Source organism: Hyperolius riggenbachi, chromosome 4 (assembly GCF_040937935.1).
Source record: "Hyperolius riggenbachi isolate aHypRig1 chromosome 4, aHypRig1.pri, whole genome shotgun sequence".
Classification (NCBI taxonomy): domain Eukaryota; kingdom Metazoa; phylum Chordata; class Amphibia; order Anura; family Hyperoliidae; genus Hyperolius; species Hyperolius riggenbachi.
Window position 1 is genome coordinate 119,656,508 of NC_090649.1, and position 72,089 is coordinate 119,728,596.

A 72,089-nucleotide genomic window follows, 5' to 3' on the forward strand; every position below is an offset into this window, starting at 1 on the left:
AGATGTCCTCCCTCTGCTTCATCTGGATCACCCTGGGGTCCCTGCGCAGGCACGTCAGCATGTGCGCTGCCATTGGGAAGAGGCGGGCCACGTCTGCTGGCACATCGACGTCAGTGCTGTCCTCATCCTCCTCCTCTGCCGCCTCATCCTCTCTCCACCCCCGCACCAACTCAGCTGCGCTGTGCTGATCCCCCTCATCAGCAGCCAGGTCAGGGACCTCCACCAAGTCCTCCTCCTCCTCCCCCTCAGAGGTGGACTGCGCAGCTGGTTGCCGCTCCTGCTGGTCCAAGGCTGCCGCTCCCTGTTCCAGCAAAGCATCGAGGGCCCTGTTCAGCAGAGAAACCAGGGGCACCCACTCGCAGACCATAGCATGGTCCCTGCTCACCATGTTTGTGGCCTGCAGGAAGGGAGCCAGCACAAAGCACACCTGCTGCATGTGCCTCCAGTCATCATCGGGGACGATGGACGGGATGTTGCTGGTCTTGTCCCTTCTCTGAGCTGCGGAAACAGTGGCCAGGGCAAGGTACTGTTTGACAGCGTGCCTCTGTTCAACCAGACGCTCCAACATCGCCAGGGTGGAGTTCCAGCGAGTCGGAACGTCAAGGATCAGCCGATGGCGTGGCAGATCCAGCTCCTTTTGCACGTCTTCCAGGCTCGCACAGGCTGCAGCCGAGCGCCGGAAGTGACGCACAACATTCCTTGCCGTTTCCAGCAGTTCGCCCATCCCCTGGTAGGTGCGCAGGAACTTCTGCACCACCAGGTTCAGCACGTGGGCAAGACAGGGGATGTGGGTCAGGTTTCCCCTGTCTATTGCGGCAACCAGATTGGCCCCATTGTCGGCCACCACCTCTCCGACTCTGAGGCCTCTGGGGGTCAGCCAAATCCTCTCCTGCTCCTGGAGTTTGGCCAACACATGGGTTGCCGTCAGCTTGGTCTTCCCAAGGCTGACCAAGTGCAGCAGCGCTTGGCAGTGGCGGGCCTTCACGCTGCTGCTGAGGCGGGGGGTTTGGCCAGGTGTGCCGGAGGATGGCAGAGGATCGGAGGAACCTGCTGCAGTTCCCCTGACCCTGCGGGGTGGCACCACCCACTGTGTTGCTGCTGCTGCTGTGCCCGCTGCTGCTCTCCCATCCTCACCCCCTTCCACCAAGCTGACCCAGTGGACAGTGAAGGACAGGTAGCGGCCTGTCCCGAAGCGGCTGCTCCAGGAGTCCATGGTGACGTGGACCCTTTCACCAACCGCGTGCTCCAGCCCTCGCTCCACATTGGCCATCACAAAGCGGTGCAGTGCAGGAATGGCCTTGCGGGAGAAAAAGTGTCTGCTGGGGAGCTGCCAGTCTGGGGCTGCGCAAGCAAGCAGCGCACGAATGTCGCTCCCCTCCTGCACGAGCGTGTACGGCAGGAGTTGGGAGCACATGGCCCGTGCCAGCAAGCCGTTCAGCTGCCGCACGCGACGGCTGCTGGGAGGCAGAGCCCTAACCACCCCCTGGAAGGACTCGCTCAAAAGGCTCTGGCGTGGCCTTTTGCTGGCACGGGAATCAGCAGACACAGCGGAGGAGGCCACTGAGGACTGGCTGCCAGAACAGGCCTCAGTGTCGGCGGCAGGAGTTGCAGAGGGGGGAGGAGCAGTGCGTTTCCGCACTCCTGCTGGTGCTGCTGGAGGAGCAGGAGGGCGGGTGGCTGCTGTTGCTGCTGCTGCTGAAGGCTGTGCAGTGATGGGTGTGGTGCCACTGCCAGCACCAGATGCCTTCAGCCTCTGGAACTCCTGATGCTGGTGGAAATGTTTCGCAGCAAGGTGGTTGATGAGCGAGCTGGTGCAGAACTTTAAGGGGTCTGCACCTCTGCTCAACTTCCGCTGACAGTGGTTGCAAGTGGCGTACTTGCTGTACACTGTGGGCATGGTGAAAAAGCGCCAGATTGGAGACAGAAACATCCCCCTACGGCATGGAAGCGCTGCTGCCTGTCTCCCTGTGGTGGTTGGGGGTGGGGCTTGGGGGGCTTGGGTGCGGCTGGTGGTGGTACTGGCAGATGCTGCTGCTGCTGCTGCTGAGCCTGAGACACCAGCAGGCTGTGGGACCTGCCTACTGCTGCTGCCAATGCTTGCAATGATGCGCCTCCTTGCAAGGCCCACAAGAGCATCCTCCTCCTCCTCCTCAGAGCTGCTGAGGACGACATCCCCTGGAGGTGGTGGCACCCAGTCTCTGTCTGTCACCGGGTCATCAACATCCTCCCCCTCCTGAAACATGTCCTGCTGGGATGAGGACCCCCCAAACTCCTCTCCTGATGCATGGATGGGCTGCTTGACTGTCGCCACAGTCTTGCTGTCCAATCCCTCATCCCCCAAAGTGCCCATCAGCATCTCCTCCTCAAGATCGCCAACAACAGCAGACAATTTACTCATGATGCCTGGGGTCAAAAGACTGCTGAATGACAGGTCGGCGAGTGACGGTGAACTGGCCTCCTCCCCAGACCCTGCTGGGCGGCTGCTGCGAACAGGGGTGGTGGTGGTGGTGGTGGTGAGGGTGGAGGCCTCAGATGCAGAGCTGATGGCGGGCTGCTCATCCTCCGTCATGAGTTGCACCACAGTGTCTGCATGCTTTTCCTCAATGGGACGTTTCCGACCCGGCTGGAGGAAAATGGGAGCAGGTGCTACACGCTGCTGCTGCTGTGTCTCTGCAGCGTGAGTTGCAGATGCTCCTGCTGGGCGGCGCCCAAGGCGTCCACGGCCAGTGGCTATGGGAGGAATGTTAGCCACTGACGCTGCTGCTGCGGAACTGTGCATGGTGGCGCGCCCGCGGCCGCGGCTTGCCACAATGCTGCTCCCTCTCCTCCTGATTCCCTTGCTGCCCTTCCCCTTGCCCAAACCGCGCTGGCTGCCACTTCCAGACATCTTCAATGTTTTGGGCGTATAGACAAAAGTTTTTTAAAAGGGCGGGTGAAAAGTGGGGTACTTTAATGGAGTGGGTTGGTTGGTGAGGTGACTGAGTGAGTGTCCCCTAGTACAGTAAGTAAGTAGTAACAGTCAGGAAGTACAACTAGCAGTTACAATAATCAGTAGTAATCACAAGTAAATTTAGTGTGTGTACACTCAGACAGTGAGTGCACGCACGCAGGAGCTAGTAGCCTATGAACACAGTGACTGAGTGTCCTAGACTCCTAGTACAGTAAGAGTAAGTAGTAACAGTAAGTAGAACTAACTAATTACAATAATCAATCAGCGATCAGAAGGAAATGGAGTGTGGGTGTGTGTACACTCAGACAGTGAGTGCACGCACGCAGGAGCTAGTAGCCTATGAACACAGTGACTGAGTGTCCTAGACTCCTAGTACAGTAAGAGTAAGTAGTAACAGTAAGTAGAACTAACTAATTACAATAATCAATCAGCAATCAGAAGGAAATGGAGTGTGGGTGTGTGTACACTCAGACAGTGAGTGCACGCACGCAGGAGCTAGAAGCCTATGAACACAGTGACTGAGTGTCCTAGACTCCTAGTACAGTAAGAGTAAGTAGTGACAGTAAGTAGAACTAACTAATTACAATAATCAATCAGCGATCAGAAGGAAATAGAGTGTGGGTGGTGTGTGTACACTCAGACAGTGAGTGACCGCACGCAGGAGCTAGTAGCCTATGGACAGTGACTGAGTGTCCTAGACTCCTAGTACAGTAAGAGTAAGTAGTAACAGTAAGTAGAACTAACTAATTACAATAATCAATCAGCGATCAGAAGGAAATGGAGTGTGGGTGTGTGTACACTCAGACAGTGAGTGCACGCACGCAGGAGCTAGTAGCCTATGAACACAGTGACTGAGTGTCCTAGACTCCTAGTACAGTAAGAGTAAGTAGTAACAGTAAGTAGAACTAACTAATTACAATAATCAATCAGCGATCAGAAGGAAATAGAGTGTGGGTGGTGTGTGTACACTCAGACAGTGAGTGACCGCACGCAGGAGCTAGTAGCCTATGGACAGTGACTGAGTGTCCTAGACTCCTAGTACAGTAAGAGTAAGTAGTAACAGTAAGTACAACTAACTAATTACGATAATCAATCAGCGACCAGAAGGAAATGGAGTGTGGGTGTGTGTACACTCAGACAGTGAGTGCACGCACGCAGGAGCTAGTAGCCTATGAACACAGTGACTGAGTGTCCTAGACTCCTAGTACAGTAAGAGTAAGTAGTAACAGTAAGTAGAACTAACTAATTACGATAATCAATCAGCGATCAGAAGGAAATGGAGTGTGGGTGTGTGTACACTCAGACAGTGAGTGCACGCACGCAGGAGCTAGTAGCCTATGAACACAGTGACTGAGTGTCCTAGACTCCTAGTACAGTAAGAGTAAGTAGTAACAGTAAGTAGAACTAACTAATTACGATAATCAATCAGCGATCAGAAGGAAATGGAGTGTGGGTGTGTGTACACTCAGACAGTGAGTGCACGCACGCAGGAGCTAGTAGCCTATGGACAGTGACTGAGTGTCCTAGACTCCTAGTACAGTAAGAGTAAGTAGTAACAGTAAGTACAACTAACTAATTACGATAATCAATCAGCGATCAGAAGGAAATAGAGTGTGTGTTGTGTGTGTACACTCAGACAGTGAGTGCAGTGCGCACACGCAGGAGCTAGTAGCCTATATGAACAGTGACAGTAGGTGTCCCTACGGGTACAGTAAGAGTAAGTAGTAAGTAAGTACAACTAACTAACAATAATCTATCAGTAATCAGAAGGAAATAGAGTGTGTGTACACACAGACAGTGAGTGAGTGCACACACGCAGGAGCTAGCTAGTAGCCTATAAACAGTGACAGTCAGTGAGTGTCCTACTCCTAGTACAGTATAACTACAATACTATTAGTAAAGGACAGCAGAAATACTGGTATAGATGAGAGAAATAAACAGAGGACAGCTGCCCACAGAGGCAAGGCCCCCCTGAGGCCTAAACCTGTAAGCTTGCAGCAGCTGCCTGTCTCTAATGTAACACACAAGCTACTAACTAAAATACAATGTCTATCTAACTAACAACAATATAGGTGTATATGGCAGGTGTAGGTGAGCAAAAACGCTAGGTAAATGATCACAATAGAGCACTTGCTAAGCCAAAGCACAAAGGAGCAACTCTCTCTCTGTACAAGTCTCAGGCAAGCATGGAGAAACGGAACATGGCGGCCGCTATTTATAGGGTAGGGGCTGGCCAGGGTCCCCCTCTGTGATTGGCTGCCGTCAGAGGGCCTGGGAGCCCTCTGATTGGCTCTAAGGACATCAATCTGGGCTATGACGCTATTCGAGCTCGGTACCGAGCTCGAATAGCGCCGGGTTGCTCGAATAGCTCGAATAGTGAATGGGCTATTCGAGTGTACTCGGATAGCCCATTCGAATAGCTCCAGCTATTCGGAGCTCGAATACCGAGCTCGAATAGCTGAAAAAGAGCTCGAATATTCGAGCTACTCGAATATTCGAGCTCTGCTGAGCACCACTGGGGACAGGGACAGCCAGCCAGCCGCGGACCACACAGGGCAGACGATTCCCCCCTCCACACAGCCACACTGTCTCCTGCCTGACTCCTCCCTAGCTGCTGATTCACAGGCGAGGAGACAGGCGACGTTGAGGGGGCGGGACCCAGAGGCTGCCGACGTCACACAGAGAGGCGCACGCTGGTTGGCCACTCTGTGTGTGAGAGAGAGGGGCGGGCAGCGGCGCACTTTGGAGTCACCCGGTCGGTGACCATGACAACAACAAGCCAAAGTAGCGGAGAGCAGAATATGTGTACACTCCGCTCCCGCTTCATACAGAGACCCAGCATTGTTGTGCGATTAGCGGCGGGCGCTGGGCGGCACAGCAGGACAGGCAGCACGCAGCACGAATGCAGCGGGGGGGCGGCCAGCAGAGGTAACAATCATCACAGACTGCAAACTCCGCCCCTCCAGAGTGCTAATGACATGCGCCCTGAGGCTCCAGCCTCGCTGGCCTCTGTGTCGGCACGGCCCTGGAGAGAGCTACGCCCTTGCGAGCTTACAATCTAAAAGAATGGGTGAGGGGGTCAAGAGGTTCAGAGTACAACTTGGCCAGAGGTGGAAGGGGAAATGGCCTAAGGTAGAACATATTCTTGATAGAAAAATTGAGTTTTGATGTCACGTTTAAAGGAAAGACCTACACTTTAAAGTGCTATGATAGTCTATATCGCTTCCATTTCAAATTGCCTTTTTCTCCGAGGTCTGCCTTGATACAGTGGCTTGCAAAAGTATTCGACCCCCTTGAAGTTTTCCACATTTTGTCACATTACTGCCACAAACATGAATCAATCTTGTTGGAATTCCACGTGAAAGACCAATACAGAGTGGTGTACACGTGAGAAGTGGAACGAAAATCATACATGATTCCAAACATTTTTTACAAATCAATTACTGTAAAGATGGGTGTGCGTAATTATTCAGCCCCCTTTGGTCTGAGTGCAGTCAGTTACCCATAGACCTTGCCTGATGAGTGCTAATGACTAAATAGAGTGTACCTGTGTGTAATCTAATGTCAGTACAAATACAACTGCTCTGTGACGGCCTCAGAGGTTGTCTAAGAGAATCTTGGGAGCAACACCACCATGAAGTCCAAAGAACACACCAGACAGGTCAGAGATAAAGTTATTGAGAAATTTAAAGCAGGCTTAGGCTACAAAAATATTTCCAAAGCCTTGAACATCTCGCAGAGCACTGTTCAAACGATCATTCAGAAATGGAAGGAGTATGGCACAACTGTAAACCTACCAAGACAAGGCGTCCACCTAAACTCACAGGCCGAACAAGGAGAGCGCTGATCAGAAATGCAGTCAAGAGGCCCAAGGTGACTCTGGATGAGCTGCAGAGATCTACAGCTCAGGTGGGGGAATCTGTCCATAGGACAACTATTAGTCATGCACTGCACAAAGTTGTCTCTTATGGAAGACTGGCAAGAAGAAAGCCATTGTTAACAGAAAAGCATAAGAAGTCCCGTTTGCAGTTTGCCACAAGCCATGTGGGGGACTCAGCAAACATGTGGAAGAAGGTGCTTTGGCCCGATGAGACCAAAATGGAACTTTGTGCCCAAAATGCAAAACGCTATGTGTAGCAGAAAACTAACACTGCACATCACTCTGAACACACCATCCCCACTGTCAAATATGGTGGTGGCAGCATCATGCTCTGGTGGTGCTTCTCTTCAGCAGGGACAGGGAAGCTGGTCAAAGTTGATGGGAAGATGGATGGAGCCAAATACAGGGCAATCTTGGAAGAAAACCTCTTGGAGTCTGCAAAAGACTTGAGACTGGGGCGGAGGTTCACCTTCCAGCAGGACAACGACCCTAAACACAAAGCCAGGGCAACAATGGAATGGTTTAAAACAAAACATATCCATGTGTTAGAATGGCCCAGTCAAAGTTCAGATCTAAATCCAATCGAGAATCTGTGGCAAGATCTGAAAACTGCTGTTCACAAACACTGTCCATCTAATCTGACTGAGCTGGAGCTGTTTTGCAAAGAAGAATGGGCAAGGATTTCAGTCTCTAGATGTGCAAAGCTGGTAGAGACATACCCTAATAGACTGGCAGCTGTAATTGCAGCAAAAGGTGGTTCTACAAAGTATTGACTAAGGGGGCCGAATAACTACGCACACCCCACTTTGCAGTTATTGATTTGTAAAAAATGTTTGGCATCATATATGATTTTTGTTCCACTTCTCACGTGTAAACCACTTTGTATTGGTCTTTCATGTGGAATTCCAATAAAATTGATTCATGTTTGTGGCAGTAATGTGACAAAATGTGGAAAACTTTAAGGGGGCCGAATACTTTTGCAAGCCACCGTAGATATCATCACGCGACGGTAAACGACGTCTGTGTGATGTACCTATGTCACGGGTTCGCGGAAGCGATCACCCGTTGCTCAAAGTATTGCCAGTCATCAGGAAAATCGTCAGGAAAATAGCTTTGTGGGTACTCAGCTTTACTTACTTTGACAATTTTTAAGTTGTGCTTGAAGCTGTGGTCCTGTGAGTGACCTATCTTGCAAGTTGTTGACTGTGGCTTTGGGTCTGCCAGACCTCTTCCTGTCAGAGGTTCCCCCAGTGTCTGAATGCCTTTTAATGGAGAAGGAGCCTGTACTCACTGACACCTTTCTTCTTTCTTTGAAGGAAAGACCTACTCTTTAAAGTGCTATGATGGTCTATATCTCTTCCATTTCTAATTGCCTTTGTCTCTTCTTGCAGACAGGTGGTTGTAAGTAATGAGGAAAAGTTTCTGCAAAAGGCCATTTTGTCTAATTCTGAAATGTAATTCTTTCCAAGGTTTGGTTGACCCTACCTTTTTCCTTCAACTTTTGGCAGTGTAACACATAACTACAGTATGTATATTTTCAAGCTATTCATCGGACTTGAATTTCAGTAAAAATTGGAAAATACGGAATGCACAAAAATGTTTGACCACGCGAGGGGTTTTTATACAATAAAAATGACTCATAACTAGCTCACAGTTTTGCTTCTTACTCCTGCCGCAGTGTGTGCTAATGTGATGATTGCACCATGCACAGGAATAAGCACAGAGGGGTAGATTCCAAGAAGAAAGGTAAAAAGGAAACTGTAAAAACAAAAACAAATTTCCAATAGGTATCTTCATTTATTGCAGCTAGATTAACATTATTATAGGCAAAACATACCAATTTTACTGTACATGATGAAATGTGATGAGATATTATATTTCATTTTCAAATATTCTGATTATCTAAGAATCTGCGCACCTTGAAAACATTTTTAGTTCTGGGAAGCGCTTGTCTCTGCTTCCTCAATAGGTATTCACTGTATTGAAGTTCAGGAGTAACAAGTCTTTGGCACAATGACATCTCAGCCTTTCCTAGTCCGGACTTCAAGTTGTAGCCCAGAATTTTTGCCAGCCCTGTCTGGTATGGTTTTAAAGACTTGTCTTTTATATAATTTGCATTCACGTGATTTTGAATACAGATGTCTGACTGCTTGGCCCTCCTCCTCCGAAGTTCCTCTACCTCTTGCTGCATCCTCTCTTGTCCAAACTTTTCCACCTTTTCCCAGAATGTTTTATTGAAGTAAACATACAGTTGCCAGTCCAGCTGGTTCCAAATTTTAATCCTCTCTTGAGTTTCCACGGAAAGGATTTCTCGGTTGTTTTCCTCCCTACTATTTAAGGGGAAAGACAGGACATCGTCATAACTCCAGCAAAGAGCCTCTTTCAGAAGCACTAATGATTCGTCAAAGTGTTCTGTGATGAGGACCAAGTCAAACATTGTATTTAGAGCATTCTGGGTCAGTTTGAAATACTTAGTTGACTCTGGACCATTGTGGTCAAAACCCAAATCAAAGGTCATTAAATTTTTTCCAAAATGGCTGTATTTGCTTGTTTTATTATAAAATTTGTAGGGGTTCCATATAAATGTTTCAAGACTCTCAGCTTTCAAGAAGATGTCGGCACCCTTGAAATAGATGAATGATGATTCCATAAGAGACACGGGATTCCGCAGTATGGTGAAATAAAAAGTGTCCTTAGGCATCACCTTTTCCACCTGTGAATTAAATTCATAAATGTTAGTATTTTCTGTTAAATAAATGTACTGTATATCCAAGTCCCCAAGTATCCCAAATCCTGCGGGACTGTCCCAATTTCGGCGGGCGCTCCCGCTACCCCTGCGCCAATCACCTTGTGTCCCAGCTGGCTGGGCAGAGAGGGGGAAAAATGATTGAGGCACCAGCCGAGCCAATGTGGTATGCGGGATGCGGGACCAGCATCACATTCCTCCCTCCCTTCCACCGAATGTGCCAGCCTGTGTCCCCCCTGCTTGCAGAGTAAGTGTGCACAGCGGAGCGGGCTGTCATCTTACCATTCATCCACTCGTACCGGCAGCCGGCTTCACTCTGCTTCCTGTGACGTCACAGGAAGCAGAGTAGAGCCAGCTGCCGGTATGCGTGGAAGAATGGTAAGATGACAGTCTGTTCCGCTGCGCACACTTACTCTGCAAGCAGGGGGGGGGATGGGGGCACATTCGGAGGGAGGAATGTGATGCCGGCCCCGCATACCGCATTGGCGCGGGTGGCGCCTCAATCCTTTTTTTGCCTCCTCTCCAGTGGCACTTTCCTCCCCACCCACGTGACTAGAAGTATGTGGGGGTGTGGTTAGGGTGTGGCCTAAGGGTCCCGCTTTCTGGGAGGTATGTATATCTACAGTACAGTTATCTGTTAACTGCTGTAATAGTGAGTTTGAGTTCAGTATTCATATTTTTAGAAAAAGGTCTTGTTGCAGCTGTATTCACATTACTATATTCTTACAACCACCAAGTCCACCAATCTTTAAGAAGTCCTCGCTGCAGTCTGATATGATGTAGATGAGGGTTGCAAACCCTTGCCACCTAATACCTTGACAAGGATAAATGCACTGTGAGGAACATACACTGTTGTGGCTTTTGTACTTACTACGGGAGAATTGCAGGAATAAAGGTCTGAATTCATTTGGTGATGAGTATGAGATTTTCTTGACTTTGAATACATTTCGTGCCACCTAATAGCAGACAAAAATGAAGTAAAACAGCAACTTCTATATTCTTCTTACTGCAAGCCAGCTGTCTTGTAGTCTTCTTTTTGCCCAAGGAGACCTGGAAACTTCTGTCTGTTTAGTGCTTCTCAGTGTGCTTGCTGAGGGATCGCACTCAAAGTTTTGGGATGTCAAATCTAGACTGTAATGTTCACTGCTCACAGTTATTTTCCATAGGTATTGGGGTCTTGGTCACTTTCCCTGCTAGGTGCCTGTTTATTTTTGGAACTAGGATGAAACCAGGACTACTGTACTTCTACCTCCCTTTTTACTAATCCCGAAATGGTCTGTTAAAATGGAGGCTACTGTGCTGTATGGACTTGAATGCTGAGGCTTAGCGCTTCTCCTGATCACTCCTGTACCCTTCCATTCTGCTGCAAAGGGCCCCATTAGCGGCCGCAACTTAGCCAAGTCACCAACCTTTAACCCGGACATACTAGGTTGCGCATGCGCAGTATGTCCGATCTGCCCCCTCTTGACCTCTCCACCTAGCACCTGCATTCTGGTTGTGTGCGCTCATGTCCAGCCCACAATACAAGGGAGGTGGATCAGACATGTTGTGCATACGCAACCTAGTATGACCAGGTTAAAAGTTGGTGATATGGCCAAGTCATGGCCACTAACGAGGCCTTTTGCAGCGAAACGGAGTGGCATGGGAGTGATCAGGAGGTGCGTATGCCTCACATCACAGTAGCTGCAAGACCACTTTCGCTTTAAGGAGAATTCTGGAGGTCACAAGGATAACTGTACTTACATTTGTAGGTAAAGTCATCTGTTTAAGAGGAAGATTTGTAAATAAATAAGATTGTAAATATATAAGGGTGAAAGAATCCTGCAGCTCTGTGTTAAAGCTGCACAGATTGGTGGGTGTCAGTGGCAATAACTCACTCGCTTGAGAGTAAATCATAAGAGGTTAAACTCCGCCCCCTTCATCAGCAAAAGCAATGTAGCGTTTTTCTCTCTAAAGTCTTCCAAAGCTGTGGCCACCCCCACCTTTGTCGTTTCGGCCTGCCCCCAGCTTGGCAGCTGTGACCTAATTGGTGGGTGTGGCCACAGCTTCAAAAAACTTCTTATAAAAATGGCCAATGTGGTCTTGCTGATGGCGGGGGGCAGCGTTTTAGACCTTTAATGATTTACAAATGAGCAGGTGAGTTATTGCCGCTGACACCCACCGATCCTTGCAAGTTTAATACAGAGCTTTACAATAAGGGTTCTTTTGCCCTTATATACTTACAGTCGTGTTCCTCTTACATGACCAACAGGCTCCCTGTTTTTGATCTTGTTCCTCTTTAATGCAGATCTATTGCAGTCATGAGTCAAGCCATCGCTTGTGATACATTACACATGACTGTTAGGAATTGTGTAATATTCTGCTGCTGAGCAACCTCTAAGCTCTAATGCTTGTGTGTGCACTGATGTGTGAACAATGTCAGGATGAATAATAAAGTATATGAAACCCTGTGAAGTGCCATCTATAGTACCACATCTCACAGAGGCCTGTAAAGGTCATCCTCATCACCACTGTCTGCCAGGCCCCCGAATGCAGACTAGTGGCAGCGATCGTATAAGTATTTTAATATCTTACCTATCCTGTTGCCAAGCCCCATGCCTGTCAGACTCATGATCTCCGCAGCAGAGTCAGTGCTCTCGACCTGGTGTAATCATGTGATCCTGCAGCGGTACTAGTGAGTGACATGAAGCAGCAAGGATCATGAGGAGGCCAAGCAGTAATCAGAAGGGAGGGAGCATGCCTGGAGGATAGGTAAGATAAGTAAACATAAGTTAAAGCGACCCTAAGCATCTAATAAGACGCATGGCAGAGGGGAGGGGAATGGAGGAAGTAGAATCCAGGAAGCCTACGCATGTGTAGAGAGGACCCACAGGCTTCCTGATGCGGAGGGTCACAGCGCGACTTTTGACAGAGTCGCTGTTGTAATGCATTTTGAATCTCAAGAACCAGCAGGCACTGAGGTTAACGTGAGGCAGGGTGAGTGAGGGGGCATAACTAATTAGATGTGGGTATGCTTACATGCATACCCAGGGGTACTGCCCTTTAATGATTTCATACTCCAGTGCGGTTACTGTGCATTAGGGCATTTGGCCAAGGCCCCAGAGTCAGCTGACTGGTCACCCAGGTTTCCTCCAATTAATATTGCTCCCCTGAAACCCATGCATAGCACAAAAGGTAGATACTTCCAGGTAGTCAGTAATAGGAAGTCTCTCGTTAGTCCAGAGGCATCCTGACACCTCCTCCGAACAGCCACCCCAGTGCTGGGTCCCGCTTTGTCTTATGGCCACAAGCATCGCCATAGCCATGTGCATCCGCATTGGGCATGTGCAAGTACAGTAAGTGTAAGCCCAGTAGAAGGAAGCTCTTGTGCACATGGTTTTCCTCTGTGTATGAGCGCCTCCTTCTACTGGGCATGCATGGATTTTTCTGGCACATGGCCTGTCTGGATGTGCTTGTCCACAACCGTGCTCGTGGCCAGAAGATAATTAGGGATCCAACACTGGGTGCACTTAGTCCTTAATCATAAAACAATATGGCCCCTATTCAATTCACTTTTTTGGCTAAGTTTTCTCATAGGTGATATTTTCGCACCTCATTGATCAGAGCCGGAACAAGGTCTTCCAGCACCCAAGGCTGAGACACCAAAGTGCACCCCTCCATTCCTCCCACTCCAGCCGTCACACACTGATTGCTATTAGACTACGAGGAGCACCAGGGCCCTCAACACCTTAATCTCTAGTTCTCTGGCTTGCAGCCACTGCCATGTATCCCCTTTTCTTATTTCTCTCTGCTTCAAACACAATAGGGGAATGATAGCTGAGTGGGTTGTTCGCCCCCTCCTACACTGCGCCCTGAGGCTGGAGTCTCTCTCGCCTCTGCCTCGGCCCGGCCCTGTTATCAATAAAATTTCTTTTAAGCCACCAGAAAGCCAGACAACCCTCAGAATAATTTTGACAGTACGTTTTCACCTACCTTTTGGTACTTTTTCATTTGCAGACTGCTGAAAGGTTATTTTAAAGAAAAAATGAGATTATCTCCTTGGAGAAAACTTAAGAAAAAAATGAATTGAATAAGGGCCTGTATGTTTAACCACTTTCCTACTGTTGCCACGTGTCTCTACGTCCCTGTATACTTAACATCAGGCACAGGGGAGTAGATAAACATCTCTTTTTACTTACCGGCGCCGCTCACGATCATCGCATCTCTCCAATTCGCATTCGCCGCAATCCTGTCCCTCCGTGATTAGGGAATGAGAAACAGCTGTTCTCAACCCCAATCACTGTGCCTGTGATTAATCAGAGCCTCCAGCGGCTCTGATTTAAAGGGAACCAGAGAGGAATTGTCTGCATCACAGCAGCTCCCTCCATACCCATACGCATGCGGCTGCGCAGTAAGCAGCCTCACGCGTAGATATATGGAGGGAGCCCCGTGTGATGCGGACAATTGGCCGCGTCTGCTGGCCGACTGGCGGCCATGACGGGACCCGGTACCGGCGGATCCAGGCAGCAAAGGACGGCGGCGTGGGAGCGATCCGTGCGTATGGGGCTGGAGGAAGCCCCATGTATGTATAGAATCTTTTTCCTGGGGCCTCTGGTTCCCTTTAAAAATAACCTATGTAAACACTTGGTTCCGTCTTCCATTTATAGAACACGGTGGCCAAAAAGTGGAACTACACCCAAATAAAAGATAATACAATTTCCCATAGAAAGATTAAATACATTTTTATTATTTCTTAACTCCTTCCACCCCTACCCCTTAGTTACCAAAATAAAACACTTTTTAATAATACATTTAAAAAAAATTACATCATTGAAGAAAAAAAACGACATAAAAATTTACCTTAGGGACTTAATATGTATGTCATGAGGGTATATTACTGTCTCTTTTGTAAATAAAGGCTTGTTATTGTTATAGTATAAAAAACATTGAATGAAAAAAAATACACCTTTATTTCCAAATAAAATATTATCGCCAGAAATTCTACTAGGGACACAATTTAAATGTTGTAATAACCGGGACAAATGGGCAAATAAAATGTGTCTGATTTATCAACAATAACACATTTTATTTTTAAACTACAATGGCTGAAAGCTGAGAAATGGTGAAGTTTTTCAGTTTTTTTCCTTTTCTTCCCTACAAAATGCATATAAAATAAAATAATTCTTAGCAATTACTGCCCAAAAAAGCCAGTTTTTCCCACAAAAAAACAATATATAGATCATTTCAGTGTGATAAGTAGCAATAAGGTTATTGGCGAATGAATGGGAGGCACGTGATGTGAAAATTTCTCTGGTTTTGAAGGGGAAAAAACATGTAGGTAGGGAAGTGGTTAAAGATGTACCCATTATACATTGCATTATGTAAAAGGAGATATTTTTTCATGGATTACCTCTCCCATGTGGAATCTCATGTGGTGGCACATTATGTCAAAATTCCGTGTGGGATTCTGAATATAACCTTCCACAAAAGCTGCACTGAAGTATTGAGGGTAGAAGAACTGGGCTGAGTTATACACTGGAAAGGCAATGGTCAGATTGTGCGATTCCCCGAAGCGGAACAAGATGTTCATGATGGTGCTGCCGGCCGTCTTGTGAGTTTTCAGGAAGAAGATATGTGTGTGAGGCTGACATGGCTTCTTCTCTTTAATCTCATTATCAGAAAGCATCTTCTGGTAGAATGTGACACTGCCGGGCAAAAGAATAAATACAATGTCTTCAGGCTTGTTCTTTATGTAATTATAAAGACAGACAGGTCAAGAAAACCCTTCAAGCAGAAAGGTCAGGGTTAATGATGACACAGTTCCAAGTCATCCCACTCTGTGGGTAATCCCACTCTGTCAATTAACCTGTGGTCTCCACCACATATGTGATTGAGCGTAGGAAAAATCTCCAAACTGTGGAAATATTGCTGGCAGACATTATGTCAGATTGTTGTTGCAAGGATTGATCCTGCACCTTATCAAATATATCACACCTTATCAAAGTGAACACTCCTTATCAGAGTAGCATAGCGAGTGCCACGAGCCCGCAGGGGCTCAGGGCAGGACAAGTGCCATTGCCAATTAGCAGGCATAAGTTCTTAGCGCTCGCTATGCTACTCTGATAATGTGTGTTAACTTTGATTAGGTGTGATATCTTTGATAAGGTGTGATATCTTTGATAAGGAGCGATATTGAGTTATCACGGTTTAGTGAATCAAGCCCGTAAAGTGACGCAGTACACTCATCTTTGTTGGTGGGTGGGTGTATCAGCATGCAAATGTATATACCTACCAGTTTCCCCAGTAAGAGACTGGCATCCTCAAATAGGCAGGCCAAACAGAGGGTGCAGGCTGTAGCTCTCTTTCCCCTATGCCAGCACAGCCCATGTATTTAATGGTGTAAGTGATACTTATTGCTTTCTGGAAAAGGAAAGGGATTTATATGCATGCATGTGTTCACTATATTTAAAGGTTAACAACCAGAATCAATTCTAAAGATGGAACCACAATGTGGTGAACTGGTTTAAAATTCAGGTTCTAGAGCATGAAGTGTTTGTGTGCTGACTGGTGGAGGTAGAGTAGGAACCAATTCTAAGGATGGAACCACAATGTGGTGAATTGGCCAAGTACATAATATACTGCAGTCTGTGTTGGAAACTACCCTGAGTGGGCAAAAAATTAGGGACACCCCTTATTTGAAAGTAAACCAGTCCAACAGTGACATAGAGTGACGTAACAACGCAGAGTTCCTCCACTTCGGACTACATAGTTATCATGAAAGTCAAAATGGGTAAGATGAAAGATGAGGGATGATCGTCGGTGCAAGAAGAGCTGGTGCTAGGATCTCTGAAATGACTACGCTTTTAGCATTTTGCCACCCAACAGTATCTCGGATGTTCAGAGAGTGGCAGTTGAGAAAGAAAAACCTTCAAGTGATAAAGACTAAAAAGGCTGTTGAAAGAGAGATGTGAAAGGCAAGTCTAGATTTACTTCTTACTAAATAACCTAATCACGCACTGCCTGTATATATACTGTATACTTCCCCACCTCTTGCTTCCACCCCATTTCTTTAGATTGTAAGCTCGCAAGGGCAGGGCACTGGCGTATTCAGACGGGGGTTCCGGATGTATGGAATCCCCCCCCCCCCCTGAGGCTCCTGGACCTTTAAAAAAAATTCCCTGAAATCGCTGAAGCAGGCAAGCTGGTAAATATACAAAGGCTTGCCTCCTGCAGGGTCTGTGGGAAAAACTCACCTCTCTCACTATTGTAAAGACTGCATGTAGACAGCTACATAAGGTATTCCCTCTTCCCCTAGTGCTGGGTGTCTGTGTCCTCTTGTCATACAGGAAAGCTAAATAAAAGTGCAAACCTGGTGAGGCAAATTATTATAATTTAGTATTTATATAGCGCCGCCATCTTCCGCAGATGCATATATCCCTGCATCATATGGCTACCACTTGCTCTATGTGACACTATGTGGCATATTCCACTGAATCGTCCAAACTAAGTCTATCTCCCGTTCCTCTCTCGGGGAGTTGTTCCAGCACTGTACCCCGTTCAAATTTGCTGCTACCAGAAGCCCTCAGAAACACTCGTGTCCTTGAGTACTTCCAAAGATAGGCAGCTCCGTAATACTCCAGCGCACTTTTGTGCATGGGCAGTATGGAGCCACCTGTATTCGGAAGCACTCGGGGACATAAGTACTTCTGGACCTTTCAGGAATCCCCCCCTTAAAAATCCTGCGTTTGCCCCTGCAGGGCTCTCTTACCCTTTTGTGTCTTGGAATGTTATTAATTTATTACTTTGCACTCTGTTATGCATTTACACCTTTTAGAAATCATGTTAAATTTGCTATTGTAATCACCAGTTCTGTATTTTGTACCAGTACCCATATTTGATGTATATCATTGTCTGTATCATTGTGTATCCCTTGTTTGTTTTCTTACATTGTACAGCACCACGGAATATGTTGGCGCTTTATAAATAAATAAATAATAATAATAGCACGCATAGGCTGCAGCAACAGAAGGGCAACAACATGACAAATTACAGCTGAATTCAATGCAGGTGCACCACAAAGAATATCCCAAATCCCAATGCACAACAAGATGGACTGTAACGATTGTGGAACTTTCTCCGTGATCAGCGCACAATGCGTGCACTGACACGGCGGAAATCCTCCACAAGCGTATATTTGCAGGCACCCAGCAAAAGGTGCTACGCACCTGTAGAGGGAAATTCCTGTCGGCAGATGGCGCTGGGGAGTGCAGAGGAACCAATCCTCTGTACCTCCACAAGTGCCAGACAGGAATTGTACGAAGCGCAGAACGCAATCGCAAGTGAGGCGATTGCGAATGAGATTGAGCAAAGGGACAGGTTGTATGTGTGTGCGCCAATCCAGTCACCACCCCGCGACCGCGCACACACACAACAGCAGATATGAAATAGGAACGCGATCGCGAGAGGTGCGATCGCCAGACGTGACACAAGGCAGATCAGAATAGAATACGAGGGTAGCAAAGGCACAGCAAATAATACAATAAGGAGATACGGAAAATAACAAACGCTAGCTAACCGCAAACACCGCACTCATTCGCAACAGTGCACGCGGTTATGCGCGGTCTCCACGTGATAAGCACAATAGAGACAAGCACGCCTAACTAACCATCGACAGACAGACATGAAACAGAGGACGCGAGCGCTTGCTTAACGGTTACCTCACCGAGCCTCCAGCAAGCGTAGCAGACAAGACAGACACACGAAAACAGGGACAAGCGAGAGATAGGATCCACAGCACTAGCGAAAAGTGGCTAGCGCGATCCAGGTACAGAGTAGCAGAACAGAAGGATCCCCAGCGCTAGCGAAAAGTAGCTAGCGCGATCCCAGGAGACAGAACAGAAGAGATAGCTGGTAGCAACCGCTGCACCAGCTATACTCCAAGAACAGAGATCAGAACCATTTCCTGTCGACCACCTTTGGGGCAGGACAATGGCAACAGGCAAGACAAGACAGAACAGGCAATACAGATAATACAACCTGACTGGGCTAGAAGGGGAGCCTAAAGCAACCCCCAGGAATTAACTATACTAGATAGCAATGGCTGACACTCCAGCAGTGTCCATCAGGAACAGACCATGGAAAGGAAATGACCAGCAAAGCCTTCTAGGAAACATAAAGCTCTTATAGTGCCAGTCATCAAAGAAGGCAGGTAGGGGATTTGCATAACGAATGTATGCAAATTCCCCAGACCAGAAACTTGCAGTGGAAAGACAGGTCTCTGTTCCAGAGACCTGCAGCCCACAGACTAGAGGAATGGACAAACAGCTGTCTGCCTGTGCAGCCAGCTGAGCGGATCATCACAGTACCCCCCCCCCCCCCCCCCAAACAAGACCTCAGGAACATCATTTTTCAAGTTGTCTAAGAAGGATTCTGTACTATCCATGTTACAGGGCAAAACTGGAACTTTACTTTGAGAACAGGGCAGATGTCCCAGGGAAGGTTCCACCATAAACTGAGACTGAATTTCATCATCATGAGTGGAACGTACAGGAATATCCACTGGACCACACACTGACTCCCTAACTTTAATCTCGCTGCACCCCGAACTCTGCGTAGCAGTCAAACTAGCTTGCAACTCCAAAACTGCAGAAAGACAGGTAAAAATAGCAGCAATACCTAGACGAGCCTCTAGGGGCAGGGCAGGAGATATTGTACAAGGCAATATTGACTCATCCAGAGTACTGGGTGGAGAGTCAATACTTTCTTCAGAATCAGACTCGCAAATGTCAATGCAAGTGGACATCATGCCTTCATTCATGGTACAGGGCAGGTTCAGAGAAAGCTTCTCTGGACAAGGCAAAGAAGCTTCAGAATCAGAATCAGAATCAGAATATTTTATTTCGCCAAGCACGACTGGGCCGTGCCCGGAATTGGGTTTGGCAAGTACAGGGCAAGTGTGAGAAAGAACAGGACATACAATACAACTACATGTACGCATCAGCAATATAAAGATACAGTTATAGAAATTGGTCACATTTGGATACATTCACATAGCAATATGCTACCATGCGGTCAGATTTAGAGTCTAAGAGTTCAGGTAGTTTACGGCTGAGGGGAAGAAGCTGTTCTTGTGCCTTGTGGTCCTGGTGTAGATGGATCGGAATCTCCGGCCTAAGGGGAGTCTACTGAAGAAGCGAAAGCCTGGGTGGGACGGGTTGTTAGCTATTTTTTTAGCTCTGGAGCACAGTCTTGAGTTGAAGATTTGTTCAAGAGAGGGGAGTGGTTTCCCGATGATTCTCTCCGCTGATCTGATGACCCTCTGCAGTTTGTGTCTGTCGCTATCGGAGGAGCCAGCGTACCAGACCAGGATGGAGGAGCAGAGAACAGATTCAATTGTGGCTGTGTAGAAGCTCGTCAGAAGCTCATGGGCCATACCGAACTTCTTCAGTTGACGTAGGAAAAATAGTCTCTGCTGGGCCTTTTTCTGGGTGGAGGTTGTGTTGGCTTTCCAAGTCAGGTCCTTAGAGATTGTCGTGCCGAGGAGGCGTGTGCAGGGAACATTCTCAACTACCATGCCATCAATGCTGATCGGGGGTGGGGTGGTGGCTTGTTTCCTAAAGTCTACAATCATCTCAACCGTTTTTCCAGTGTTCAGGACCAGGCCGTTTTCTTTACACCAGTGGCAAATTCTGTCAACCTGAAGGCGATACTCCTGTTCATCATTCCCAGAGATGAGGCCAACAATGGTGGTATCATCCGCAAACTTGATGACTTTGACGGAGTTTGCAGTGGACCTGCAATTGTTTGTGTATAGGGAGAATAGGAACGGCGACAGCACGCAGCCTTTAGGGGCCCCTGTGTTGGTGGTCCTTGGTTGAGAGATGATAGTGCCCAGCTTGACGACCTGGGATCTGTCGCTTAGGAAGTCTGTGATCCAGAGGCGAAGGGTAGGGTGGACTCCGAGGGCAGCAAGATTCTCTCGAAGTATTTGGGGGCTGATGGTGTTAAACGCCGAGCTGAAGTCAAGTAGAAGGATCCTGGCGTATGAGTCAGGTCTATCCAGGTGTTCATTTACGAGCTCCAGGCAGATGTTTATGGCGTCGTCAGTAGACCTGTTTGCTCTATACGCAAACTGGAACGGGTCCAGCAGGGACTCAGTGGACAGCTTGAGGAGAGGCAAAACCAAGCTTTCAAAGGATTTCATGATGACAGATGTGAGAGCCACCGGCCTGAAATTGTTGAGGTCTGAGACACCATGTTTTTTGGGGACAGGGATGATTGTGGACCTCTTGAAGCAAGCAGGGACCCTGCCTTCCTGGATGGACTTGGTAAAGATGGATGAGAGAATAGGAGCAAGCTGCTGCGCGCAAGTTTTCAGACAGGCTGGTGAAACTCCGTCTGGGCCTGAGGCTTTCCTTGCATTTAACTTTGACAAGTGTTTCCTGACATCGTCCTTGTTCACCGCTAGAGGGGGTGGGCTTGGGGGAGGGGCAGCTAAGTCAGGGGAGAGGGCAGGAGGCTCAGGGGGCCTTGCTGGAACTGGCAGGTTCTCAAATCTGCAATAGAACTCGCTGAGGTTTTCGGCAAGCTCGGAGCTGGGGGTTGCGTGCTGGGGTGGGGGCTTGTAGTTCGTGGCAGCCTTAAGCCCCTTCCAGACAGTCCTTGTGTCCCTTGAGGAGAGGTTTTGTTCCAGTTTTACCGCATAGTTCTTTTTGGCGGCCCTCAGTTCCCTGTTTAGGGTGTTTTTTGCCCTCCTATACTCCTCACGGTTACCCGACTTGAACGCCAGTTCCTTGCATCTGCGCAATTGCCTAAGTTTATTGGAGAACCATGGTTTGTCGTTGGGGTAGTGTTTGCGGATTTTTGTAGGTTCACACTGGTCCTCACAGAAGCTGATGTACGAGGATACAATGTCTGCCCACTCATCTAGGTTCGGTGTTTCCAGAGCCATCCAGTCCGTACAGTCGAAGCAGGCTTGAAGTTGAAGTTTAGCCTCGTCCGACCATACTTTGCTGGATCTTAGGACTGGTTTTGCAGTTTCCAGGCGTCTCCTGTAGGTGGGTATCAGGTGAATGATGCAGTGGTCCGATGAGCCTAGTGCTGCCCACGGGGTTGCCTTGTATGCATCCTTCAGGACCGTATAGCAGTGGTCCAGAGTGTTGGCGTTCCTGGTGGGGCAGGTGACATGCTGGTGGTAGCGTGGCAGCTCTTGGCGTAGGTTGGCCTTGTTAAAGTCCCCCAAGATGATGAATAACGAGTCCGGGAGGGACGTCTCCCACTGTGTGATGGTGTCGGTGAGTTCGCGCAGGGCCGTTTTGACATCAGCGTCAGGGGGAATGTACACCCCAACAAGAACGAAGGAGGAAAATTCCCTGGGTGAGTAAACGGGTCGGCAGTTTACTAGAAGGAGCTCCAGGACTGGGGAGCATCTCTTGGCAAGAACAGAGGTGTTGGAGCTCCAGGCAGAGCTGATGTAGAAACAGATGCCTCCCCCTCTCCTTTTCCCAGAGAGCTTGCTGTCGCGGTCTGCCCGGATGATGTTGAAGCCAGGGAGATGGAGGGCGCTGTCCGGGATGCCGTCGTGTAGCCATGATTCCGTGAAGCAGAAGACTGGGGTGTTGCTGCCAAGTTCCCTCCTGTTGCTGAGGAGCCGCAGTTCGTCTAACTTATTTGTGAGAGAGCAGACGTTTGCCGGGAGGACCGCGGGGATGGCTGATCGCAGTCCTTTCCTTCTTAGTCTCACGCGGACGCCGGCTCGGCAGCCTCTCCGTCGCTGGCCGCCATGGGGCCCTGACCCTGGGGCAGTGATTATTCGGATATGGCTCCAGACGGAGTCAAACAGGAGCCTGTCCTCTGGGTGTAGGGCTGCGCAGGGTTCCCATTTAAGGAGCTGTGATCTGGTGTAGGTGAGGCGTGTGGGTTGAGAGGGCATGGGTGTGGGGCCACCAAGTGGGCGCCGAGGCAACTTGCAGTGATTGTTCAGCGGTGCCGTACGATACAGTCCATACTGCGACCCAGCTACAGTAACAGTGCAATCCAGCTTAATATTGTGTCAAACGCAGTGCGCTACGATAACAGTCCCTATGTGACATTGTAAACAGTGCAACACAGTCCATATTTCCTCAAGCCACGGTAGCAGTTTGCCTCAGTTCATCAGCCTCCTGCGGACCAGCGCAACGACCCTTTAATGAACCCCCGCTAGTACAGTTCAAATTGTAGCCCCTCCGCAGATCAAAACAAACAGATACACATGGTCATATAGCCTGCCTGCAGAGGTGAAAATGCAGTGGTGTGTGGCCGTAGCCCAGGAAGCAGTGTTAGGTAGGTAAGTGGTAAAGTGGTTAAGTAGGTTAAGTAGGTGGCCCTTCAGCGGTGCTAGGTAGGTTGGTGGAGGGCAGGGAAATATTCTGGCAGCTACCTCAGCAGCCAGCATTACACAGAAACAATCACAGTGATGCACCAGACCCAGCAGACTGGACTCTCACCTGGTGTATCCTGTGTGAAGTTGAAGGAGCAGTGGACTACCAGCCGTTTCTGTTCGGAGGCTGAGGGACTTCAGTATACTGCAGTGTGTGGAGGAGGATTGGCACGTGGGGGGGCCTGTTGAGGAGGCCTCAGCTGGCGTTGCAGAGGAGGGTCGGCACGTGGGGAGGCCTGGAGTGGAGGCCTCAGCTGGTGGTGTGGAGGAGGATCGGCACGTGGGGAGGCCTCAGCTGGCGGTGCAGAGGAAGGATCCACATGTGGGGGGGCCTGGAGTGGAGGCCGCAGCTGGCGATGCGGGGCAGAGGAAGATCGGGCCTGGAGTGGAGGCCGCAGCTGGCGATGCGGGGCAGAGGAAGATCGGGCCTGGAGTGGAGGCCGCAGCTGGCGATGCGGGGCAGAGGAAGATCGGCCTGGGGGAGGCCTGGAGTGGAAGCCTTCAGCTGGCGGTGCAGTACGGGAGTGGTGGCCTCAGCCCGCGATTCAGTGGGGAGGAGGGGGCCAGCCTCACCTGTGTCGAGGCGGAGGAGCCTGCATGCGGACGCCGCGCCGGAGATGCGGCGATGAGCGGTGTGTCTCGCTGGGGTTCTGTGAGGGCGGCTTGTGTCACTGCGAGGCAGGGGTCCGTCCTCACTGGCTGGACAGTGGAAGTGGTTTGCTGGTTTCGGCAGGACGGCGGCTGGACACCCGATGCAGCCTTGGAGAGCTTGCTGATGGAGGTGAGCTCAGCGTGGGTGGTCGCGGCCGCGTGCAGACCCAGTACCATACTTCGGCAGAGCTAGAGAACGAGGGTCCTGGAAAAATAGCTAGGAAGGCACCTGTGCCGAGGAGAGCTATGCTAGCAGCCAATTTACTAATAAACAGCTAGAAAACAACAAAAAAAGGAAATAAAAGGAAAAGTCACAGGAGCCCTGTGAGCCGAGGCAGCCTCTCGGCGCCATCTTGGAGGTGATACCTTCAGCATCAGATTCGCAAAACCGAAGCGCTGTCTCACTCTTAGATTCGGCTAACAATGTCGAATCCGAGGAGTCAGAACGCAAAATTTGCGGATACAAGATCGCTTTAGGTTGCGAAACTGACGCTTCCATATCGCAAACCTCCGCGATCTGCGGAGCAGACTGCAAGGCATCTAGGGCAGAAACACTGGAGCAACTGTCATCAGGCAACAGGCCTGCACAGGTGCGAACAGAATAAGACATAGATTCATTTGCAAAAGAAGTGGCGACAACAACAGGAGAAACTTTATTAGACACATCAATAACTTTCTTAAAGTTGCATAACTTAGGAATTTTCCCCATGGCAGGCTCACAAACGGACGATCTTAGAGAACCTGAGGGAAAAAATCTGTCTTCCTTAGACACAGGACCACACAGACCTTTTGCAGCCATACGTGCGGTGGCGACATCAGACCGCACTGGTTCAACTTCCACACAAGCAACTGCTCTGAACGACTTGCACTCAGACTTCAAACACTCAGTTGCTTTGGGAAAGGGAATGCATTCAAAGCTCACTTTCTTTAAATCCAGAGGATTGGAACAATCGTCCGCTAACAATGTGTTTTTAGCAGATTGAAGCGCATGTAGTTCATCCAAAATCATTCTCCACACGTCAAACAGCGGAGTCACAAAGTCAGAGATACATTCACCAGTCTTGATTAAAGTGCACGCAGACTCAATGCACGCATACAAAACTGCTTCGTTTTTAGAACGGTAATGATTGCAAAACGATCTCCAATCACATTCCAATTCATAGACCAGGAGCTCGATCTCCCATTTCTCAAACGGGGGCTCCCATGCACACTTAACAAAGGATGAACAATCATAGTGCGCACAGTCTACAGATGGAACTGGAGCAGGAACGGAACGGGAATCTTTTACCTCTTTATTGGGATCAATTAATTGGTGTGTGTGTAATTCATCCAAAATGATCTGCCACACATACATCACCAGATCCACAACACACTCGTCACATTCATCAGAATCAATCAAAAGGCACACAGAGCTAAGACAATCGTTCAGGACATCCGCGCTTTTTGCGATGTAAAAATCGCAAAAGGCTTTCCAATCCAAATCAAATTCCTCCACCAAGGCCCCGATTTCCCATGAGGCAAATGGCGGTTCGAACAACCCAGTATCTAAATAATCTCCATATGGGTGGGGATCAGGAACGAGTACAGATTTTTTAACTGCTTTAATATAGTGTGCGATCCTACCTATAGCAGGATCCACATAAGCTTTGGATTGGGGCAAAAAACCTGGAAACTGATCAGCAGATGCATTATAAACATCATTATCATACTGCATGGTTTTGCCCATTTCAGACTTGACAGAAATAACCTCTCTATCTGTGGTTGCCATGGGCAACGGATCTTTCCGCTGGGAAGCCTTCCTAGATCTTTTACGTTTAGACTTAGAGGCTTTGGATGGCTGCTTTATGGATGAAAGAGTAGATGGAACAGCTGATTGAGCTGCTGACAACAACTCATTAAGGGGGTATGGTAATTGAGGTAATCTCAGCCAATTGTGAATTAAAAAGGCCAAGAATTCCAGGGGTCTTTGACTCAGGGTGGTATGATCTAACACATCATAACCCCACATTGACATTTCGCCCCCCAACAGAATGTAGACCATTTGGGGGGCCCAGGTAGACACTGGGGTGCATTGGAATTCAGGGTTCGCTAACAGTTTCGTACACTCAGACAAAAATTCGTCTGCTGATTCAGGTTCAAGTTTTTTAAATCTCTTAAAGGTACAAGAGCCATATTCGACAAAATCGTACAAATCGGAAATTCCGTCTACACTGGGGTTTTGGGTTAGGCTGGTCATTCTGTAACGATTGTGGAACTTTCTCCGTGATCAGCGCACAATGCGTGCGCTGACACGGCGGAAATCCTCCACAAGCGTATATTTGCAGGCACCCAGCAAAAGGTGCTACGCACCTGTAGAGGGAAATTCCTGTCGGCAGATGGCGCTGGGGAGTGCAGAGGAACCAATCCTCTGTACCTCCACAAGTGCCAGACAGGAATTGTACGAAGCGCAGAACGCAATCGCAAGTGAGGCGATTGCGAATGAGATTGAGCAAAGGGACAGGTTGTATGTGTGTGCGCCAATCCAGTCGCCACCCCGCGATCGCGCACACACACAACAGCAGATATGAAATAGGAACGCGATCGCGAGAGGTGCGATCGCCAGACGTGACACAAGGCAGATCAGAATAGAATACGAGGGTAGCAAAGGCACAGCAAATAATACAATAAGGAGATACGGAAAATAACAAACGCTAGCTAACCGCAAACACCGCACTCATTCGCAACAGTGCACGCGGTTATGCGCGGTCTCCACGTGATAAGCACAATAGAGACAAGCACGCCTAACTAACCATCGACAGACAGACATGAAACAGAGGACGCGAGCGCTTGCTTAACGGTTACCTCACCGAGCCTCCAGCAAGCGTAGCAGACAAGACAGACACACGGAAACAGGGACAAGCGAGAGATAGGATCCACAGCACTAGCGAAAAGTGGCTAGCGCGATCCAGGTACAGAGTAGCAGAACAGAAGGATCCCCAGCGCTAGCGAAAAGTAGCTAGCGCGATCCCAGAAGACAGAACAGAAGGATCCCCAGCGCTAGCGAAAAGTAGCTAGCGCGATCCCAGGAGACAGAACAGAAGAGATAGCTGGTAGCAACCGCTGCACCAGCTATACTCCAAGAACAGAGATCAGAACCATTTCCTGTCGACCACCTTTGGGGCAGGACAATGGCAACAGGCAAGACAAGACAGAACAGGCAATACAGATAATACAACCTGACTGGGCTAGAAGGGGAGCCTAAAGCAACCCCCAGGAATTAACTATACTAGATAGCAATGGCTGACACTCCAGCAGTGTCCATCAGGAACAGACCATGGAAAGGAAATGACCAGCAAAGCCTTCTGGGAAACATAAAGCTCTTATAGTGCCAGTCATCAAAGAAGGCAGGTAGGGGATTTGCATAACGAATGTATGCAAATTCCCCAGACCAGAAACTTGCAGTGGAAAGACAGGTCTCTGTTCCAGAGACCTGCAGCCCACAGACTAGAGGAATGGACAAACAGCTGTCTGCCTGTGCAGCCAGCTGAGCGGATCATCACATGGACTTTGCAAAGGATGGGCTTTAGCCTCAGGAGACCATCAAGAGTGCCTTTGGTATCACAGAACAATAGCAAAAGACCCAACTTAGAGCTGCCATTTTGTTAGCATGAGCCAGCGTGCCTCAGTAATGGTATCAGCATCTTGTTGAGTCCAAGCCAAGAAGAATATGAAGAAGAATGTGATCAGAGCTAAAGGTGGACTGACTCGTTATTAGAGGGTGTCTAATTTTTTGGCCACTCTGTGTAAGAACCTCGGTTGCTTTTATTATTTTCAGTGTTCTACCTTGTTGTAAGCATGCATTTTAAGTGCAGAGGGCTGTCATCAATGGCAGCCTACATATTTCTACCATTGCAGCAATACTTTAATCTTGTAAAATGACTTTTTCTACTCACCTCAAAGATTTGTTCATGTTTTGTAGTAAGGGCAGAAGAGACATAATTCCAGTGAAGACAAGAATGACATACAGTACCCTCAAGTATCGGATCCTACAGATGCAACCAAAGAAATAGCTGTAGGCTTCTTTTTTTTTAACATAGAAAAAAAGTGCCATAGTCGGCAGTAAACATGCATCAATCATTCACTAGTCTTCAGAAAAATATATAATTTTTACAGTAGGCTATTATCTTCAATTTACACAGCAATACCGCATGCGCTAAAGATGAAAATAACTGATTTTTACAGAGCATTTTGTCAAATGTTAATTCACTAATGGTATTTCCACATGGAAATCTAAAATTACCAACTAGTGAGGTAAATTACTGACTTTTAAGGTAAATACCTCATAAATGTCAGTACACAAAGAATATCGCATGCGATAAAACAAGTGAGATGTTCGGTGTTTTACCTTCAGATGGAGCTGTCGGTAGGACATGCTATCTGTATCACCTCTGGCTTCCTTTTCCCATGCACTGCAATAATCCTTCAAATAACAAATTATATATCTTATGATTCTTTAAAATACTGATTTAAAGCTGAGTATTAGATAAGTCACACGTCCTTAAAGGTATGACTTTTTGCAGGTGACCTGGCCCTTACTCTTACTAAGCCATTATTATCCATCTCCTCCTTACTTCGTCTGCTATCTAAATTTAAGCAAATCTCTGGCTTGTGCTTGTACTTTAATATATATATAATTATATAAATATTATAAGGTAAATGGAATGGTGAGCTTGGTTTTCAGATTCCGGAGGCCAGGTGGGGGCATTGCTTCGAGATCCTTATGAAAGGCAGCTATTACTGCTTTACACAAACCTCAGAATTCTCCATCGTGCATATTTTAACACCATTTAAGGTCTCTAAAATGTACACCTATAGCTCAGACCAGTGTTTTAGAGGATGTGGGGCTAGAGGATCTTTTTACCACATGTAATGGGACTGCCCAGTTGTCTAACCATTCTGGGTTCAGGTCAATAACTGGATTTCTTCCATTCTCAATAAGTCTCTCCTTTGGACCTAGGAGATAAGCCCAGCTCCATGAGACACACTATGCATCACTTAGTCCATCACATAGCCAACTCTGCCCGCTCCTACCTGGCCTGCAAATGTAAGGATCCTAAACTTGAGCTTGCCGTAGTGGCTGCATGTATACACTTTGTAATGGTACAGTATATGAACGTACACTGGCTGTACTGGAAGATCACATGCATCAGTTTATTAAAACATGGACTCCATGCAGAGGCAAAACTACAGAGAAGCAGCCCTATCAATTGCAGGGGGGTCCCAAGCTGTGAGGGGGCCACAACTACTGACCTTCCCCAACCTTCCCTTACTCCGATAAAGGGGTCCATCAGGTGTTTTTGTGGCTACACTTGTTATTGATGTGAAGATTCTCATAATTCAGGTTGGAGTGAGCTCTGAGATGTCTCCCAGTGCATCACTGCTGAATATATGCAAATTAACCATTGTCACCCTTAGAAGCTAAACACACCTCCAAATCCACTGGAATGCAATGGTGTGTCAGCTTGTTAATTGTACAGAGCCATAATAACCCAACATGCATATAGACTGTTTTAGATTGATTGATCCTCATCAGTGCATTGCATGGATTAATATGGCTCTATGGAGTAGGCCTTGAAACACCCAGAGGTACAGAGTAACCAGTAAGCTCATGGTGAACCAGAACTCATTGGAGTGTGTAAGGGGCTACAATGGTCCAAAAAGCCCCCTTACTAAAATGCTATGGAAAACAATGATTGATTTGCATATTTCAGATGATGATGCACTGGGAGACATCTCGGAGCTCACTCCAACCTGACTTATTGCAAATACTTTCTGTTTTAAAGAAAACCTGTAACTACAAAAAGTTCCCCTGGGGGGTACTCACCTCGGTAGAGGGAAGCCTCCGAATCCGATCGAGGCTTCCCCGTCTTCCTGTGTCCCACACTGATCTCGCTGTGCCCCTCCGAACAGCGGGCATGTAAATATTTACCTCCCCGGGTCCAGCGCAGGCGCAGTATCCGCTCTCCGCTCAGAGATAGGCGGAAATACCCGATCACTGTCATCCCGCTCTACTGCGCAGGCACAAGTCTCCTGCGCCTGCGTAGTAGAGTGGACCCGGCAGAGATCGGGTATTTCCGCCTATCTCTGTACGTTTTGCCACAACAGCGCCCCCGCTGGAGCCAGGAAAAGTAAATAAATCAGCTCTTATCAGCGCTTGTCTGGCTTGTCGAGGGAGGATTGCCGGACACTTTGTGGGAGCCAACGCTTGACTGCCTGCAGCTACAGTGGAGGGGGAAGCCCCATTGGGACCCTGAGGCTTCCCCCTACCGATGTGAGTACCCCCAAGGGGAACTTTTTTTGGTTACAGAGTCTCTTTAAGAAAGCAAACTTTTGTTTTCCATAGCATTTTAGTGGGGGGCTTTTTGGACCATTGTAGCCCCTTACACACTCCTAGGAGTTCTGGTTCACCATGAGCTTGCTGGTTAGTCTGTACCTCTAATATTATGATGTCCACATTTGTTTTATGACCCTTGCAATATGGGCCCTCAGGCTGGGAGGATCACCAAGGATAGACAAGGGAAAAGGTGGGAACATTGGGGGGGCCCCATGATTTGCAGTTATGCCCATGACTCCAAGGCTTGACTATGATGATAATGTTGGTTTTTCGTTTTTTGTTTTTACTTTCCATCAGTTTTTCTGATTTTGTCCCTAAGCTGTATGGCTCAATACAGTGGGATGCGAAAGTTTGGGCAACCTTGTTAATTGTCATGATTATCCTGTATAAATTTTTGCGATAAAAAATGTCAGTTAAATATATCATATATAGGAGACACACACAGTGATATTTGAGAAGTGAAATTAAGTTTATTGGTTTTACAGAAAGTGTGTAATAATAATTGTTTAAACAAAATTAGGCAGGTGCATAAATTTGGGCACTGTTGTCTTTTTATTGATTCCAAAACCTTTAGGCCCTGTTCACATTGCACGCGTTTCCAGCCGCGTTTCAGGAATGCGTGCAGGAGGCCAACACGCACATCAGACAGTGCATAGAGTGCACTGTCTGATGTTCACACTGCATGCGTTCTGGACCAGTGCGGTCCGGGAACGCATGCTGCACGCATTTTGTCCAGAAACGCGCGGCTGACCCATTCACTTCAGTGAATGGGTTCAGCCACGCAATGCATACAAACGCGGATGCCATGCGTTCATATGCGTTGTGTTCCGAACGCACAGCCTACCACAATTGTAATGTGAACAGGGCCTTAGAACTAAATTTGGAACTCAAATTGGCTTGGTAAGCTCAGTGACCCCTGACCTGCATACACAGGTGAATCCAATTATGAGAAAGAGTATCTAAGGGGGTCAATTGTAAGTTTCCCTCCTCTTTAATTTTCTCTGAAGAGTAGCAACATGGGGGTCTCAAAACAATGCTCAAATGACCCGAAGACAAAGATTGTTCACCATCTTGGTTTAGGGGAAGGATACAGAAAGCTGTCTCAGAGATGTCAGCTGTCTGTTTCCACAGTTAGGAACATAATGAGGAAATGGAAGACCACAGGCTCAGTTCAAGTGAAGACTCGAAGTGGCAGAACAAGAAAGATCTCGGATAAACAGAAGCGACAAATGGTAAGAACAGTCAGAGTCAACCGACAGACCTGCGCCAAAGACCTACAACATCATCTTGCTGCAGATGGAGTCACTGTGCATCGTTCAACCATTTGGAACACTTTACACAAGGAGATGCTGTATGCGAGAGTGATGCAGAGGAAGCCTTTTCTCTGCCCACAGCACAAACAGAGCCGCTTGAGGTATGCTAAAGCACATTTGGACAAGCCAGCTTCATTTAGGAATAAGGTGCTGTGGACTGATGAAACTAAAATTGAGTTATTTGGGCATAACAAGGGGCAGTATGCATGGAGGAAAAACAACACAGCATTCCAAGAAAAACACCTGCTACCTACAGTAAAATATGGTGGTGGTTCCATCATGCTGTGGGGCTGTGTGGCCAGTGCAGGGACTGGGAACCTTGTCAAAGTTGAGGGATGCATGGATTCCACTCAGTATCAGCAGATTCTGGAGACCAATGTTCAGGCATCAGTGACAAAGCTGAAGCTGTGTCGGGGCTGGATCTTTCAACAAGACAACAACCCTAAAAACTGCTCAAAATCCACCAAGGCATTCATGCAGAGGAACAAATACAACGTTCTGGCATGGCCATCTCAGTCCCCAGACCTGAATATAATTGAAAATTTGTGGTGTGAGTTAAAGAGAGCTGTCCATGCTTGGAAGCCATCAAACCTGAATGAACTAGGGATGCTCTGTAAAGAGAAATGGTCCAAAATACCTTCAACCAGAATCCAGACTCTCATTGGAACCTACAGGAAGCGTTTAGAGGCTGTAATTTCTGCAAAAGGAGGATTTACTAAATATTGATTTCATTTCTTTTTTGTGGTGCCCAAATTTATGCACCTGCCTAATTTTGTTTAAACAATTATTACACACTTTCTGTAAATCCAATAAACTTCATTTCACTTCTCAAATATTGCTGTGTGTGTCTCCTATATGATATATTTAACTGACATTTTTGTATCGTAACAACCAATGATTTATACAGCATAATTATGAAAATTAACAAGGTTGGCCAAACTTTCTCATCCCACTGTATCATATGTATAATGCATCTACAGTACTATGACCCTATTCTTGATGTGATGTTTGTCCCGTGGTGGTTGTCTTTTTTTGGTTTCTTTGATTAATGTGTCATAGTCCTTTACTAGGGATGACTCCAATATACAATTTTATGCAAATATACGCAGCTTGAAAACAAATCTATCCATTTAAACGTGGGTTTAAATTGATTGGTCAATTGTCAAACTGCATATATTTGCATACATACTTGCATACATTTGCATCAACTCTGAAAATGTGCAAATCATTGATCACCCCTATTCTTTACCATGACTTGAGCCTCCTGCATGTGGATAATTTTTTGCATTGTTCTTGCTACTCAGATTATAATCCAGCCTTTCTCAACCATTTTACCCTGGAGGAACCCTGCAAATAACTTTTTAGATCTCAAGGAACCCCTGCAAGTAATTTTGCAGGTGACATGGTCTTTAAAAACTAGTGGCCCATATGCAATTCACTTTTTCTCCTGAGTTTTCTCTTTGGTGATATTTTCACAACTTGAAATAAAATGCCTTTTAATCCGCCAACAAGCAAACAAATGCTGAAAATAATTTTACAGTAATTTTTCAACCAGTTTGTGGTACTTTTTCAATTACATAGTGCTAAAACATTATTTTAAATTGAAGATGAGAAAATGTCTCCTAGGAGAAAACTCAGGAGAAAAAGTGAATTGCGTATGGGCCAGTGTGGCTGTTTATGCCCTATTGCAGCGCCCTTCATTATAATGTCTCTTTATTCTAGTGCTTTTTATAAATGTGTTCATTCTTAAAGGGGAACTGAAGAGAGAGGTATATGGAGGATGTCCTGTGTATTTCCTTTTAATCAATACCAGTTGCCTGGCAGCCCTGCTGGTCTATTTCTCTGCAGTAGTATCTGATTAAAACCAGAAACAAGCATGCAGCTAGTCTTGTCAGATCAGACTTATAAGTCTGAACCACTGAAACACCTGATCTGCTGTATGCTTGTTCAGGGGCTATGGCTAATAGTATTAGAGGCAGAGGATCAGCAGGGCTGCCAGGCAACTGGTATTGTCTAAAAGGAAATAAACATGACAGCCTCCATATACCTCTCTCTTCAGTTCCCCTTTAAGGTGCGTACACACATGCGACTATAGTCGTTTGAAACGATCGTTCTCTGATCGTTTCAAACGACGATCGTTTTAAAAAAAGCAGGCAACGACCATTAAGTCTAACGACGGACGAGCTAGATCGTTAAAAACGAATGATCTAGCTTGGCGGATTTTTCCCAACGACGATCGTTTGCAAAAGTAGTACATCGTTGGAAAACGGTCGTTCGTACTAGGCTTGACATGCGTATTTCGCTATTTCTCCATGGAACTTTTCATTTTTATGCGCAAGCGCAATAGTTGCTTTACGTGATGTAATGTACGTTCTAACGATCAGACCGCTACACACCTTTAAAAACTAACTTTACTTAGGTCATTCTTTCGTCAATTAAAAGTTCGTTCGTCGTTCACAATGAACGATCATTGTCGCATGTGTGTATGTAGCTTTATTCTGACCTCCAATTTAGTGCATCTTTTAACAGTACCCCTTATTATAGTGTGCTTTTTCTCTCATACTTCCCCAACATCCACAATGGGAAAAATGCCATGGAACCCCTGCAGTGCAGAGTACACAAGGAACCCTGGTTGAGAAAGCCTGTTATAATACATACAAAAAATTATTTGAAACTAAACTAAAATACTGAATTAAATACCATGATTCCTTAAAAAAAAAAATACCCTATGAGGTAAAACTTTTTGGGAATTGTTATGCAGTTTTTTCATTTACCAAACTATTAACGCATGTGTGAAAATCTTAGTGAGCAATAAAAATATATATTTTTTTGCTGCATGAGGTAAATTATCTCACATTAAAGTTTTACTTAACAGCTCTAGTGAATTTAGCCCCAAATCTGAAAAATTAACCCATGTAAAACTGTATAAATCAAACATTTCTTTACTTTCCTTTAAGTGTATTTGTGTCATAACCAAACATTCAAAATTATTAGACATTCAGGGCTTGCATGCATGTAGTCTAAAAGTGAACCTTAACCCTTGAGGTGAAACAAAGTTTCACTTACCTGGGGCTTTCCCAAATCCCCCTGCAGCCGTCCTGTGCCCTCGCAGCTCCTCGAGTATCCTTTGGTTCCCCGCCGCAGCTTAGTTTCGTTTTCGGCCGATTGACATTCGGCCCCCGGCAACATGACCTGTTCTTCGCCTTCCCCGTCGTTAAGGGAGTCATGTGCAGGCGCATGCGTACTACGCCTGCGCATGACGCGCTTGATGGCGGGAAGGCAAAGAAGAGGACGCATTGCTGGGTGCTGACTGTCAGTCGGCCGAAAACAAAACTAAGCCGTGGCAGGGGACTGGAGGACACTCAAGAAGCTGCGAGGGCACAGGACGGCTACAGGGGACATGGGAAATCCCCAGGCAAGTAAAACGTTTTTTTTTTCAAGGTTAAGGTTCACTTTAAGCCTCATACTCACGACAGATGAACCTTAGCCAAATTAATGACCGCATACATCATTCCCTGATGCCTCGGTCATCAATCAGCCTAGCATCTCGGAGACGCACTACATCGCAAATGGAAATGGGCCCTAATGGCATGTCCTCTACTGGTGTAGGTGATTCTGTCTGTGAGATCACCAAAATTCTGGGGCACAGGGTGGGGGCGCACAGAGCATTATTGTATTACTAGTGTAAAGGCCCGCCCGTTAAAAAATGGGTGCTAGGCCTCCCCCCCTCCCCCCCAATGTGCACATGGGCACGCGGGCACGCTCCCATGTGCACATGCCTACCCCCTGCGCCAGTCCTCCTGTGCTGGCCAAAGTCCACCCGTGTGCGCCAGGCAAGACGTACGGACCCAGGGACGCAGGACAGGGCAATTATTATATCGGATTAACATTTATGTACTACAATCTATTCTCAGTTATTATCTTTGATGCATCACTGCCAAATATGCAAATCATCTCTAAGCCAGGTACACATCAAGAACCAGTGTATAGAGTGCCTCAAGCTTACACATTTTACTGAGCCCCACCAATCATATAAAATGTATAAGCCTTAGGCTCACTAAAGTCACTATACACAAGCGGTTCTGAGTGTGTACCTGGCTTTTATTGGCATTGTGAGATGATTTGCATATTTGGCAGTGATGCATCATGGGATATTCTACTTGCTCACTTAAAGCTGAATTATTGCAAATACTTTATGTTTTAAGCAGCCAAAATCATATTTAGCATCGTTTTTTTTAAAAGAAAAATTTAAAAGGGCTCTTTGGTCGCTTTAAGCCCCTTATACTCTACTAGTGGTTCTGGGTCACCATGAGCTATCCTGTAATCCTGTTTCCTTGACAAAGGGACACATTATTATCCCACAATGTTGGATTCATAAGGGTTTATGTACAGTAAATAATGCATAACTGAAAGTTCAGATAGTGCCAACATACTTTCTGCTGTGTGATCCCTGCCTAAGGGTAACAGGGTGTTTATGTTTTTACTTGGACCATAGGTTTAATAACATTTTCCTTAAAGGAATCATCAAACAATCTCTGCTACCCCCCGATTTACTTACTCAGGGCTTCCTCCAGCCCCTTGCAGCTGACATGTCCCATGCTGCAGTTCTGCTCCCAGTCCCCGGCCCTAGCTGCCTGGCTACGGCTACAAATCCTGTGTTTCTAATATTTAGAAAGACCCTGAAAAAGCATGCAGATCCGATGCTCTGACTCACATCTGACTGGATTAGCCACATACTAGTTTCAGCGTTGTGACTCAAGCTCTTTGACTGTGAGAGGTGATCAGAAACGTATATACAGTGGCCCAAATAGACTCGTTTAAATTTCTTGGGTCCATCATTTCCAACAACCTAAAATGGGACAACAATACTGTCGCCATCATCAAGAAGGCACAACAGAGGATGCTCCACCTATGGCAGCTGAAAAAGTTTGGCCTACCACAAAAATGAAAGGTGCAGTTATATAGTGCGATCATTGAATCCATCATGACATTATCTATGACTGTCTGGTTCAGCTCATGCTCCGTATGAGAGAAAAGGGGAGACCTCAGCGCATCACCCGATCAGCAGAAAGAATAATTGGCTGTAGCTTACCTTCCCTGCAGAGAGAGAGAGAGAGAGTGACCAAGATTGCCTCTGACCCCTCTTATGGTGGCCATACACGGTACAATAAAAACGTTCGATTTTCCCGTTTATTCGATCTAAATGATCGAATTGAATGAAAGTTGAAAATATTTTTTTTTTTTCGATCAAGAAATTCGAACGATTATCCCGTTTTTCCAGGAAAAATGATCGGACATGCTGGAAAAATCTTTATATTCGATCTAACGGAATAATCGAACTAAGTTATCTAATTGAAAAATGGTACCATGTATGGCCACCTTTACCCTGCTCACTCCATCTTCCAACTTATGCTTTCAGGAGTAAGATACCAGTCAGTTGCAACAACAATTTCCAGGCAAATTAAGGGCTGGTTCAGACGGACGTTTGGAGGCGTTGCGTTTGCTGGCGTCGCGTTCAGCAGCGTTCGTGTGCGTTTGGATGCGGTCGCGTTTTTTCTTCCCCTAGGGGGACATTAGCCGTCGCGGTTAACCTCCCCTGGAAGCTACATGTAGCTTCCAGGAGCTCCTTGAACGCCAGGGAAAATCGGGACCCAAACGCCGCGTTTGTGTAAACGCGCTTGAAAGCTTGGTACAAACGCTCCCATTCACTTGAATGGGAGCGTTTAACACCAAGCCCTGAACGCTGGCTGTAAACGCTCTGCAAGCGTCCGTCTGAACCAGCCCTAAGCATGGTAGCCATGCTTAATGCAGAACCACGCTAGAGCTCTGGTACTGGAAAGCATTACAGGATAGAACTAAAAATGAACACTTTTTACCCTGTTTGCTACCACTTTAACTTATATATTGTCCCTGACTTGCAATTACCTACACTGTGCATCCTTGTATTGTTTTTGTCTGTGTCTGTTTAGCAATTTCCAAGTCAAATTCCTAGTAAGTGAAAACTTATCTGGCCAAATAAAATTGATTCTGATTCTGACTCAGACACTACTGCAGCCAGATGAACAGCACAGCCAGGCAACTAGGCATCTATTTGAAAAGGGCGCCTGGAAAAAAGGGCACCTGGTGTAGCCCATATATGCCAAATTCGGCTACAAAAAGGGCACCTGGTGTAGCCCATATACCGACTTCGGCTACAAAGGGCGCCTGGTGTAGCCCATTTACCAACTTCGGCTACAAAGGGCGCCTGGTGTAGCCCATATACCAAGTTCGGCTACAAATGGCGCCTGGTGCAGCCCATACAGTATATGTCAAATTAGGCTACAAAGGGCGCCTGGTGTAGCCCAAATATTCCAAATTCGGCTACAAAGGGCGTCTGGTGTAGCCCATATATTTCAAATTCGGCTACAAAGGGCGCCTGGTGTAGCCCATATATGCCAAATTCGGCTACAAAGGGCACCTGGTGTAGCCCATATATGCCATATAGTTTTAGTTTATAAAAAGGATGCTGTTATAGGCAAAATATGTTGGGCTATAAAAGGGCTCTAGATATAGCTGAGAAAAATGATTACTATGACCTAACTTCTCCCTACTCTCACACAGAACCCTCCCAAAAAATATGGGCTACAAAAGGGCGCCCTACTGTAGCCGAAAACCTTGTAGCCCAAAAAAATATGGGCTATAAAAGGGCGCCTTACTGTAGCCAAAAACCTTGTAGCCGAAAAAATATGGGCTACAAAGGGGCGCCCGCTTGCAGCCTATATCAAAACTCGGGCACCCTTTTCACCACCTTGTAACCCATATTTGCAGAGATAACATTTATGTCTATGGAGGCGCCCTTTTCATACAGGCAGCTCATGCTTTTTTTTCAACGTTGCTTAAAAGGAAATAAATATAGAAGCCTCCATATCACTCTCACCTCTGGTTCACTTGAAATAAATGTAGTAATTTACAATAAATATTAAAACGAAAAAAAAGAAAATTGGCTCTTGGGTGCGTATAGAAGTATCAAATTTTATTAATCAACAAACTACCATAAATTAAAATTCAGGACAAAGAATGACCTAAAACCACACCTACACATATATAAAAAAGATTACAACAACAAGAAGACACGGTGAAAAGCTCAGCACTGCTTACGTTGATTTATTGCTGATGCACTGGTGCACGGCCTGACGACCGTTTCACTTCAATAGCTTCTTCTGAGGCTTTGATGTGCACATCCAAGCCTCAGAAGAAGCTATTGAAGCGAAATGGTCCCCAGGCCGTGCACCAGACGGCACCCACTGCCCATCCCGCATGCCCTCCACTTTTGCACACAATAAGTATTACCTTGAATGTTATTTGTATTACACAAGATGAACTTTTTTGACAAGAATTGAATACAACTGCATCAGCAATAAATCAATGTTAGCATTGCAGAGCTTTTCACCGTGTCTTCTTGTTGTTGCAATATACTGCCTTGGTTCAGAGCATGCTGACAGTGTGCACACCGCAATCTGAGTCATCCTCTCCACGTGTGTTTGTTTCCATGTGCCAACCCACTACTCTTTGTTGTTATAAAAAAAGATTAGCATATGCTAGAAATAAGTATTACTCTTTTGGTCACTATTGATTCTGCTCAATTAAAGAAAAACCCTTCTGAGGCTGCAGTTCTCATTGAGGTGGAGCCTATATTTTAATATGAATTCGAAACTGATGTGCACATGAAGTAATGCTGAGATATACTATGAATAGTGTGATCTGTTCAAAGGAGCATGTGAAGATCAGTGGAGAGCAAATTAGCATCGATCCCAATTGCAGAGCGATGTCACCATTAAATGTACGATTCTTCAAAAGGTCCCAATCGCAGTCCAAGCTTAATATATGCTGTAATATGCAGTTGTAGTAATTCCGTCAGTTAATCAAGCAAAAGCATGCGTGTAGATGACCATACGCAAGCAGCGTGATTCGCAGGACACAAATGCAGCACAGATGATGGTCAGCAAGCATCAAGCCACCTGGATATCCAGATTAATAGCTCGGCTTGGTTAGCGCAACATTCCACATGCAGGCATTAAACAATATGTATATCTAGGTTAATAACTCAACGTAGCTGCAACATTCCACAAGCAGTTTGATAAAGTTCATGCAGTGTTCCTTAAAGGGACACTTAAGTCAAACAAAAAAAAATGAGTTTTACTCACCTGGGGCTTCCAATAGCCCCCTGCAGCTGTCCGGTGCCCTCACCGTCTCCCTCCGATCCTCCTAGCACCGCTGGCAGCCACTTCCTGTTTCGGTGACAGGAGCTGACAGGCTGGGGACGCGAGTGATTCTTCGCGTTCCTGGCCACAATACCGCCATCTATGCTGCTATAGCAAATATCATATACCACATAGCAGCATAGAGGGTGCTAATGTGTCTGGGAACGCGAAGAATCACTCGCGTCCCCAGCCTGTCAGCTCCTGTCACCGAAACAGGAAGTGGCTGCCAGCGGGGCCAGGAGGATCGGAGGGAGACTGGGAGGGCACCGGACAGCTGCAGGGGGCTATTAGAAGCCTTAGGTGAGTATAACTCATTTTTTTTGTTTGACTTAAGTGTCCCTTTAAGGGGTTTAGATGCAATTCAAGGATAGGCACAGCAGGCCGTCATAAGCTTGTGCAGATTGGATTGATAGACAAGTTGTAGAGCATATGCATGTTAGACCAGGCAGCTCTAAATGAGAATGTCCAGCACTATAGTTACCATACGTCATGTCAAAAGTCCATATAAAAGCTTCCACCTAGCAGGGTAGAGTGAGCAGGACCAAGCGACTCATATCCGACATGTTTCGCTGTTCACCATAACGGTCTCATCAGGGAAAGGTCTAATCTCTAGCTATTATTATTATTATTGTTTTGTATAGTGCCAGCATCTTCCGTGGCGCTGTACAATGGCATACAGGGAATAATAATATAAAATTAACAATACAACAGCTTCTACAAGACAAGAGTGGATAACAGCTAATGCAGTGAACAAATCAACTACATATTTTCACACAGGGGTGGAAGATAAGCACACAGCTTACACAGCATTGTGAGACAAAAGGGGAAGAGAGCCATGGCCAAAAGGCCTTGCAGTCTAAAGGTTTAAGGGATAGGACAGTAAAGGGAAGCTGTGTATGAGATGGTAGAAATGGTGGTCAGTGGATGAAGTGTCTTAGGTAGGAGTGTATGCTTGCCTGAAGAGGTGAGTTTTCAGATTGCATCTAAAGAGTAAGTGTGGATGAGTGACAGATGTGTTGAGGGAGAGTGTTCCAGAGGAGGGGAGAGGATCGAGAGAAGTTACTGTATGTAAGTGGGAGTGAGAAGAGTTGACCATAGAAGAAGACGGGAATATTGTTAGTGGAGCGGAGATAGCGTGTAGGATGGTATCTGTAAATAAGTTTATTTAGACTGGAAGGAGTTAAGTTGTGTAGAGCTTTGTAGGCGAGAGTAAGGATTTTAAATTGTATCCTGTGTGTAACTGGCAGCCAGTGAAGGGACTGACAGAGGGGGATTGGCTTGAAGAAGCGGAAGGAGAGGTGGTTGAGTCGTGCAAATAAGACGAGAAGCTACAAATATACTTACTGAGGTCCCCACTATATATGCCGGCATGACCGCGTCTCCTGCCTCCACGTCATCCCACAACTTCCGGCTACTAGACGATGACAGCTGCATCACCCCGCTGAGATACACATTCCCGACTCCTGAACTAACAGGAAGGAGGAATCGTGCATCACACCGTCCTGTACTGCAATGTCCAGTACCACTCGAACGCGCGTCCCCGCCCCCAGACAACAAGGAAAGAGGGGACGCGCCTTCCACCACTGCCAGAGCTCAATCACCACTCGAGCGCGCGTCCCCGCCCCCAGACAACAAGGAAAGAGGAGACGCGCGTTCCACCACTGCCAGAACTCAATCACCACTCGAGCGCGCGTCCCCGCCCCCAGACAACAAGGAAAGAGGGGACGCGCGTTCCACCACTGCCAGAGCTCAATCACCACTCGAGCACGCGTCCCCGCCCCCAGACAACAAGGAAAGAGGGGACGCGCGTTCCACCACTGCCAGAGCTCAATCCCCACTCGAGCGCGCGTCCCCGCCCCCAGACAACAAGGAAAGAGGGGACGCGCGTTCCACCACTGCCAGAGCTCAATCCCCACTCGAGCGCGCGTCCCCGCCCCCAGACAACAAGGAAAGAGGGGACGCGCGTTCCACCACTGCCAGTGCTCAATCACCACTCGAGCGCGCGTCCCCGCCCCCAGACAACAAGGAAAGAGGAGACGCGCGTTCCACCACTGCCAGAACTCAATCACCACTCGAGCGCGCGTCCCCGCCCCCAGACAACAAGGAAAGAGGAGACGCGCGCTCCACCACTGCCAGAACTCAATCACCACTCGAGCGCGCGTCCCCGCCCCCAGACAACAAGGAAAGAGGAGACGCGCGCTCCACCACTGCCAGAACTCAATCACCACTCGAGCGCGCGTCCCCGCCCCCAGACAACAAGGAAAGAGGGGACGCGCGTTCCACCACTGCCAGAGCTCAATCCCCACTCGAGCGCGCGTCCCCGCCCCCAGACAACAAGGAAAGAGGAGACGCGCGCTCCACCACTGCCAGAACTCAATCACCACTCGAGCGTGTGTCCCCGCCCCCAGACAACAAGGAAAGAGGAGACGCGCGCTCCACCACTGCCAGAGCTCAATCAGCACCCAGTCAGAGAAAGAATGACATACAATTGGAAGGGTAAGCAGAGACCCCAAGCATACAAATACCTCACAAGTTACTATACAGAGAAGATAAATGTGCATATCAATACTCTATGGGGATCTTCTATAGGAACTGTTTTGCTCTATATATGAATAATTGAGTCCAATAATGGATCTCATAATATCAACACTTAAAAATTCAATTTCATTTTATAAACAACTCTCTTGACCTATACAGTGTGCCTAAAATAAAGAATGAGAAACACAGAATGTGTAACCCAAGATGACAATAGCCAGGGACCGGAACAGTCAAGGCTAAGGGCGAGTGCCCTAAAGTGGAGAGACACTAAAAGGAAAAAAAGAGAAGAGAAAAGAAAAGGGGAGAGAAAAATCAAAAAAGATAATGAAAAACTAAGGTGGCAAGAAGGCTACATAGTGGACTGCGTCGTTCAATCCCTGTCCCCTGGAAGCTTCCAGAGTGAAGATCCACCATAATTCCAATTGGAGGAGATGTCTATCAACAGTAGTCATTTAAATACTGGCGTGTGTTTCAGACAGATTTTCTTTGTCTAATATTACTTGTTTAAAGACTAGGAAATCAGCAGCAATGGAGGAAAGCAGGAAGTAAATGTTTCACGATATCGTATAATACCTCCTTTATCTGTAATCTTATTTCAGGTCTGTAGGCATCTCTTACATATTATTCTTTGATATCCAGGCAAAGATAGCAGAGCTATTTTGATTCATCTATTAGGAATGGAAGTGTTATCTGCTGTAGTCAGGCAGAAAGTCAAAGAAAAAGTTTGCTTTTAGCAGGAAGACTGTACAGTAGAGCAAACAGTGGCATTCAAAGGTTAGAATGCTTGTAAAGGACATTTTGAAAATTGCACCCTGATAGCATTATAAATCTTGGCTGTAATAGTATAATGTTTGTCAAAACAATTATAATGCTAATATTAAAGGGACTCTACATAACATTCTGGACAGCCATACACACTGTACTGCATTGACCTTTTTGGAATAGAGGAAGCAGCAGGTTTCATCCAATCTAGGTCCCACCTCACTTTCTCCGTATGCTGCACAACATACTCATTAAATTTATTTGGGGAAACTCCCATCCGCAATTCTCTAGGCTTACTTTATATCTGTGCAGACAGAATGGTAGCCTGGGAGTTCATTTGATTGACCTCTATAAGGGCGCAAGAATGCCAGCGTGGATTGTATATGAAATCCCAGCGGCAGCTCTGCAAACGGTTCAGACTCTCATGTGGCTATCTAAAGGGCTTCGTCCTCGTATACTAAGAGTTATTCTCCAGCACTGTTTGGCGGTCTGGGACTTAGTCCGGTCGGTATTCAAGGGACCCTTTTTCACCTACTTGACCACTGATGTCCTTTATAAACAATCCAATGTTTATTCCTGACTATGAAAGTCCCAGCAGCTTTAGGTGGTGGAGAGAACATAACCTGGAACAGGTTAAAAACCTAGTTAATGAAGAGGGGCATCCTTACCTGGAATTGTCTCCATTAGGAGACTATCCCAGCAGATGGCCAGTGTCTTGGAGGACAGGACCTAAAAGTTGCATAAGATTTAGGATCCCTAGCGACGTTATGCTGGTCTCGCGTGGAGAGTAGTGGAGAGGTATTAGGTGGTCAAGCTCTGGTGTATCTTTACTCTAGATCTCAAGGCCGAGCCTGGGCGGGTGCTGCGGGTGCATTGCACCCAGGCGCCTGTCTCTGACAGGCGCCGCCTGGCCGCCGCTCACCCCTCTCTGGCCGCGGCTCCCTCCCCTCGCTACCTCCCTCCCTCTAGCCGCCGCGTCACTGCTCAGACCTTGATCAGGCGGCGACCAGTTGTGCGGGCGCTAGCACACGTGACCGCACTGATATGCGGAAGTGACATCACTTCCGCATATAGAGCAGGTGCGTCCGGTGCCCGCTCGTACTGGTCGGGTCGCCACTGATCCTGAGGTCTGCAAGGTGAGGGGGGAGCAGCAGCGGCTAGAGGGGGGAGCTCCCTGTCACTCACTACTCAAACGGGCTCCCTGTCACTCACTGCCTAAAGGGGCTCCCTGTCACTCACTACTCAAACGGGCTCCCTGTCACTCACTGCCTAAAGGGGCTCCCTGTCACTCACTGCCTAAAGGGGCTCCCTGTCACTCACTGCCTAAAGGGGCTCCCTGTCACTCACTGCCTAAAGGGGGTCCAGCCTGGCTACATATACTGGGGACACTGGCTGTTTGTCATTATGTGCATTTACTGGGGAAAAGCTGTCTCTTATTATGTGCATTTACTGGTGAAAAGCTGTCTCTTATTATGTGCATTTGCTGGTGAAAAGCTGTCTCTTATTATGTGCATTTACTGGTGAAAAGCTGTCTCTTATTATGTGCATTTACTGGTGAAAAGCTGTCTCTTATGTGCATTTACTGGTGAAAAGCGGTCTCTTATTATGTGCATTTACTGGTGAAAAGCGATCTCTTATTATGTGCATTTACTGGTGAAAAGCGGTCTCTTATTATGTGCATTTACTGGTGAAAAGCGGTCTCTTATTATGTGCATTTACTGGTGAAAAGCGGTCTCTTATTATGTGCATTTACTGGTGAAAAGCGGTCTCTTATTATGTGCATTTACTGGGGAAAAGCTGTCTCTCATTATGTGCATTTACTGATAAAAGGTTGTCTGTCATTATGTGCATTTACTGATGAACGGCTGTCTGTCATTATGTGCATTTACTGATGAAAGGCTGTCTCTTATGTGCATTTAGTGGGGAAATTTTGTCAGTAAAAATAATCTTTTGTCAGTAAAAAATAACGTGAAAGGTTAGCAACACTGGCAGGCTGCGCGGCGCAACGGGGAAGATACAGGCAGCCCACCTCACGCTTGGGCTTGGCGGGAGGAGGAGTCGACGACAGCGAGCGAGAGTAGGATGGCCGCAGGCAGCCATAAATACGCAGTGTGTGGCTGCGTCGCACTCGCAGAGCCTCTCAGCCTGAGTCAGTCCAGAGACTAGCAGACTAGCAGACAGGCAGCCAAAGCCAGCCAGGAGCAAGCCCATGGAAGAGGGGTAGGATGGGGTATCACATGCATGCGTAAAGAGGTGGAAGGTGTGGGTGTGATTAGGCAGGACATGGGTGTGGTTATGTAGTTGGGCGCGGTTAATTTAACCACTCCCATAGGCGCCAGAGAAAATCTTGCACCCAGGTGCCAGGCACCCCAGGCTCACCCCTGCTAGCTCTCCTCTTACTCTTGTTCGCTTCCCTTTTCTCATTTCCTCTTTCCATTTTATACTACTTCTGTATTGCTTTCCTATCTTCCTGTCCCTTTTGTTGGTCTTTAAGGCCCATAGGCAATGAATATGGTTGGAAACCTGAATTGTATGTAGTGCCTTAATGACTACAGTTTTTTTTTTTACTGCTATATTTCTCAAGTTCATGTGTTTCGCCTCTGTGCTACGCAGAGATCCTGTGAAATGTTATTTATGTTTAAAAAATAAAAAATTCCATAAACATATTGAAACATTCAGAAGGATCAGCAGGTTCTGGCAGGGCTGCTCTGCTCTGACCTGTCCCCAAGGCCAGATTTAAGCTTTTTCTGCTCCTAGTTCCGCCCCTCGTATGCAACAAGGAAATCCATATTGGCTCTCAATGGAAGACAGAGTTCAGTTAGTTAAAGTGTATTCGATTCTGTACTATGGTAGACATTCATATTGATCATTAGCTAGCTTTGAATTCTGTTAGCTTTGTACTGCCCACTATAACTCTGCGAATGCAGCTATTATTTAGATACCTCTCTGCCTGACACCCCCCTTCCCCACCACCTCTATGCTCTAGTCAGCTGGATGAAGATTTGCCTTTCTTGATCAATGTTCTATCAACAAATAATCAAACAGTGATGGAGATGGCCTCGGTTTTCAATAGTTTTTATAACATCAAATCTAATGAAATTCTAATGATTGGTTTATTAAAATTAAATAATAATGTATGTCTGGTTTTAAGGCTTGTACACGTGCCCAACGCATGTCTCCAGTCGGCAATCAGGAGCTGATCCCCTTGGACGACATCGCTGAGCCCTGTTGTACACACACGTGTCACCTGTGTAGCTGTGAGCTGCGACGAGTGGTGCATGCGGCAGGCTGGGGAGCAGCATGAACAATGGGATCGATGGGGTATCAGCATCGCTGGGGTTGAGTACATCTGTCCGGCGGATCGCTAGCGAGTTGGGCATGAGGAGTCGCCAGGTGCCATACACACACCTGCTTGACGGCTGAGGCGGTCGTTATCGGGTGTGTATATAAGTCAGGTGTGTACACAGCTTTACTTTAATTTGTAACCAACAAAGATTTTAGATAAGGTAATATGACAAAAAGCAAATATATTTCTTGATCCCAGCCAGGAAAGTGTGTATATTATCATTTCTTGATATCATGCCAGTGTTTGTTAGGCAAAAAACCTCAAGGTCAAGTGTGGTTCTGTAACTTTCCATTACTTAAGACTCTTACCTGAAATCTATTATAATGCCAAGCTTGACTTCAGATTGGAAGATATGGCCCATATCCAAAATAGTCTCTCTGAAGGTGCCCACTAGGAATACAATCCTGATTGTACAATCTTAACACTTGTATGTATTTGAGGGACTACTAAGATATCCATGAAAGTATATTGACTCTGTTTGCCTTCTTACCTTTACCTACAAAGATTTGCTAGAATTATACAATCAAAATTGTATAATTAGTGGGCACTTTACACTTAATTAAAGTACCCAGTAAGCTCATGGACACCCAGACCTGTTAAGAGTTTGTAAGAGACAAAAAAGAATTCCTGATGAGGAGGCGCCATTTTCGAAACAGCTATGGATATGCATCTGGCATTTAGGGACATAAACTGATGATTTGCATGTTCACTCAGTGATGCATTATGGGAGATTAAATAAGAGCTTTGGATTGGCTTTGGTAGGACATAAGCAATAAAAGCACACCTGAAGTGAGAGGGATATGGAATCTGAAATATGTATTTCCTGTTAAACAATGCACATTGCCTGGCTGCCCTGCTGATGCTCTTTCTCTAATACATTTAGCCATAGACCCTAAACAAGCATGTACAGTAGATCAGGTGTTACGACTTGAAGTCTGGCTGAATTGGCCGCATGCTTGCTTTGGGTGTGCAATTCAGACACTACTGAAGCTGCAGAGATCAGCAGGATAACCAGGCAACGAGTAGTGTATAAAAAGGTAATAAATATGGCAGCCACCATTTCCCTGTCACTTCAGCAAGGCAAGACATACAATTTTTCAATATTATCTGAAAGGAATAAAAAATGCTTAGTAGCAAATGAAAGGTAAGTTCTTAAAGGGAAAGTATTGGAAGTAGGAAAATTACCAAGAGAAAAGGGTGTAGGCAGCGCTTCCAAATACAGAAGGCTGCACCTGAATTGATTTAGCTGCAGAGAAGTGCAGAGCTCCAATGGACCATGTTACACAACATGCATTCAAACAGGTACAGCAATGGAGGGCGTTAGCTTCAGCAAATAATATGTGCACAAATCATTTCCTACTAGACTTCCCCCCGGCGTTGACGTGCCCCCTCGGGGAAGACCTACCACTAACCTGACATTAAAAGCATAACTTACCTGGTGCGACTTATCATACAATGGTATACACATCTCTTCAAGACTGACAAACAAAAATGACAGCGCTCACAGGCTGCAACTGGCTTATAAACCATCAAGGGGCGTGTACAGACCCCCAGGGGCTAAATACACGCCTTGAATCCAAATCAGATGCAAAATTATGCAAATTTAATGTGGTACATTACATGTGGTAGCCTGCATCCAATCTGCATTCAAATTTTAGATTAGGGACTAGCTCATAAATTAGCACTTAAATTTGCATAATTTTGCATCTGATTTGGATTCAAGGCGTGTATTTAGCCCCTGGGGGTCTGTACACGCCCCTTGATGGTTTATAAGCCAGTTGCAGCCTGTGAGCGCTGTCATTTTTGTTTGTAGGAAAATTACCAAGGATAAAGATTTGGGCAACTTTGACAAATACTTTGGCTATGTAACTGGGTCAGAGTATCTCAAGGTTCACTGATGCTTGTGGACAACAAAGACTAAAGGTGCCCATACACTCGTCAGATTGGCAGCAGATAGATAAGAAATGCATCTGATGATCTATCTGATGTGTTTTTAGAACATTTTTTACCAGGATAGAATTCCAATAGATTTCAGTTTGAAATCTATTGAAATTCGATCTGATGGCATTTTTTTTGCCATCAGATTTCCATTAAGGCCAATGCAAAATGATAAGCAATCTCATCAGATCGACCTAAATTTTCCACCCTGCCAGTTCGATGGAAATCCATCGAAATCGATCTAAATCGGCCATCGATCGGTCGATTGGCCAACAGATTTGCGAGCGATCGATCGATCTGGTTCGATCGGTCGGCCAGAAAATCGGCTGAGTGTATGGGCCCCTTAACCCAGGTTTCATTCCATAGATCAGATATGAATGATGTAGAACAAATTGCTGAAATAGGAGGTTCAGGAGGTCTCAATGTTCTTTCCAGAAAGAAAGCAAAGTAACACGGACTCTGTGCTACTTTGCTTGCCGCAACAAGACACTTATATTGTCCTGAAGGACTGGGGCTAAACCTGCAAAACACATCGTTTCTCAGCTTGTGCTGTCTGTTGACTTTCTCAAGGTAGGCCAACCTTTATGTTTTAAACCTATTTTAGAATCTTATTGTATCTGCTGCGCCTCCTCCCACTCATTAAAATTGCTGAAATAATAAATGCTGGTCATGGTAGTAGAATACACATTGCATTGCACCTTCCCGTGTAAAAGGATGTGTAGCGACATACCAGAATGCCCATGTAAACCCCTGTCCACAGCAAAAAGTACTGACAACGAAACTGGAGTATGAAGCAATTAAGAAGGTGACCTGGTTTGATGGGTCTCAGTTTCCTTGGCCTCCAACTCTCCAGATTTCAATTTGATTGAGCACTTGTGGGATGTGCTGGAAAACCAAGGCTGGTTCATGGAGACCCCCCTCTCACAACTGTTTCAAATTAAACGATCTCCTGGTAGCTCCAGAACACCTTAAAGCGAACCTGAACTGAAAATTAGAAGTCAAAATAAGTATACACAAGTCATACTTACATCCCGTGTAGTCTACTCCTCAATCTTTTCTCCTCTACCTGTTTCTCCACTGCGATCAATGGAATTCTCTGTCCTCCATTTTGAAAATGGCCACTACCCCGTAACAGCTTCCTGGTCAGCACATGGTTAAACTGTAATATCGCTCACTTGAGCCATAGGGAAACATGGTCATTACTTTGCTCATCAGTTGACCTTTCAGCGATAACTGACAGCAACGGATATAAACCTGATTGCAACTGATACATTTCAATTCTGACAAAATCTTGTCAGAACTGGAAGGAATCATTGTAATTTGAAAATGGTGAGCTTCTGAGAGGAACTGATGGCAAGGTAAGTATATAATATTACTTTGCAGATACATCATGTGTTTATTTTAAATAAATTTACTCAGTTCAGGTTGCCTTTAAGAGGTTTTGTGAAGTTCTGGCCTCAGTGGGTCTGAGCTGTTTTGGTAGTGCGCGGGAAACTACACAATTTAAATTTTGTACACATGATCAATAGCCTTTGCTTGAGATAATTGTTTGATGCCATGACAGTGGAGAATCTAGAATGTATACAGCTGCCCCATAATATTGTTCAGCAATCCCTCCCAAGTGGATCGCTAAATGATCAGTGACAAATAAGGCAAATCTGCTCTTACTTATCCACCTTACTGGATGTCACTCGGTCATGCGCTGCACCACCATCCCTTCTCTCCTCACCATTGAGCAGTATACATTGCCTGGTTATAAACAAACCGCATATCTTTACAGTGCTTGTTCCTCGCATTTAGCCTGGTGCTAGGCTTAATGGGGCCCTAAGCAACAATGACATGGGACCCATGTTATCTCACCCCATAAGAGGCAGACCCCCCCCAGATCTTGCATGTATCAAAAAAGGGTGCGGGATATAGCCGAAATTATAAGTTGTAATGTAAAACCATATTTTTCATTTAATAGCTTGTAAATGAAAATTTAGTGCTAAATAGGTTGCATAAACGGAAATTAAATGGCAAAATACCATCTATAACAACAAACGTATTCTGAAATGAAACATCAAATAGCGTCTATGACAAAAACTATATTTACATTTGAGTTAAGCATAGTAATAGAATGGTAGATTTTACAAGTATTTTACTGCAACTGTAGGCTCACACAGATCTATCCCTAACCCCTAGACCCCCCCTTTGTGTAAATATACATACTGTAATTTAATAATTTGAATATATTACATATATTGTGCTATAACTATACCTAACCCTACTCTCACACAGAACCCTCCCTGTACCTATCCCTAACCCCTAGACCCCCCTGGTGGTGCCTATCCCTAACCACCCCCCTGGTGGTGCCTAACCCTAAGACCCCCTGGTGGTGCCTAACCCTAAAACTCCCCTCGTGGTGCCTAACCCTAACCACCCCCCTGGTGGTGTATATTGTACTGTAACTATACCTAACCCTACTCTCACACAGAACCCTCCCTGTACCTATCCATAACTCCTAGACCCCCCCCTGGTAGTGCCTAACCCTAACCACCTCCCTGGTGGTGCCTAACCCTAACACCCTCCTGGTGGTGCCTAGCCCTAAGACCGACTGGTGGTGCCTAACCCTAACCATCCCCCTGGTGGTGCCTAACCCTAAATCTCCCCTGGTTGTGCCTAACCCTAACCATCCCCCTGGTGGTGCCTAACCCTAACCATCCCCACTGCACAAAAACCCATATTTACAATAATATATTTAATCCTTAAAATACTTCACTATAAATAACATGAATAGAATCATTTATATATTTATAATTAAATAAATAGCATTAAAAATGTATATATTTGTAATAAAATAAATAGCCTTAAAATTACGTACACATTAATAATATTATAAATAGAAAAAGGTATATATATATATATATATATATATATATATATATATATATATATATATATATATATATATAATAAAAATAAATAGCCTTACAATCACAAATGCATTAAAAATCTTAAAATAACAGTAATATTAAAAGCGACATATCAGTAAGTTAATAAAACTATAATTGACGCATTATAAGTGTAAAAAACAATAAAACAATAAAAAAAAAAACAATAAACCTTACTCTGTAAACGAAAACTTTTGTTAACACGATCCCTGCAACTGCTATTTTTCGGGCGCCCAATTTTCCTGTGGGGCGCCCAATAGCCGATATTTTGCATTGCAGTCTATGGCGGCGCCCTTTTTGTCCACTAGCCATATGCGCCATTTTTTACTGCTTCCCCAAATCTTCCCCCCCGCCTCAAGTTTATAGTGGTCTCCAGCAGAGTATATGGCAGCAGAGCGACTTCATCTGTCTGGCCAGCATACTCCTCCATCAGTCTGCATGCTTCCTACCTTCATACCCACCGACAGCTTTTCTCAGTGTCCCGGAGCATGTCTCTTATGTAACATGCCACTGAGTCACTGACACTAAAAACAGGGGTGGAGGCGCCCAATGCATAAAAGATAGGCTAATAAGCTGTTAACCTTATACCCAGAGAGGTAATCTTACCTCTCTTGAAGAATTTGGACCAGACTATTGAAAAAGGTCTTTTAATCGAGCACATAAAATTGACAGCGCGCTTCGCGGGTGCTTGCCCACTTCCTCAGGTCAGTGAAAAAGCACTGAGGTTCACAGAGAGGCGCTCATGCTTGCTACACAGCCATAGCAGTTAAGGCACCTGTTTTTTCACTGACCTGAGGAAGCGGACAAGCACCCGCGAAACGCGTTGTCAATTTTATGTGCTCGAATAAAAGACCTTTTTCAATAATCTGGTCCAAATTCTTCAAGAGAGGTAAGATTACCTCACTGGTTATAAGGTTAACAGCTTATTAGCCTATCTTTTATGCATTGGGCGCCTCCACCCCTATTTTAAGTGTCTTGTCACACCTCCTTTAGAGGTGATAGTTTTTTAGTTGTCCTAAAGAACTTCTGGAGTGCGACCACCCAGTTCCTGTCACAGATCTGGAAAACCGAATGGGGACGGTTAATTTCCTGACTGCTCCGACGGTGGTTGCAAGGATTTGCAACCCGCCTTTGTGAGTATATACATCCTTAGCTATTTGCTTTTCTGAATCTTAAACAATTCTGCACCATTGGGCTCCTGGTCTCCTTTTGTCTTTTAGATGAACATGGGGTTGTTACAATCACAGGAACTATCAACATAAGCTATCCACTGAGTCACTGAGAACATGTGGCCAGTAGGAAAGGCAGGAAGCACACAGACTGATGGAGAAGTGCGAAGTGACATCTTTATTCAACCAAAAGGCCTGATTTACCAACTTTTGGGATAAAAATGATTGATTATACAGAAAACTCAAATATAATCTTCTTCGATGGAAATCATTTGATCTATTGGACATGGTGGGAAATTATGATCAATTTTTAGGAACAAAAAAAAAAATAGTGAATTATAGATAGGGGTGACTTTCCAAACAATGGCCTCAATTCACTAAGCTTATCTCCTGTCTTTAACCTCCCTGGCGGTAAGCCCGAGCTGAGCTCGGGCTATGCCGCGCAGGAGGATTTCTCAGGCCCTGCTGGGCCGATTTACTTACTTTTTTTTTTTGCAACACGCAGCTAGCACTTTGCTAGCTGCGTGTGCATTTCGATCGCCGCCGCCCCGCGCTCGATTGCAGTAGTTCGCCTCGCCACGCCGCCCCCCCCCAGACCCCGTGCACTGCCTGGCCAATCAGTGCCAGGCAGCGCTGAGGGGTGGATCGGGACTCCCTTAGACGTCACGACGTCCATGACGTCGGTGACGTCATCCCGCCCCGTCGCCATGGCGAGGGGGGAAGCCCTTCAGGAAATCCCGTTCTTTGAACGGGATTTCCTGATCAAAGATCGCCGGAGGCGATCGAAGCAGGCGGGGGGATGCCGCTGTACAGCGGCTATCATGTAGCGAGCCCTAGGCTCGCTACATGATATAATTAAAAAAAATAAAAATAGTGTTGCGCTGCCCCCTGGCGGTTCCTAATAGACTGCCAGGGAGGTTAATAACGTTTCTAGAGTTATCACCATGGTGATGAGGCATGTCGTATTCAGGAAACATTTTACCTCAGGCAAACCTAGAGTTAACTCTATTGTGTTTAAATTAACTCTTCAATCCTTAAAATTACTCCAGAATTCTTAAGTTAAAGACAGGCTGTTAATTAACTGTGTGTGAAAATAACTACAGAGGAGGTAATTTAACTACAGAGGAGGCAACTTAACTACAGAGGAGGTAACTAAACTACAGAGGAAATAACTTAACTACAGAGGAGGTAACTTAAGGAATGAAGAGATAAGATAACTCTCTCACTGTGTGGTGGCAAGTTTTCTCTTGCCTTATTATCTCCAGCATGATCTGAGTGAATTGAGGCCATAGATAAGTTATCTTATCTCTTCATTCCTTAAGTTACCTCCTTTGTAGTTAAGTTACTTCCTCTGTAGTTAACTTACCTCCTCTGTAGTTAACTTACCTCCTTTGTAGTTATGTTCACACGCAGTTAATTAACAGCGTGTCTAACTTTAGAATTCTGGAGTTATTTTAAGGATTGAAGAGTTAACTTAAAGACAGAAGCGTTAACTTTAGGTTTGCCTGAGGTAAAATGTTTTCTGAATACTACATGCCTCATCACCATGGTGATAACTCTAGAAACGTTATTAAAGTCAGGAGATACGCTTAGTGTATTGAGGCCAATATATTCAATCAAGGAAATTGATTGAATTTTAAAGATCTACAGAACAAATAAAAAATGGTATGGTGTATGGCCACCTTGAGACTGCTGAGTTATTGCATGGCTAATAGCACACCTAGGGCTTGATTCATTAAGACAAATAGCGTGCCTTATCAGAGTTGGAATAACATGCCTTTTCAGAGTTAAAACGTCTTATCAGATTAGCATAGTGAGTGCTACAAACTTATGCCTGCTAATTGGCAATGACCAGAGCTCCACATGCCCTGCCCTGAGCCCTTGTGGGTCCAATCACTTTAAAGGACATTATCCCTGCACTTTGATTGGCCCAATAGGCTGCCTGTCACTTGACAGGAAACTTGACAGCCAGCCTATTGGGCCAATCAGGGGCTCAGGGCAGGACGAGTGGAGCTCTCGTCATTGCCAATTCACAGGCATACGTTCGTAGTGCCTGTTATGCTACTCTGATAAGGCGTGTTAATTCTGATAAGACATTTTAACTCTGATAAAGTGTGTTAACTCTGATAAGCCATGCTATTTGTCTTAGTGAATCAAGCCCTTAGAGGTATATTTACCAAACAATGACAATTTTAATGTTGTCCCCTACTAAAATGTGTTAAATGAGGACCACAATGGCTCTGAGCTATCCAGTGCAATAATAATAATAATAATTCCTATATTTGTATAGTGCTTTTCTCCTGTCAGACTCAAACCACTTGCAAGGCAGCCACTAAAGCGCACACATTAGTCAGCAGCAGTGATAGGGAGTCTTGCCCAAGAACTCCATACTGCATAGGTGCTGACTTACTGAATAGGAAGAGAATATTGGTTAAAGACAACATCTCTGACACAGATGAACACCTGGCAAACCCATTCAGCAAGGAGTTCTTGGGTAAGACTCCCTAACGCTCCATGGTGGCTTATTGAGTGCGCCCTTGATGGCAGCAACTCTCCAGCGCTTTCAGTCAAAAAGGAGAAAACCACTATACAAAATGTTAACATTATTTATATTATTTTTATTACTATGGTGGGGTGTAAAGAAATTTGCCTGGCAGCTGTTACTTAAAGGGGAACTGAAGAGAGAGGTATATGGAGGCTGTCATGTTTATTTTCTTTTAAACAATACCAGTTGCCTGGCAGCCCTGCTGGTCTATTTCTCTGCAGTAGTATCTGATTAAAACCAGAAACAAGCATGCAGCTAGTCTTGTCAGATCAGACTTGTAAGTCTGAACCACTGAAACACCTGGTCTGCTGCATGCTTGTTCAGGGGCTATGGCTAATAGTATTAGAGGCAGAGGATCAGCAGGGCTGCCAGGCAACTGTTATTGTCTAAAAGGAAATAAACATGACAGCCTCCATATACCTCTCTCTTCAGTTCCCCTTTAACCAGAATGTGCAATATTCAGCTGGTATTTTTGAAGGTCTTCCTCGTTACATCAAGCACAAAGCCCCTTATTCAATTCATTTTTTCTCCTGAATTTTCTCCAAGGTGATGTCAGGGCCGGTTCTAGCTACAATGGGACCCTGGGTCAAAAGTAACTTCAGCCCCCCCCCCCCCCCCCCTTCCAACCAAATCACCCCCAGGGATCCTGAGTTGGCTGCCAGGCCTCATCCAGTCTCCCCTCTCCATCACATAATATCGTTAGGTGTCCATCACACAATATTATTAGGTGTCCATCACACAATATCGTTAGGTGTCCATCACACAATATTATTAGGTGTCCATCACATGTCCCCTCAAATCATTTTTGGGGTTCCATTATTCACCTCCGCCTTTTCCTATACAGAGTAAACACACAGCATCCCCGCTGTCATGGGTCATGGGAGGAGGGGCAGCTTGGGGGGGCCCACAGGCTCTGGGGCCCTAGGGCAATTGCCCCCTTTGCCTCTATGGAAGCTCCGGCCCTGGGTGAGGTTTTGAAATTTATCAATAAAACACCCTTTAAATGACCAGCATGCAAGAAAATACTCAGAATAATGTTTTCAGTCATGTTTCACTTACTTTAAAGGGAACCTAAACTGAGAGGGATATGGATGTTTCCTTTTAAACAATACCAGTTGCTTGTCGGTCCTGCTGATCTCTTAGCTGCAGTAGTATCTGGATCTCACACCTGAAACAAGCATGCAGCTAATCCAGTCTGACTTCAGTCAGAGCACCTGATCTGCATGCTTGTTCAGGGGCTGTGGCTAAAAGTGTTAGAGACACAGGATCAGCAGGAGAGCCAGGCAACCCGTGTTATTTTAAAAGGAAAAAAAAAAGGAAAAATCCATATCCTTCTCAGTTTAGGTTCCCTTTAAGGACCCATTTCCACTAGCCCGTGTGCATCCTGCGAGGCGCGCAGCAGCACTTCCTTCCTGTGGAGCTTAGCTAAAATGCAGCTAAAGATGATGCTTTGGTAAGAAAAACAAAGTTCTGATGCTGTGAAACTGTTAAAGAAACACCAAGCCTTTCCAGTTCTGCTGAGTAGATTTTTAGTCCGGAGGTTCACTTTAAGAACTTTTTTCCACTGCAGATTGCTAAAATTTATTTTAAACAAAAAACAAAAAATGATCTCAGAGGAGAAAAAGTGAATTATATATCTAGTGATATGGCGAGAGTCTACACTACTGATCAGCCACATAACATAATTAGCTGAGAAAGCAAATAAAACATACAGCATTGTGTAAGTTACTCAGCAACAGTCTCACGGCTCAGGGTCACTCTGCACTCACCTGCATTGCACATCTTGCTTGGATTTCATGCCTGAGATTGATCTTCACAGCAGTCATCAGTAAACCATTTGGTTACTTTCTCTTCTGCGAGAATCTGTATAACTTTCTCCTGTTACCAGCTCCCATATGTCTGATCTGATTCCTGAGTTTACCTGACATCCATATCATCAGGTAAGCGCACACCCCTCTCACTACTACCGTCTACAATAACTAGTTCACTCCCACAAGTGCTGAAATCTGTTCCAGGTTCCCAAAGCCACAGCCCAAGGGCAACAGCTAGAGAATGTGCATCTGTTCCCTTATCCGTGAGTGCTGCGTAATATGCCAGGACTATATAAATACAGGAAATATATGTGGTACAGTTAAACACATTTGGTTTATTTAAATTTTGCTTTGGAACAATAAGGAGTCATATGAAGAGAAGACCGAATTTCAAGGGTGTGTCCTTTTTCATCAAGAACATGGAAAGACACTCCAGTCACGCAAATATTGCTAGATAGCGATATACCTCTAGCCTTGGAAAGCCATGTCCTTGGTCTCAATTCACTAAGCATTACGGCATTCGGTAATGCAGAAAACAGCTGATTTTACCAATCACCTTGAGGAATGCCAATTCGTTAAACCTATTACGGCACTGAAAAATTACTGACTAGTGAGGTAAATTACAAACTTGTGCGGTAAATACCTCAAGAAATGACAAAAAAATTGCAATTCACAAGATTAAGGCCCCTTTCACACTGGGGCGTTTTCATTGCATCGCGTTACCACAGGGTAATGCTCGGCAATGAAAGTCTATGGGGCCTTTCATACTATGCTGGAGCGATGCGCTGGAAGTGACTTTACACAGCACGACCGACACTAGGGCATCTGTGCACTGGTGGCTCGCTTGTGCGGTGACGTGCAATGGACCGGAAGTCATGTAAGTCGATGACAGCGCATTCTATATACTGGTATACAGAAGAGCTCCCTCTAGTGGCCACAGCACATCTAAAGGGATGCCGGGGATGCACTGGACATAAAACACCTGACTCATGCACAACACTAGTGGGAAGACTACTTACTATTATAGAAAGAACAACCAAAAGTCGCACTAGTATATAAATATAAAGCCCTTTATTAATCACAATGGGGACAATTACAAACATTTAAAAGAAAGAAGGAATTCCTGGTCCATTATATTGAACGATTGCAAGCTTAAATGTATAAGATTGTACTATGGACTTCTATGATTATTTGTTATTCTTTTTCTTGAAAAACCCAATGAAAAATATTGAAATAAAAGAAAGAAGGCAGGGTTACAATGAAACTGCATAAAAATAATATAGGGTAGTGAGTGCATATATTATCATTTAACCACGTATGCAGTATATCTACGCCCCACAAGACTGTAGTTTTTTGCCCAGGAGCGTAGACATGCGGCTATTGCCGCAAACGGCCGCTGCTCGCTCCCGCCTGGGTACTCGTCGCCGCCCGTTAGAAGGGAGATCAATCAATGAGAACGCAGTTGACAAATGAGAATGGCTGCCCCGCAGGCGGGTCTGATGAACCGTCGCTTGCAGGAATCAGGCGTATGTACGCTCCTTTAGGAGAAAACTTAGGAGAAAAAGTTAATTGCATATGGGCAATGGTCCTTTACCTTACCTATTCTACTACGTTATGTATTAAAAAAGTTTTAAGCAGAAATTGCCGACCATTGATCTCATGGTGGCCACAGCTGCTAGCTTTGTACAGCTAGATACAGTGCAAAGCTATGCAAACATTGATTGCATATTGCTTCCCCCCACATCCCGACCCCCTCGCCTCCACACTTACACCAGGATCGATAAGATGAAAACCGATCGATCAAAGATGCCATAATTATAGTTTATTTTCATTAGATTCTATAATTTCCAGTAATCCCCTGATTCTTTTTAGGAAAATGCCGCGCCGCCCAGCCATGCCCGTGCCACAGAGCCCCCACCTTGCGTGCATTCGCTCCCCTTCCTCTCTCCTTTCTTCCCAACGTGAGCGCAGTAGGCGGCAGTTGTAATATGTGCGCACAGCACTGTGTCCACCCCGTGCATATTACAACTGCCTTTTAGTTATATAGATATCAGAGGCACTCATGCAAGGATCAATAAATCAAAAACCGATCCATCAAAACTGCCATAATAATATATTTTCATTAGATTCTATAATTATATCTGACTTTCTGTGTAAATTAGATTTTATAATTATATCTGATCTTATGTGTAAATTATCAGTAGATTCTTTACTTATATCTGATCTTATGAGTAATCTGTAATAATATCAGATGGTGTATAGGTACTCTTGACATTAGACATGCTTGATGCTTGCATGACACTCCACCATTGCAGTTGAATCAGTAGTTTATTAATGCTGAACAGAGTATAAATTTGAAAGGCACAGAAAGGAATACTATTTGACTAGACAAAGGTGTATTGTATACTAATGAGATAATGCCTAGCGGCAACATGCAAGTTACAGATTGGAGTCGAAATGTCTGGTAGTTTGTTGATATAAGAAACAATGCAGCATTAAAAAGTTTAAAAATGTGCGAACGAATAAAGAAAGATACTTATCGATTTTTCCATTTCAATTCCTGCAGATTTGAGTCATCAGATGGGAGTCCTTCCTCCCAAAATGTCTGATCGATCAAACGTCAACTGAAAAAATAATAATTTAAAAGTATTGATTGGGAAGGACGGAAAATTTAGGCAGATTGGGGGCAGGGCAGGAGTGGCGTTGATCAATAGGCCATAGTCTTGCAGAGCATCGAACGTGTAGCGCCGCAATTCGGTCGATTTTTAATAGATTCCATGCTTGAATTTATTGAAAATTGATGGGTTTTGTGAGATGGGAATCAATTTATCTCTAAATTGATTCTGGTCAGAGAGGAGTCAGTCATTTCGCCATATCGGGTGGCAATCTATATAAGTCCCCTGATGAGTCACGCCCTGTGACGAAACGTGTAGGGCGGAGCTTGGATGCACGCACGTACGCTACAAAGCAAGGGCGATCTCCTATAACCGGGCGGCGGACGCGCTGATGTTGTGGTGGAGTAAGATATTATATGTGATACACTTCTGTACAATAATTCACACTGTATGTAGACTCTGTTAGCAGGGATTTTAACTTTTAAATAAATAGGATTACTCTATGTTTACCTTTTACATTGGTCTCAGGAGACTTATTGGAGGCAATGGCTGCCAGTGATTACGCTTGATAAAGAGTTTACTGCGGTTAAGCGGCCATTCTATGGTGAGCTGCTGGTGCTATCTCTATCTGTGGTTGGGCATTATAATCACTATTTCTGGAGATGTGTGAAGTTGCATCAAGGGTGTTTTATATCCTAACGTTACACCCTATGTTTGTGTATCTCTCTCTGCTTCCATTACATGTTGTGTCGCTGGATGGCTTGAGGATCTCAAGCGCAGCAGTATTGGGGATAAATCTATATGTAAACAGCCAGCTTTGGGAGTGAAAATGGATGTAAGGACCCTTTTGCCAATCGTGGAGACTTTTTTTCACTGGTGTGATTTGATTTTTTCCCAAATAGTAACGAGCCGCATGTTGCATTTTCTCTGCATTAGTAATTGATCAAAATCTTTTCTTCTCATTGGAAAATGTGGAGGAAATTGCACGATAATTGCACCAAAAGGAGTCCAGTCCATACCATCTATAATTTATTTGGCACCTATAAATGAAAATTGTGCTAACTGGAATCGTACGGTTATAATGTCTTTCTCCCGATAGAGCTTCTGTGGGGTATTTAGGTATTGACTTACCCAGGATACTAAAAATGTATTGGTAAGTTCATATCTTCCAATGTTCAAATCTGTTCAAAACAATTATTCAAAACAATTGTGCAAGTCCACCATATGGGAGGATATGTGTAACGATCGGTGTCAGCACACAGAGAGAATCTGATTATTGGTGATCTGCAGTATCACCAAGAATACAGATTATACCTGATTATTGATGATCTGCAGAATCACCGATAATCTAAGTATAACTAACCTCTGGACACCTTTATAATGTGAGTGTTTGGTGCAACAGTAATGACTTTGAGTAAGACCACCTGAGGAGCAGGTGGTATCTGGCAGTATGGGCGATACTGCCTTCTGAGAAGTGCAAAAACCGTCCAACAGCCTGAGACCTCCAAAGGGGTGGAGTCCCAGGCTGAAGGTAGGGAGAACCTGTGAGTGAGTGACACCTGAAAGGTGGATGTCACTAGCAGGTCTGGAGACTATCTCTTAAGGAGAGAGATAGCTCTCAAGGTCGGGCAAGCCAGGTTGGCAACACACAGACAGACAAGGTACATAGATAGAAGGCTAATTCGGTATCCAAAGGCAGGCAGGGTTTGGCAACAGATAATCAGATATGCGTAGGTACCGAATCAAAAAGCAAAGGGATAATCAGGAATGCAATAGGTCATAACAGATATCAACAATGCCTAGCCTTGGGTGTGAGGTCCATGGTCTCTACACCCTGGAACTAGTCTGGAGTATAATATGATGGTACAGAGTATTCCTAGACTTGGGTGTGAGGTCCGTGGTCTCGACACCCTGGAACTAGTCTGGAGTATAACAGAATGATAACACAGAGTCCCTAATCTTGGGTGTGAGGTCCGTGGTCTCGACACCCTGGAACTAGTCTGGAGTATAACAGAATGATAACACAGAGTCCCTAATCTTGGGTGTGAGGTCCGTGGTCTCGACACCCTGGAACTAGTCTGGAGTATAACAGAATTATAACACAGAGTCCCTAATCTTGGGTGTGAGGTCCGTGGTCTCGACACCCTGGAACTAGTCTGAAGTATAACAGAATGATACACAGAAGTAATCTGGCTCAGTGTGAATTCCCAGGTCCTCCTGGTTCTAACACACTGTAGGATCTGACTAAGGTCTGAGTGCTTCCATGTAGTGTTCGCAACGGCAGACAACTTGAGACTGACCAGCAGTGACTATATATAGCGCGGCGCTCTCGGGCGCCACCCATCAACGATCAACCAATAGCCACTTGCTTTGAGGTCAGCTGACCAACCTGGTCAGCTGGTCCCTCCTTGTTTGTCATAAAGGTTCTGCCTCTCAGCGCGCGCGCGTATTCCTCAGCCTGTGTGAACTAACAGGCCCAGCCACACCAGACGCACGCTGCTGCGTGCAAACCGGCGCGCTGGATGCGGAATCAGCCGCCTTGCCGCCAGTACACGCGGCGGCTTTTCCACGTTTTATCACAATATGACAGCAATCCTGTTTTAACAGCAAATACCGTTATAAAGTCGTTTGTAACTGGTTTCTACTAAGTTAGCATAAATGGTACTCCTAAAGGTCCAGATCTTTTTCCTTTTTTATTTTAATATCATTTGGTTTAATGATAATATGCATGGAGTAGATGTAATTGTACATTAAATAAATTATAATATCTGTTTACTTAACTGGTTCTTGGTGGGGAAGGTTATAATGGTAATGGTCCATTACCAGGCTATATAATTATAAGCAATGTACCTGTTGTTAGTCTTGATCCCGCCAAGACCCAGGCAAAATCCTCCGCTTCCGGTTCTCGGTGCTTGTTCCCCGCTGATGATGCTGCCGGTGGCTCACAGGCCACACATTCTGATAGGTGGAGGGCGCGTTCTCAGTACGCCCTCCGCAAAGGTAAACAATAGTCAGCTGACTCCAGGTCAGCTAACAGAGCGGTGTCAGCTGACTTTACAGCTGACACCTAGGCAGGGCCTTGCTGTATGATTGGATGTGCGGGTGTGGCCGGCCACTGATTGGATGTAGAATTGTACTTTAACTTGCAGAGTGCTCCCAGTCATGGCCCGTGAAAAGCATTGCATGGCTAGTTGCTGGGTGCGCACTTAATCTTTTATGATACTCTGGATATTGACCTTGGCTTGTATTTGGCTACTCTTATCCGTTGTGATTAACTTCTGCTTGATTCCTGGAAATCTTTGCTTGCTGCCTGAATCGACCTTGCCTTTTAGTAGACACCCCTTGCTTACCGTTTAGACCGACCTCTGCTAGTTACTGGACACCCTTTGCTTGTCACCTGGACCGACCTTGGACTGTTACTGGATATCCCTTGCATGCTACTTGAACTGGACGATAAGTATAATCCTATCTTCCTTATCAGCCAACTAACAATGTGCATGCAGTCTTACCTAAACTTTGTCGCATGTCACCTGGAGCATTTGTTACCTGTTGAAACCCTTTGCATGCAGACTAAAAGGAACTGTGTAATAGCTTGCATCATCTATTACCTGTTGCATAATACTGCATGCAAACCTGCTTGAACGATTTCATAACCCGGATCAATCATTACCGGTTGAATAACTTTGCATGAAGACTTGTCTGAACTGCATCATACCTGGTTTACTCATTACCTGCACTTTGCCTGTGGATTGCTTGGTCCCTCTCTTGTTACTGGACAATCTGCAATCGATATCTCTGCTACTACTGACACACAACGCTGATTGCTTCATTCCTCCGAATCCAGGTAATAACCCTCTGTGATACTGCTGAACTGTTGAACTGCGTTACTAGCCTCATTAGGGCTTTAACAGGTTATTCCTCTTTATATAGTTTTGTATGCCTTAACCTGTCAAGCCTTACAATAATATTGCGAGTTTAGCTTGTTATCACCACAAGTATACAATGGGATTCCCCAGCACTGCCCAGAACTCTGTATGCCTCAAGTTTAAGGGCCTATGAGCCAAGGTAAATTGTATGCAAAGAGGTCCGGGCACCAGTTAAGTTGCACAAAACGTCCACCAACTTTTATTTCATCCCCATGGCCAACAGAAACAGACACATAAGCAAAGGTCGGACAGCTGTTTCGTAAGAAAACGCTTAATTCCTCAGAGGCTTACTCTGTCTTAAAGAGAAACTCCAACCAAGAATTGAACTTTATCCCAATCAGTAGCTGATACCCCCTTTTACATGAGAAATAGAATGATTTTCACAAACAGACCATCAGGGGGCGCTGTGTGACTAATTTTGTGCTGAAACCCCTCCCACAAGAGGCTCTGAATACCGCGGTACTCTGGGCAAACTGCCACAATGTAACAATGTTCACAGACAGGAAATGGCTGTTTAAAGCTGTCTGTAACAGCCAGAGCAGCTAGAAACAGCTACATAACTTGCCCACAGTAACAATGTCACCATGTAATACATGTCAGAATGTGAATCTGGTAGAGTAAAGATTTTACAATGAGCAAACACTGACTAAATCATTTATACATAATTATTGTAAAAATGAAGCACTTTTTTTTATTAAATTATTTTCACTGGAGTTCCTCTTTAAGATTCTTCCTCTGAGGAAGCAAGCATTTCTTCGTGAAACAGACCATTTAGTAAGGAAGGGGGATTGGGGGAGCAGCCAGTGGCGTAAAATGCCCACTTATGCTTGTGAGTGGGGCCAAACATTTTAAATAAAGTTGGGACAAAAGAATAAAAATTAGGAAAGCCAGAGATGTATTTGTATGCAAGAAAAGCTGTGAAATAATGAAAAAGTTAAATTACACACACCCCAGATTTTTCATAATAAAAAATTATATAATGATTCCCTCCCAAAGCCCCCTGCCCCGCCGTTACAAAGCAAACAGATGGAAAAAAAAACCCCTGTAAAAACAAAATCCACAAATAGTTGCCTTAGGGACTTTTTTTTTAATATGTATGTCATGAGGTTATATTACTGTTATTTTAGTACATACAGGCTTACAATTGATGGGACACAAAAAAAAAACAAAAAAACAATACAGAAGAAATACACCTTTATTTCCAAATAATATATTGACGCCATACACTGTACTAGGAACATAATTTAAATGTTGTGATAGCCGGGACTAATGGGCAAATGAAATGTGTGGGTTTTATTTATAGTAGCAATGCTTATTTTAAAACTATACGGGATAGAATTCGAGAAATAGTGATTTTTTACAGTTTTTTTCCTTGTATTTGCCTATAAAATGCATAGAAAATAAAGTAATTACTGAAAAAAGGTATAACCTGCGAAAAGCTTAATTTGTGTGGAAAAAAAAAAAGATTTAGGTCATTTAGGTGTAATGAGTAATGATAAAGTTATTGGCGAATGAAAGGGAGAAGCGCTGACGGGAAAATTGCTTCCGCCTTGAAGGTGAAAACACTTGCGGGCTCAAGTGGTTAAAATGTATGCATTTTTGTGTGCTTTCAATATACCTAAGGAGTACCAAGGGGGAAACAAATCATAATTATATTGAGGCAAATTTTTTGTGAGTTGGGGTATAAAGCCTTCCTCTAGCAACCACAACACATTAGACCTTTATAAAGGGGAAAGTGGGAGGGTTTTCTCATTCAATAAATATCGGTAATATTATTGTGCATGCTCTGCGTACGGCAATATTACCATTACTTCCGCACATAATTACAGCGAGAAAAAAAAAAGTTTGATCCTTTATACACAGTAGAGCCGCGTACGTATGTATACACCGCCGGTGAGTTTGGCGCAAGGTGTGCCGAAAGACAGCTCACCCTACTGCCGCTCACATTCCCAGCGGCGTAAAATACTATTCCCCATCCGAGCCATAGCAAGTGAAGTCATTGGGGGTCAGGCGATTGGCTCTGCATAGGGATGGTTGGAAATGTTGATTTCTGATTTTTACAGAAATTCCGATATCCGCCAATGTCGATTACCGATTCCACAGATTTCCAATCAGTTTACGATTTCTAAGTTCAGATTTCCGAGTAGTGTTTTTTATGGTCATTGTTTGCATTCTCTGATTGGCCAAATACTTCTGAGTTGTTTCTGCATTCTCTGATTGGTCCAATTCTTCCGAGTTCTGTGATTGGGCTAAAATTATTGAATTGCTGTAATGCAGTATTTCCGCAGAAATACGATTTCCGATTGGAAATTTGAATTCCACGAAATCCGAATGAGCACCCCTAGCGCCGAGCGCTAAAACCACCTGCTTCTGTAGTGCCCTGGTTATCCGGAACTCAACTAACCAGCAAGTTCAACCACCCAGCACACATTGCCAGCAGTACTCACAGTGGGGAAGGTCAAAGTCTTAGGCTGTTTGTGGGCTCTGCTGTGTTCAAAGCCTGGATTCCTCCACTCCCCCAAGGGTAACATACTTTCATTTACTGTTTTTAAACATTTTATACAGAGTTCATGGCATGCATACAGTGTGAGGCATAGTACTGTATTGCAGGGCACCCAGGGTGGATAAAACTTTGTTAAAAGCACAATAAAATAAGAAAATAAGGGGTGGCTTACCTCTCCAATGACACTAACGAGGATTTAATAGCATAAAGATTTTTATATATATTTTTTTATCTGCAAATACAAATCTTTATGTTATTAAATCCTCCCCACAGTCATTGGAGAGGTAATTCACTTCTTATTTTCTTATTGTATTGTGCGTTTAACAAAGTTTCATCCATCCTGGATGCCTCTTCAAACTTCCTGTGCTAAGTTTTACCTTCCCCTTATTGTCTCGAGGGGGTGGTTTGTATGTTATAGTCTGCAGTGGCTCGATCTCCTGCAGATCTAATCTACAATTTTTGTAAAGAGTGCAACCATATATGACCCGGCCAACACTGGATGGCCTGAGTGGAGACGGGCTGATTCTCTCCACCTGCCTCAAGTGGTTGGTTGCTCCTTATTGCACCCTATCTTTGTGAGTATATTTCTTGTTGTTGACTCATTCATTTCAGAAAATAGTGACATATTGCGTTATCAGGTTCCCGTTGTCTCTGTGCTTTTCCCTAAGGTGACCCTTCACCTCACCCACACATAGTACAGTATTAGCTGGGCCCATTTTTAACATTGAGCCTCAAGTAATAAGAAAGCACAATTATCCAGGATCAGTGGAATGCAAAGGTTTGGGCAACCTTGTTAATCGTCATGATTTTGCTGTATAAATCGGTGGTTGTTACAATAAAACATGTCAGTTAAATATATCATATAGGAGACACACACAGTGATATTTGAGAAGTGAAATGAAGTTTATTGGATTTACAATAAGTGTGCAATAATTGTTTAAACAAAATTAGGCAGGGGCTTAAATTTGGGCACCACAGAAAAGAAATGAAATCAATATTTAGTAGAGCCTCCTTTTGCAGAAATTACAGCCTCTAAATGCTTCCTGTAGGTTCCAATGAGAGTCTTGATTCTGCTTGATAGTATTTTGGACCATTTCTCTTTACAAAACATCTCTACTTCATTCAGGTTTGATGGATTCCATGCATGGATGGACAGCTCTCTTTAACTCACACCACAGATTTTCAATGATATTCAGGTCGGTGAACTGAGATGGCCATTCCAGAACGTTGTGCTTGTTCCTCTGCTTTAATGCCTTGGTGGATTTTGAGCAATGTTTGGGTTTGTTGTCTTGTTGAAAGACCCAGCCCCGACGCAGCTTCAGCTTTGTCACTGATTCCTGGACTTTGGCCTCCAGAATCTGCTGATACTGAACGGAATCCATGCATCCCTCAACTTTGACAAATATCTCAAGATCCGCACCATCAGAAGAATATTTATTAGTAGTTCAATCCATAAAAACACAAGTTAAAAAGTATGGGTACACATGTGAATGATGACGCACAGGCGTTTCAGACCACCCCGGTCCTTCCTCAGATCATAATGTATCCACACTCACTATGTGTACCCATACTTTTTAACTTGTGTTTTTATGGATCGAACTACTAATAAATATTCTTCTGATGGTGTGGATCTTAAAGGGAACCTTAACCGGCGGGGAAAAATAAATTCACTTACCTGGGGGCTTTCCCAAGCCTCCTGCAGCCGTCCTGTGCCCGCGCCGGTCCTTCGGTGCCCTCCGGTCTCCCTCCGCCGCTAAGTTTCGTTTTCGGCCGACCACCAGTCGTCCTCCGGGCAAAGCGTCCTCTTCTTCCGTATTCCTCGTCGTAAAGAGCCGTAAAGCGCGTCCGTCATTTACGGCTCTTTACGACGGGGAATGCGGAAGAAGAGGACACTTTGCCAGGGGACAACTGGCGGTCGGCCGAAAATGAAACTTAGCGGCGGAGGGAGACCGAAGGGCACCGAAGGACCGGCGCGGGCACAGGACGGCTGCAGGAGGCTTGGGAAAGCCCCCAGGTAAGTGAATTTATTTTTCCCCGCCGGTTAAGGTTCCCTTTAAGATATTTGACTGCAGACGCTCATTACTCCAGAGTGAATCTCGGCACATCATTGCATACCATCGGTGCAGTAGACAATTCAGATCATACCCCTCAACTTTGACAAGATTCCCAGTCCCTGCACTGGCCACACAGCCCCACAGCATGATGAAACCACCACCATATTTTACAGTAGGTAACAGGTGTTTTTCTTGGAATTCTGTGTTGTTTTTCCTTCTTGCATAATGCCCCTTGTTATGCCCAAATAACTAAATTTTAGATTTATCAGTTCACAGCACCTTATTACAAAATGAAGCTGGCTTGTCCAAATGTGCTTCAGCATACCTCAAGCGGCTCTGTTTGTGCTGTGGGCGAGAAAAGGCTTTCTCTGCATCACTCTCGCATACAGCATCTCCTTGTGTAAAGTGCGCTGAGTGGTTTGAACGATGCACAGTGACTCCATCTGCAGCAAGATGATGTTGTAGGTCTTTGGTGCTGGTCTGTGGGTTGACTCTGATTGTTCTCACCATTCATCGCTTCTGTCTATTAAAGATTTTTCAAGGTCTGCCACTTCAAGCTTTAACTTGAACTCAGCCTGTGGTCTTCCATTTCCTCAATATGTTCCTAACTGGAGAGACAAACAGCTGAAATCTCTGAGATAGCTTTCTGTATCCTTCCCCTAAAGGCCTAAACCATGATGGTGAACAATCTTTGTCTTCAGGTTATTTGAGAATTGTTTTGAGATCCCCATGTTGCTACTCTTCAGAGAAAATTAAAAGAGGAGGGAAACTTACAACTGAACTCCTCCCCCCCCCCAAATACTCTCTCATAATTTGGTTCACCTGCATATGTAGGTTAGGGGTCACTGAGCTTGCGTTCCAGTAATTAGTACTAAAGGTTTTGGAATCAATAAAATGACAACAGTGCCCAAATTTATGCACCTGCCTAACTTTATTTAAACAATTATTGTGCATTTTCTGTAAATCCAATAAATTTCATTCCACTTCTCAAATATCACTGTTTGTGCCTCCTATAGGTTATATTTAACTGACAATTTTTATTGTAACGACCAATGATTTATACAGAAAATTATGATTCATGACGATTAACAAGGTTGCCCAAACTTTTGCATCCCACTGTATGTACCATATCTCAGTATGCACACATATATGCAGTACACGGATGCACCATAGAAAGCAACAAAAACCACTAGCAGTATTGGCTACATGCACACATTTGCTTCACTCGATGAGACAACTGAGGAAACTGATGCATTACATCACAAAGCCACTATATTGTAAGTATGGACCATAGCTTTGCAGTGGCACAGGCAGCAATAAAACCCACTAAGGCCTCGTTCACATTGCATTTCGATTGCGTTTGCGGTCGCGTTGGATGTTTTTTGAAGCATTTTATTTCCCTTCCCGGCGACTTCTATTCGTTGGACATTTTTGTTCAGCGTTTTTGTAGGCGTTTTTGCAGAGCGATTCCTTTTTTTCACTTCCTGACATTAGTCAGGAAGTGAACTCTTTGATCCGGAACAGAATAAATACGATGTATTTATTCTTTAAAAAGGCAATCGCTGCACAAAGCGATTTTGTGAGCATTTCGCATTTTTCCTTCCATTGTAGCAAAATTGCCCCCAAAATTGTCTATGCAGCATTTCTCTGAGCGGAAAGCGGACGGATCGCCCTAATCTGAACTAGCGCATAGGATAGCATGGTGTAAGCGTTTTCAGGGTGATTTCGAAAAATCGCAGGCGCTTAAAAATTTCCAAAAGCGCCTTTAGTGTGAACGATCCCTAACAGTTCCAGCTTCATGCACACTTTTACTTTAAAGGAGAACTGTAGTGAGAGGTATATGGAGGCTGCCATATTTATTTCCTTTTAAGCAATACCAGTTGCCTGGCTATTCAGCTAATCCTCTGCCTCTAATACTTTCAGCCATAGGCCCTGAACAAGCATGCAGCAGATCAGGTGTTTCTGACAAATTTAGACAGATATGACAAGATTAGCTGCATGCTTGTTTCTGGTGTGATTCAGACACTTCTTTAGGCAAATAGACCATCAGGGCTGCCAGGCAACTGGTATTTGCTTAAAAGGAAATAAATATGGCAGCCTCCATATCCCTCTCACTACAGTTCTCCTTTAACTGATAAGACATCCTTCAGCATATTCTTTGCATTTTCCACACACTACAGCCTGCAGACAGCAGATGACTATCGGCAATAGGAAACACACTCCTGGCAGAAAAACGCACATTGTAACAATTGACCACAAATGGCTATAGGTTAGCATTACTTGCATTTTCGCATGCAGTTTTGCATTGTGGCAATCCATTCAAAAATGACTGTAGTTCTAAACAGTGGTGCTCATCAGAGCTAGGATATCCTGGCGATGTTGGAGCGTCTGGTTGAACAGAGGCAGGCTGTCAGCCAGTACGTTGCACGAGCAACAGTTGCCTCCCTCACTGCAACTGGGCGTGCCGCCACCAACCTCCCGTCCATCATCTCCACGGAGGACTGGGGGCTCATGCAGCAGGTGTGCTCAGTCCTGGCACTCTTCCTGCAGGCCACCAACATAGTGAGCAGGGACCATGCAATGGTGTGCGAGTGGGTCCCCTTGGTGTGTGTGCTGGACAGGGCCCTGTATGCACTGGTGGAAGAGGGAGCGGCAGCCTTGGACCAGCAGGAGCTGCAGGCAGCTTCACAGGCCACCTCTGAGGAGGAGGGCTCGGAGTTGGTGGAGGTCCCTGACCTTGCTGCTGATGAGAGGGAGCAGCAGAGCGCAGCTGGACTGGTGCGGGGGTGGAGAGAGGATGAGGTGGAGGAGGCAGAGGAGGACAGCAATGTCGGCTCTGGGGCTGCCGATGATGTGCCAACAGACGTGGCCAGACTGTTCCCAATGGCAGCGCACATGCTGAGGTGCCTGCGCAAGGACCCAAGGGTGATCCAGATGAAGCAGAGGGAGGACATCTGGATCTGCATGATGCTGGACCCACGTCTGAAGGGGAAGCTCAGCCAGTTCCTGCCTGCAGGAGGAGACCGTGCGCAACAAATGAGGGATTTGCAGCTGTCCCTTGTTGAGCGCTTGCAGGAAGCCTTCCCTGAGCCATCCACCCCCACTGTCCAGCCAGCACAGAGGCAGCAGCAGGTGCCTGCATCCACCAGCAGCAAGCGCTCGCGCACCACAGACCTGCTGTCTCTGACCCAAGAGCTCTACATGAGTGTAGAGCTGCCAAGGACTAGAGAGGAGGTGCCTGCAGCAGCATCCTTCTCCAGTCACAGGCAGCGCTTGACCCACATGGTGGCTGACTACATGGGGTCCTTCAGCGGGCTTGACAGCGTGGCCCCTGTTGATCCCATGGAGTATTGGGTCAAGCACCTGCCGATCTGTGGCAAGCTTGCGCAGTACGCCCTGGAAGTGCTCTCCTGCCCCCTTCCAGCGTACTGTCAGAGCGTTGCTTCAGTGCAGCCAGTGGAGTCGTCACTGAGAAGCGATCTCGTCTGTCTCACAAGTCTGTGGACAGACTGACGTTTCTCAAAATGAACCAGGCTTGGGTGGAAGGCGAATTCATGGCCCCTGTTGTCGGCGAGAGGGGTACATGAAGTGACGACTGCCACACACACATACACCTGCTGCTGCTGCTCCTGTTATATTTCATCCTGCTGTCTGTGTGTTTCCACTGCCAGGGAACACATTACAAGGTGCTGCTGCCCAAGCGCCACCAGCTATTATGCTCAAAAATAGCTGCATTATTTTGAAAAAAAAAAAAAGAAATTGTAATTATTTTAGAGGTGTCCGGGTTGAAAACTGTGCTGTCCCAATTGTGTATTGGACACAATGTGGGCTTCACGACCGCTGTCTGGAACCTCATGCTGTTCATTTACGGCCCTGGGACCACCGCTAGGACCCAGAGCCTACTTTGTCTCGCTGCCTGCCCTCCTGCCTGCTGCCAAATGCCAGTCTGCCACACACACTTATCCTCCTCACGCTGCCTGCTGTTATATTTCCTCCTGCTGTCTGTGTGTTTCCACTGCCAGGGAACACATTACAAGGTGCTGCTGCCCAAGCGCCACCAGCTATTATGCTCAAAAATAGCTGCATTATTTTGAAAAAAAAAAAAAGAAATTGTAATTATTTTAGAGGTGTCCGGGTTGAAAACTGTGCTGTCCCAATTGTGTAGTGGACACAATGTGGGCTTCACGACCGCTGTCTGGAACCTCATGCTGTTCATTTACGGCCCTGGGTCCACCGCTAGGACCCAGGGCCTACTATGTCTCGCTGCCTGCCCTCCTGCCTGCTGCCAAATGCCAGTCTGCCACACACACTTATCCTCCTCACGCTGCCTGCTGTTATATTTCCTCCTGCTGTCTGTGTGTTTCCACTGCCAGGGAACACATTACAAGGTGCTGCTGCCC

At 45.6% G+C, this 72,089-nt stretch overlaps 1 protein-coding gene across 3 annotated transcripts; it reads right to left on the reverse strand.

The window, feature by feature from the left end:
- Positions 1 to 8,607: 8,607 nt before the first annotated feature.
- Positions 8,608 to 56,705, reverse strand: LOC137570489 (galactose-3-O-sulfotransferase 2-like). 3 transcript variants are annotated; one of them, XM_068279160.1, is made up of 4 exons: positions 56,550 to 56,705; positions 27,556 to 27,648; positions 14,966 to 15,260; positions 8,608 to 9,543 (listed from the first exon to the last, which is right to left on the reverse strand). In XM_068279160.1, exons 1-4 carry the CDS (start codon positions 56,576 to 56,578, stop codon positions 8,716 to 8,718), a joined length of 1,245 nt encoding a protein of 414 aa, XP_068135261.1. In that variant the 5' UTR covers positions 56,579 to 56,705; the 3' UTR covers positions 8,608 to 8,715. The 3 variants fall into 3 exon arrangements, with proteins under 3 accessions (XP_068135261.1, XP_068135262.1, XP_068135263.1); XM_068279161.1 differs by lacking the exon at positions 27,556 to 27,648; XM_068279162.1 differs by lacking the exons at positions 27,556 to 27,648; positions 56,550 to 56,705 and adding an exon at positions 23,546 to 23,613.
- Positions 56,706 to 72,089: the final 15,384 nt, after the last annotated feature.

What these genes read in the sequence shown, in the direction of transcription:
- LOC137570489 (XM_068279160.1), bottom strand. Translation starts at nt 56,578, where the DNA reads ATGAAATCCAAGCAAGATGTGCAATGCAG. An exon ending in AACATGAACAAATCTTTGAG is followed by an intron (nt 15,261 to 27,555) that starts GTGAGTAGAAAA and finishes TTTGCCCGGCAG; the next exon opens with TGTCACATTCTACCAGAAGA. An exon ending in TGAGATTCCACATGGGAGAG is followed by an intron (nt 9,544 to 14,965) that starts GTAATCCATGAA and finishes TTTAATTCACAG; the next exon opens with GTGGAAAAGGTGATGCCTAA.